Genomic DNA, 72,089 nt, shown 5'->3' with positions numbered 1-72,089 from the left:
ATATATTTGATATGAAACTGTATTCTTTTTTATGGTTTACCTTTATATCTGTTTTGATATATTTTCATTTTGTTGTTTTATGAGAGATTTCTTTTGGAAAATAATCGAATTTTATCAAAAACAAACAAACAAACAAACAAAACAACAACCTCAAAACTAAAACAAAAAAAAACACGTAAATCAATAGCTTAAAACATGTCCGTCAATAGGTAAATATATTATCTGTAAAGTAGTTAGCATTAAGTGAAATGAATTGTTTCATGTACTTTGGGATTAAAAAAGAAAACAGAATCAACATGAAGAATAAAAGAACAGCAGAAATGGAATTAGAAGGGCAAACAGAAGTATGCAATCATATTAATAGTTTGGTATTTTGGAAATATTTTTATAGTTATTACTTTCTTTATTATTCCTACACATATAGATACATGCGTATGACTACACACGCATGTGTTTTTGAATGTTTGAAAGTGCCTAGGAATATGTGTATGTATATAGAAGCATAAGATATTTGTACATTTGTGAGAATGAAAAGGGAAATGTATGTTGAATTTAGGCTAGAACAAATGTAGTTTCTACGTTATCTATATTATCTTCTTTTATCATTATTTCAATATTAGATTTTAAAATGCAGAAAAAAATACCGATCTATGCAGACTAAGTCGTTGATAAATGTTACTTTGAATCATAGTTTTCATATATGTGTATTCATTTGTACATGTTATTACAGTGTATTAGTATGTAACCGTGTTTAAAAATTAAAAATGATAAACGGTGTTGGAGTACGTGTATGGCGCTTGCAGATAGTTGCAGGATATTACATAGACCATGTTTGGAAAAATTTCGATTTCATTACTAGAAATATCGGTGTAAATAAATATGAAATCTAGAATAAGTAATCCCTGATATCACAGTTTATGATGTGATTGGTGAGGGCTGATCTGAGCTACATGTACTTAATCAAGGAACGGATATATAAAGGAATAACTCTTAGAATTTAAGTCATAATATCTGCAAATGCTTACTGTTGAAATCAGAATAAGAGACGAGAGGCCATGGATTTTGGACACTATATATGCCAATTGTTGCAATAAGTTTTTCGAATACAATCATGCTTGCTGCACGGAATTTGATTGCAGGTACAATTTGAAAAAAAATGTGTCCTTGAAACCAAACGGATGCATGATGGTCCCGGTTAACACTTAACAGGTGGTACTATGTCTTGTGCCATGTTGCATTTCCTACACCATACGTAACTATATTACATTTAAATTAGTACTCGTTGAATGACCCATATACTCCCCTCATCATCATTCACCTCTCATCATCATCATCATCTTAAACATCGTTCTTCTTCTTCTTCTTCTTCTTCTTCTTCTTTTTCTTCTTCTTCTTCTTCTTCTTCTTCTTCTTCTTCTTCTTCTTCTTATTATTATTATTATTATTATTTACTTCTTTTTTCTTCTTTCAAATTTGCTTCCATTTCTTGCCGAGTGTCTTCCCGACTCCTAGGGCAAAGAAACTCATAGTATACATTGGTAGGCCATTAAACCAAACTCAGTAATTCGTTCATTTTTATTTTTTCATTTTTTTTTAAAGTTAAATTAAAATACATGAGCAGCAACAGTTCTCACATCGACAATGCTCTTCTCAATACGTGTGATGTACCAGTTAAGACTATCTTTTGCACTTCTTGCAGGGATGGTAAGCCAGGGATCATTCTCATATAATTTTCGGTTCCCTTCTTAATCATTCCTAGTGCTCCTACGATCACTGGTATTGTAACCGCCTTGAGATGCCACATTTTCTCAATTTCAATGAGTAGGTCTTTATATTTTCTGAGCTTGTCAAACTCTTTCGCTGAGATATTATGATCACAGGGGATGCTCATGTCGATCAATAAGCAAACTTTATTGTTTTGGTCTTTCACAACAATATCTGGTTTATTGGCCTTGATGGTTCGGTCTGTATGTACTGGAAAGTCCCACAGAATGGTTACATTTTCTCCTTCAGTTACAGCCTCAGGGTGGTGATTATACCACTTGTCGGCAGTTTTGATATTGTAATGCCGACTTATTAGCCAGTGGAGATATTGGCCAACTCTGTCATGTCTTAATTTATACTCCACTGGTGCTAAGACTTTACATCCAGATATTAGGTGGTCCACTGTTTCAATCATGTCGTTGCAGAACCGGCATTTTGGGTCTGCTCCATTTTTCATCACATTGGCCTGGTAGTTCCGGGTTAATAGGCTTTGATCTTGAGCAGCCAGGATGGAACCTTCGCTTTCTGCTTTAAGCCCTGAGCTCCGTAGCCACTGATGTGTTTGCTTCTGGTCAACATCAGCTTGTTTGCTGCGGGTCACATATTTGCCGTGCAGAGGTTTCTCCTCCCACCTATCAGCCAATTGCTCGTGCGCTTTTTTCATTGCCATCATTTTCACCTTCTTTGCAACAATAGTTGCCGTACTTCCCTCGGGTTGTTCAGTTTGGGTATCCTGCACGAGATCAATAGCAAATTTTTTGCTTTCTTTATGATAGAATGAAGCTTCTCTCGTCTCTCGTGATTTTCCACGAGCTTAGCATCCAGTCATTCGATATTTCGAGATATTTGGCCAGTCCAATTGTGGTTGTTTTGTAAGCTAGTTTAAATGGATCAGGCCTCGACCTCCTTGGGCTCTGGGAAGGTAAAGGCGATCTACGTCTACCTTTGGGTGGTGCATCCTATTACAACTCAGCAGCTTGCGTATTTTTCTATCTATATTCTTACTTCACTCATATTCCAGTTCAACACATTGTAGCTATAAGTAACAACTGGAACTGCTAAGGAATTTATAGCTAACACCTTGTTACGTGCATTTAGTTCAGATTCAGGACTGCACGAACTCTCCTATAACATTCCTTCCTGATTTTCTCTTTCATGCTTGCATGCTGAATACCAGAGCCTTCATTTATCCCTAAATATTTGTATGTTTGTTCTTGCTCAAGCTCTTTTATGACTGTGTCAACATCTAACACGACTGAATTTGTGGTCTTCACTTTCCCTTTCTGGAATGTGGCCTTGGCACATTTCTCAAGTCCAAACTCCATCCCGATGTCATCGCTGAATGCTTTCATGGTGCGCAATAGGCCTTCAAGTTCATTATTGTCTTTACCATAAAGTTTTAAGTCATCCATATAAAATAGATGGCTTTTTTTTTATTGGCAATTTTATACCCATACCCTGTTCTGTTTAATTCACTTGTAAGGGGTATTACGGCTATGCAGAATATTAAAGGTGAAAGTGAGTCACCTTGAAAATTCCACAGTTGATGTTTATATTTTCTGAGGCAAGTACTCCATTGGAGTGGTATAATTGGAGATTCGTATTCCACAACGACATATTGTGCTTCAGGAGTTTGAAATCACAGGGGAAATTTTGAAGATGTCCAGCGATCTCAAGATCCATGGATGCGGTATACTGTCGAAGCCTTTTTGTGTTAGTCAATCTATGCGGTGCTGAGATTTCTGCGCTTGTTGTGACAGTTCTCAAGGATCATACGATTGATTAGCAGTTGATCTTTGCATCCGTAAGAGCCTCGGCGGCACCCTTTTTGTTCCATGGGGAAAATATCGTTCTTCTCCATGAATGCATATTTTTTCTCGCCAGGATAGATGTTAGGATTTTATACGTGGTGGATAGACAGGTTATAGGCCGATAGTTCTTTGGAAGGTTGGTTTCGTTATTCTTTGGGAGTAGGTAAGCAATGTCACTTGCTAACCATTCAGGCGTTTTCTTTGGGTCTCTCATAATTCCATTGAGCAGCTGAACTAGCTTACCGTGTGCGCATGGGAGCCATGCGAGGCAGAAATTCGGCACCCTATCTTTACCGGGGGATTTCCAATTATGGGCCTTCGTGAGTGCCTTTCTTAGGTCTGCTATTGTGATGTCTTCCCATGCTTGTTGTTGTAAATTTTGGTAGGATCCTTCAGTTTGTATAGTCCAGTCTGCATTTATGTTGTACGTCTTCTTGTCACTCCAAATCCTTTTCCAAAAGTTTTGAACTTCTTCCATGGGAGGGGGGTCTTTAACGGTTACTTTCTCCTTCCCTATTTCTCTGTAGAATTTTTTGGCATTGGATGTGAACAGCTTATTTTGCTTGTAAAACTTGTTTCTCTTCTCAAATCTTCGTATTCTTTGGGCTTTTGCTTGGACTTTTTGTTTCAGCGTTTCTTTTATTGATATCAGTTCTTCTCTTGGTGAGGAACCAAATTTTCTCTTCATCTTTTTTCCTGTTCTGGATCTTACATCATTTCCACATATTAGTTCATTTAATATTGATATTTCCCCTCTCATAAATTCAATCTCTTTTTCAATTTTACTTCTCCAGGTTTGATTTCTTCCCAGGTTTTGTTTTCTTTGTTTTTTCGGGGGCATACAGCTGGTTTCAATTGCCCTAGCAGAAGCGTAAATAATTTCATTTAACTCAGTAAAATCAGGTTTTAATTCTCGTATTATTTCATTTGTTACATAGTTGCCAATTTGGATTTGTTTTTTATTTTGGTTTGTATTTGAGAGTTTATGAAGTGGTTCTCTATCATTCATACTTATATGTCTTACAACTTCAAGCGTATTCAGGATTTTCTGCCTCATTTCTGCCATAGACTCTCTGTGTTCTTCAGCAAATGCGAGATCTTCAGTTACTGTTGTTTTTCGTTTTCCTGGCTATCTTTAACAGGTACAATAGAATTTCTTGTATCTTCAGGCCTTGCGTACTTTGGTCAGATGGCAGTCTTTCAATTAAGCCTCGTGGCGAATATACTGTTCATCTGATTCTTCATTTCCTTTGTGTCTTATATTTATGTCATTTTCCGTTGCGTGCTTGATCGCGCTTATTTCACTGTCTGTGAGTCTGTTATTTCTAAGGATATCCCTCCTCACATTTGCTAATTTGTTCTCGTCCAAATAGGGCCTACTGTCTTGATTCCGTGTTCTCCATATACTGTAAGAGTTTGCGGTGTGTCTCTCTTGAGATGGCCTACCTAATGCATAGTAATAAGCGTATATTACTTCTTTATACTCTTCTCGGGTCCATTTGTTCCGCTTACAATTTTCTTTCTGTGGTGGTTGTGGTGGTGAACTTGGAGGGCTCGAGTTGGGGAGGGCTCGACCATCCATGTCCGTATTCGGAGAAGAGTTTGTGCCAGTTGATGACTTTCCGATCCTAGGCTGGCACTTCCCTAGGGGACGCGCTTCCAGATTAACCATAGGACAAGCGATTTGGTATACTGATTTAGTTTTCCTTTTAGTTTCCAAAAACATTTTGGTGCTACGATAATGTTATCATTTTTCAGCTTTGATTGGCTCGTGGGGAGACGGCCATCATTGCCGTTACAATTATAATCGTACCATTATAACAGCCGTAGTCGGCTTATTATTGTTATTATCATCACCATTATTATCACTATCATCATTATCACCACCATTACCATCATCATTATCATCATCACCATCATCATCATCAATGATATTGTTTTATGTGTAGTCACAGCAGTATCTTATTATTGTTATTTTTTACCATCATCACCATCACAGTAGTGACTGTCTGTCTCGTTGGCTGGCTTGGTGGTTGGCTGGCTGACTGTCTTCAATGTCAAAGTTCTTGTCTGTCAAATAATACTTTCATATTTGGTTAACAATAGAGCCGAGGTGAGGTTTTGTGTTGGTTGAACTCTTTGAGTGTGTGTGTGTGTAGATAGATAGATAGATTATCAGCACTATTACTATCATTATTATCATCATCACCATCACCATCAGTGATATTTAAAAAAAAAATTTATTTTATTTTTATTATTATTATTATTATCATTATTATTATTATTTTATTTTATTATTATTATTATCATTATTATTATTATTATTATTATTATTATTATTATTATTATTATTATATTATTATTATTATGGCTTTAAGGAAGTGAGCTGGCAGAGTCGTTAGAACACCGGGCAAAATGGTTAGCGGCATTTTATTCGTCTTCATGACCTGAATTCAAATTCCGCCGATAAAATAAGTAGCAGTTGAACATTAGGGGTCATTATTATCGACCCACCCCATCCCCCAAATTAGCTACCCTTGTGGCAAAATTTAAAACCATTATTATTATTATTATTATTATTATTATTATTATTATTATTATTATTATTATTATTATTATTATTAATTATTATTATTATATAATCAACTTAATCCGTTTGTCTGTCCTTGTTTGTCCCTTCTGTGTCTAGCCCCTTGTGGTTATTAAAAAAATATTATTATTATTATTATTATTACTGTTGTTGTTGTTGTTTTTGAGAGAGCAGTACATACCATCAAAGTGACATCGGGGTAAAGTATACTCAACATCAATACTCGACTGCTTGTTTATATACACGATATGTTGATCTACTGCCGCTCTTTAAGATGTTGTCCTGGAAGTTTCTTGTAGGTAGGCATTGATCATGGGCTGCTATGATAAACTCTTCTGTCTCCAATTTTAAGCCTGAAGATGCTAACCATTTATGGGTAAAGTCTCTTTCAACATCAACATTATTACCTGTCTTTGGGTATTCGCCATTGCGAGGTTTCCGTGCTATTTATTAGTAAGAATATCTAAGGCAGCAGTGTTAGCAAGGGTTTTCATGCACTTGGCCTTTTCTGTGCTTGTTTCCAGTACGTCTAATTCTGTAAGTTGCTGTATTTGGAATTCACTTAGCTTTTTACCTGTTTGTTTTGTTATTTAGTATGTGGTTATCTTGATTTCGTGGTTTAAGACAAGTTTTAGCAAATAGTCTTCGGAAATTTTCCGATAAGCGTTTAAGGCCATTTGTGACAAACTTCATTGTGAATTCAAGTTGTAAGTGTCCACAGTCACCATCTTTCCTTCGTATCATTATTATCCTCATCATCTTAAGGCGATGAGCTTGCAGAACGGTTAGCTCGGCGGGCCAAATGCTTAGCGGTATTTCGCCCTTCTTTTTTCTGAGTTCATATTCCACTGAGGTCAACTTTTTCTTTCATCCTTTCGGTGTCGCTAAATTAAGTACTAGGTCGATGTAATCGAGAATCCCCTCTCACCAAATTTGAGGTCCTGTACCTGAAGTAGAAAGGATCATCATCGTCATCATTATCATCATCATCAGCAGCAGCAGCTTAGCAGCAGCAGCAGTAGGTACATAGTCCACTGAAGCGCCTCCGAAATCTGTGAGAGGGTGGAGGAGATGTCTACTAAAACCAGAAACGACCCCAAACACCTGCAAAAAACAGGACTCCGCTAAATAAACCCAGTGTCTGGTGATAGCATTAATTGTCGTTACAGATAAAATCTGCCATCCAAGGAGGGTGTGGTGCTATTTGCACCCCAGACGTCCCAATACAACTGGTCCAATATTCTCACAATTTTCCCAGTCATTTCTGAAATAGAGCGAAGCATTCCGAGTGACGCCGGTTTGACACATAATTGGCAGAGTGAAAAATGTGGATTGAAGAGGGCAGAGACGCGTGTGTTGCTTACTTCATTAATTAGATTGCGCCCATATTGGGAAGCCACGTTTTTAAGGCTTAATCAGAGAAATAAACACCAGTATTTAAATCATGTTTTTGAAATCTGGTCCTTAATGTATCCGTCTATTTTGCTGAAATGCTATGTTACAGGGATGTAAACAAAGTAGGCCCGTTTGTCGAGGAGTAATGGGAAACGAATACCAACACAGAAACATTCTCATGCACATAGAGTCATAACTACATGCATACAAATACAAATATATATATAAATGTGTATATATATATATATATATATATATATATACATGTGTGTGTGTATGTGCATGTATACATAGATAAATACATACATGCATGCACACATGATTATGTATATAATTACGACGGGTTTCACTCAATTTCCGTCTACCAAATTTACCCACAAAGCTTTGGACGGTGTCGGGCTATAGAACATGGCATCTGGGTAAACTGTCACACAGTGGGACTGAACCTGGAACCATGATGCTGGAGGGCAATCTGCTTACGCCACAGATACACTTGTGCCCATGTATCTACGCCTATAAATCTCGGCTGATAAGTATGTTTTTATCAAAGATGTTATTATGTGACAGACACTGTGTGTCTTATAATGTCAGTGCTGAGCATATTCTTTCTTCCTGATGATTTGAATACGGCTAACAATCTTGCAATTTGTGAATGGGGTTGTTTAGTACATAAATGATGATAGAATTATAATGAGTTTTCGTGTATTATGTTGGTGACTATATATATATATACACACACACACACACTCACTCACACGCATATATATATATGTATATATATACATATATATATATATACACACACACACACACACACATATATATATATATATATATATATATATATATATATATATTGTTGTGTCTGGGGTGTCTAATAATGCTTTAATATCCAACACACTCGCGCATTCAAATTCTACTTATTTTAATTTATTTTTTTAATTCTTTTATAATTTCTAAAATTTTCGTTGCTTTTGCAATCTTATCAATAGATATATGTGAATATGTGTGTGAGAGTATGCATGTGTATGTGGGTGTATCTTTTACATGAATATTTTAGTTCTGTTTCATGTTGGATGCAAACTAATCAGTAAGATTGTGTAAAGAAATTGACAGTTCCAATTTTTAACATGGGATCGCCAATATACGTGCCTTGTAAATCTTTTGTATTTCAATGTCAGTAAATTTATTATGAAAGTTTTGGGTTTATCAGTATTTGATTCGATTTTTCTTGTCGTGAATATATTGTTATTATTATAATCCGCATAATGGGTTCTGTAACTTGCTTCTGCCATGGATGAGATAATTGAGAATTGTACCTGTCTTACAAATTAATTGTGCATATTTTTGTTCAATAATATTTGTGTGATCTCTAAAGCTCACCGTCAGAAGTTTACTGTTGCCTGGGTAACAGCAGAGAGATTAATGTTGAAAATGAATGTTTGAAGGTGGCTTTTTAAGGGCGAATATTGAATTCTAAAATGGCGGTATTCTAATGAGAGAAGATTAGTCAGTAGTGGTTACTAGGGACGTGATGATAAGGATGTGATGGATGGGAATACGAAGGCCGTATAAATAGCAAGTTCAGTTGAGTAAAAATAAATGCAGTTGAAAAAGAAATGTTTCTTACCAAACAATTAATACTATGAAAGTGGCTAAAAAAATTGCTAAATATACAGATGAAAGCCTTATGTCTGTACAGGATTGGCTAAATATACGGATAAAGTTCTTAGTGCTGTACAGAATTAGCATTGGTAAAAAGCAGTATATATTTCTGTAAAAGAGTGCAAAATTATAATTTTGCTGCTTGTTGGGGTAAGCATATTTTCACCACGTTGTATGTGTGACAGTATATCGCATACTGGGCACGTTCACAGTTGCAACTCGCATGTGTTTCTGCTATTTTAATTGGTTCCCGCTGTTTATGGATAGTCTGAGACAGACCATCAGTGCATAAATGGAAGTTATGGAGCAATTTTCAATATTAATTGGATTTCTACTGTTTCAAATGAACATATATGATCTAAGAATATATTTACGTTTACATACACATCAATATAAAAACAAGTAGGCACAGTAAGAATCTATTGCTTTAAATCTCCTGCTCTGAGTCCAAATCGTCTCTGATAACAGATAACTTTGAAATAAGAAGGGAAACTCATTATTTTCTACTCTAGGTACAAGGCTCGAAATTTTGGATGAGAAGTCCAGTCGATTAGATCGACCCCAGTATAAAACTGATACTGAATTTATAGACCCCGAAAGGATGAAAGGCTAAGTCGACCTCGGGGGAGAATGGAAACGTATTAGTGTCAACAGAATACTGAGATTCACTGGTACGTTATTTTAAAATGTAGTTGATTTGGCCTGACATTATTTCGATGCGGAATATTTACATTTGCATGATCATATATAGCTACTTTGAGATGAATCTTTTCATAAGTAGAAATATATTAGAATGTGAGATTTTTCACATCTTCTGGGAAGAGTTTGAATCTTACAAAATAACACCATTTTCAGTGAGATATTCATCTTTCTCATTAGGTATACCCTCCTTCCCGGAGTAAATAAATCGACAATGTACTAAAGAAGACGGGTAGGTCATTAAAATGCCATCCAAATTTTCTAGAAACTAATTCAGATACAATCCGCAGAATCGTTATGCCATTTTATTTCAAAGCAGAACCTTCGATCACTCAAAAGATGATACTACGATACATAGTGGTGAAACTATCCCTTTAACGTAATGTATCTATATATCAGTTGACGCAATCCAAAACTGCAGGCAAATCTAAATTATTATACTTATTTTCCTACCGAAATAGAAGGAGCGGAGATGGAGAATTTTATTATTACGTAACGGTTGCAATCATTACAAACAATAAGGTATTATTCAAATGATATACAATTCTTTATTTTGTCTATTTTTACCTCACTGCGCCTTTTCTATATTTTATAAATCATTATTTCTTTGGTGGATATTTTATAATATTGTTACATAACTATCATTATGTTTCTTACATTTCTCGCTACCTCCTAGCAAATATTACATCTGCTTCAATAATTTCGGTTAGCATTGATTATACATTCTCAAAATGGTTCCTTGTTATATTCTTTATAGCTGTATTGTTCCCAAAGACGAATGAATAGCAACAAAATAACGATAATAAAAATGAGCAAAGACTGGAAACAACAATGTATCCATATATAACTATATATACAAACACACACAGACGCGCATATATACAAATATATAATATATATGTGTGTATATATATATACATATATATATATATATATATATATACGTACACAAACATACACGCATATATAAGTATATATATATATTATATATATACATACATACATACATACATACATACATACATACATATATATATTATATATATATATATATATATATATATAAGACAAACGCACCGCTCATAAAATAACGTATATACACATGCATGCAAGCATTCACAGAGAGGAGTGAAGGGGCAAATATTTTACATACATGTACACATATATATATGCATATCTATACGCGCATGTACAAGCACACGCATCCACACGCATACAGACACATATATACACACATTTACATACATATGTAATCATATATGTATATATGTATATATATATATATATATATATAATATATATATATATATATATATATATATATGTATGTATATATATATATATATATATATATATATATATGTATATATATATATGCATGTGAATATGTAACATTCCCCTGCCAAATGCATTATGTTGTTGAAAAGAATGATTGTCCGTTCGTATTGTTAGAATTGTTCTTCACCAGAAATGATGATGAAATCAATACAGAACACGAAGTGCATTACACTTTAGGCTACGTTTCCAACATCATATCTCACAACGCAGCACAGGTCAGCATATTCAGTACCCTTTATGCATTTATGTATACTTTCTTGAATATCAAATTTTTTAAATCATATTTACTACTATTAATCCACGCATTCCCTAAAAAAAACGCACAAAGTTTGCACTTAATATGGTTTGGTGTCACAATGATCTCCTCCCATGCATATTCATGCGCCACCATGTATACACATCATATATCTTACAATTTCAGTCATTGAAATGCGCCTGTGCTTGTTAGCAACAGTGGTAGCGTACGATGGCAAAAAGGGATGCGCACATGGTGATTGCATCCTCTTCACACGTGACTGCCCTGTCTCAGTGCTTGTTTGATATTAATGGCATTTCGGGCATCCTGTTCATGATCTATTAGATTACTGTTCAATTCCGTTTCAGATCTACATAAATTGAAGCATGAGCATCAAGCGAATATTGTAACTTACTGTATGCTTCCAAGTGGTTAGGTCTGCATATGTCCCCCTTCTTCCATTACCGTAGGGTTTAAGTAAATGGAATTGGAAATGAGGTTACGATAGAGAGATAACATGAATGTCGTTAGAGCACCACTCCCTGAGTCTACGTGATAACATCTAGTGATAGGTCAATCTCTGAGCCTCCGTAATAATATCTAGTGATAGGCCAAACCTTTTTGACCAGTAGACACTTGAAACTGCAGATTTTACATTAGGGCCTCCCTCTCCTTCACAGATGATATGACAATAGCTAAGGGCTGACAATCCCAGATATTTTTGGTGCCTACGCACACATGTATATTCCCATGGGTGGGATCCTGACAGGTGCTACAGCTCTGGGTCAGAGTAGACCCAGGTGAAATAGTGGATAGCAGGTGGTCCCAAACACCTCAGAAAACATTTCAAAGAAATTAACGGCCAGCCTTAATATGCCTATTCCTCGATTTGCCGTCGGGGCTGACTCCTCAAAAGTTTTCTCAAGTCAATCACAAGTCTGAAAGTTTCTATAGCTATTTATTTTCAATAAATAACTGTAGATTACTAGCACTATAAACTCTTGCGGTGTTCTACTCACAAGCACACACACACACACACACACACACATATATATATATATATATATATATATATATATATATATATATATATATATATATATATATATATATATACAGTACATACATATTCTAATTGTCTCAGTCAACGTTAATAATGTTTTCATTATTTCACAACTCGCGACAAGGTTTACTACAGTTAGGATATATCAGTCGTAAGCATACATTTAAAAACCTTACCAAGTATTAACAAAAGAATCAGTCGATAAAAGCTTCAGACTGTACATTCATGAAATATCGAAATTACGTTGTCTGTTGAATTGCTGGGCGGACACCTCTAGTATTTCCAGACGATATGACAACACCTCTCATAATTCATTGCGTTATATTTACAACATAAAAACAAGCCGATCTAAACGTGCGTATATATGCAAGCAATACATTCAAGTTAAAAACAATTAGTTCAAAGAAGAAAGACAGTAACCGCAGACTTATACAGATATGTCTGTGTTGGCGAAAACGTGGCTGGGCCAACTTCATGGTTCCGGGTTCACTCTCACTACCTGCACCTTGGGCAGTTGTCTTTTATAATACTGTCTCGCCGATTATTTGTGTGTGTGTGTTTTTCTGTCTGTGTTTGTCCCCCATCAAAGCTTGCTATATTTACGTCTCCTTAAAGTAGCGGTTCGGTAGACGTAGCCGATAGAATGAAGGCAAGGCGAAAAATAAATATACGTACTGGGCTCGATTCATTCGACTAAAATTCTTGAAGGTTGTGGCCCAGTATGGCTGTAGTCTAATGACTGAAAGAAGTAAGAGCTGAAAGACAAACGATATTGAAATCGACGTGGCTGAAATTCATTTAATATATTTCGACGTTTAAATATATAAGGGAAACACATTTGTGGGTATGGCTGTGCGATAAAGAAGCTTTCTTTAGAAACGTGTGGTTCCAGGTTCAGTTCCGCTGTTCGGCCTTTTCAGCATGTGTCTCATACTATACCTTCGTGCCGACGTATACCATTTGATTGAATTTTGTAGATGAAAACTCTTTGGAAGCCGCTACATTTACATATGTGTGAGTGTGTGGTGTGTATGTTAGTGTATTTCTGCACCCACATCACTTGAAAACCAGTGCTGGTTTGTTTACGTCCGCGTAAGTTTGTACAGTTAAATAAATTCCTGACTAAATAAATTAATACTGGGTTTCATCTGTTCCACTAAAAATGTCAAGGGATGTATTCCAGCATCGTTATAGACAAATGACTGAAGCAAGAGAAAATAAATGAATACCTATTTTAACAATTGGAAATAAATAAATCAGCCGAATACAAGAGATGAGAGCGTTGGGTGCGAAGGAACTGGTATGAAAACAGTCTAAACTAAACATCGGCAACCTTGCAGACTTGGCGATTTTATGAAAGATAGTTTGCTAAACATGCAGTATATATCTATATATATATATATATATATATATATATATATATAATATATATATATATATATATATATATATATATATATATATAATATATATAATATAATATAATATGAAGTAGAGATAAAACCACTATTGTGAAATTCAAGCAATGATAGATATAAAACATAAATAATAAAATATATCTTTATAAAACATAACTAGATCACAAAAACGTATAAAAAGGAATATTCAATATATAGTAAGTAATAATAAGTATAAGTATACTTATTACTTATTATATATTGAATATTCATTTTTATACTTTTTGTGATCTAGTTATATGTTTTATAAAAAATATATTTTATTTGGTATTTATGTTTTGGTTTATGTCTATCATTGTTTGAATTGCATAATTGTGGTTTTATCTCTAATTTATATTTTATATATTTATATTGTGAAATTTGATATAATACTAAATTGAATGTATTTTCCCTGGAAGTTTGGAGTTATACACCCTATATATATATATATATATATAATATATTATATATTATATATATATATATATATAATATATATATATATATATATAAGGAGAATTGTTGCAATATATGATCACATATTCGCTGGAAACTCAGGCACCGGATGTGCTTTGTACGTAATATCAGTAAATCGGATCTACCTCGTGATAGCAGACATAAGTAAAAGGAACGCACGGGACGAGGGAAAGGCGTCGCCATCAGTCGTAGCAGAAGGAAATAGTTTGCTTTACTATTTCAACCTGTCTACATACACATATTTAGAACAAAAATATAATACTGTATGTCGGAAATACGATGATGTTTGATTCAATAATCAAATAAAATAGTATTTGATTACATTAAGTGCATTTTAGTGGAGGAAATGTTTTGAAGAGAAAGGAAAACAATATTCTATAATTATGTATGTGGCTAAAAGAAATGAGTCCGACAAGAAATGCATTGTGAAGAGAAAATACAGTAATATATCACGAAAAAACCGTTAGGGGTATTGTTTTCCTGTTTTCTTTCCCTTTGTGAATATTACTAGTTAGCTCCAGTTTTTTTTTCATAACTTTATATGTCATTTCAAGGAATATTGTCTAAAGTTTCGTAATAAAGTTAGGTATAATACGAATATATTTTGCAGACTCCACTGGCGCCTATCTCTCCCTCTAGTTACACATCCATATAATTATTTCTCTATATATCTGTCTATGCATCCTTTTATGCATATCTGCATGCGTGCGAATATATGTATACACAGGCACACACACACCCACACACACCACCACATATATATATATTATATAATATATATATATATATATATATATATTATATATATATATATACGAACATACATATATGCATATATGTGTGTGTATGTGTATTTAATTATATATATATATATATATAATATATAATATATATATAATGTATAATATAATAATGATATATATATATAAATATAAATATATATATAATATATATATTATATATATATATATACATAAGTGTGAGTGTGCACATGTTACATTCTCTCTATTCGCTCTCTCTCCCTCTCATTCTATCTATCCCCTCTCTCACTTTATTTTTACATATATATAGATATATATAATATGCATAGACACATGCATGTGTACGTATCTGAGCAAAGAATATTCTGCAACTACTTGTGTGCTTTGAAATACTTTTCTGAATTTTATTGCCTGCACAAATGTATGAGAATGTATAAGAAACAAATATCTCACTTTTGTCACGCTAGACATTAGTTTGCGCAATTAAAAACCAGAAGAATATCATGGCATGTTACATAAAAAAAACGTAATTGCACAAAATATTCCATTACCAATATCCGTTTTTGACAAAATATAACAATAATGCATTGTTGGTAAGTAATTGATAAATGTCTTACGTAATACTTTTCACCTGCAATAATATAACAATGCACACATTCATACCACATGCAATTTTAACAAATGCAAACACATTCACACACGTACAAGCGTACACGTGGATATGTATATATATATATATATATATATAATATATATATATATAATATATATAAATGTCTATTCTATCTATCTATCTATTTATTATCTATCTATCTATCTATCTATCTATCTATCTATCTATCTATCTATCTATCTATCTATCTACCTATCTATCTATTTATCTATCTATCTATCTATCTATCTATCTATCTATCTATCTATCTATCTATCTATATATATATATATATGGCAAATAAAAGACAGAAGAGGGAACATGCGAGAATTTATTATTAATCACGACAATTGTTTCGACATATCCAGCATTGATTCCTCTTGGGTGGGACTCTCAGGATATTGTTCAGGAGCAGCTAGTGGTGCAGATGTATCTGGTCGAGTAATAAATAAATGTAGCTATTTAAAAGGACTATTCCGCAATGTAACATTCCGTTTTGTAAAGAGAAAGAAAAAACGGACTGAGGAAATATTTACATTTATGCAGAGGATCAAAAATAAAATTACATACGGCAAAAAGAGAAATAAACACGCAATCCAGCAAGAAAAGTATTAAAAGTGACCCTGCTATACCAGTAAATTACCAGGTGTAAGCCATTCATTTTATTATCCATCACAGACACACACATACACACACTCACACACACACACACACACACACACACACATATATATATATACACACACATATGTGTGTGCGTGTGTATATGTATATATATATATATATACTGCCACACACATACACACACACACACACACATATATATATATATATATACCTTTCGATTCCCGGGTGTTATGTTTATTGAGCGAAAACACTTAAATCTGTACGAGGCTCCGGGAAGAGCTGGAGGCGAGACCTGCTGTACTCTTTCGCCGCAACATTCTCTCACCCTTTCTTCTTGTTCTATTGTGACTGTATTTCAAAGGACTAGTCATGTCACACTCTGTATCGAGCTGAAGCTCCCCGAGAACTACGTTAAGGGTACACGTGTCAGTCGAACCCTCAGCCACTTGCACATTAACTTCACGAGAGGGCTATTACATTGATTGGATCAACTGGAATCCTCATCGCCGTAACCGACGGGGTACCGTTGTGTTATTTATGAATATGTATGTATATATATATATATATATATATATGCCTGTTTGTATGTATGTATGTATGTATGTATGCATGCATGCACATGTGTAAATTTATAGTGAGCCTTCTGCAATGTAGAACAAATGTGTTTTAAGGCTAAGAAAAATAACGACCATTTGTTTACATTAAAATTTTAGCAGATGCTTAATTCAGCAACGAAAAGAATATTATTTTCGAAGGCATAGAATGAATCAAAGAATACTAAATTAGATATAGTTGTTATTGCTCATGAACATCAATATTCCTGGGATTATAGTCTCTTTTACGTAATCTGCAGCAATTTAGTTACAAACACCATTATCGTAAACCTATGTAACCATTTAAAGTTTAGAATTTCTGTATTACATAGAAGTGAAGAAACATACCAAAGAGCATATATCTCTTGTTCTCTTTTTTTATTTAAATCAAATAGGGACGGTGTTGCCATGCACTCATGCACATAAGTTTCGGATTTATATCTAAATGTCACAAGGAAAATTTTCCAGCGCAATACTGATCCTACAGACACTTTCAAATAGCAATATTTGTTTCACAGAGATTGTAAAATTATGAGTGTGTCCTGTAACAAATTTACAATTCTACAATGTTCAACTTACTAGTATTATGAAGCTAAATATGTGAAAGGAGAACGAGAATACAAGCTTTCATTTCGGGAATTAATCTTTAGAGAAGAGAAATTAAAATGAATTGAGTATAAGATACAGAGCAATACACAATACAATTTCTTAATGGATTGAATAATCAGCTATACATGCATGCATTCATACATACACACATACATACATATGTGTGTGTGTGCCTGTGTTTGTCTATGTATCTATGTGTGTAATTATTTATGTGTACTTATTCATATATATATATATATTTTTGTATATGAATAAGTATACATAAATAGATACATACATAGATACATAGACAAACACAGGCACACACATATAGGGTGCGCACGTGCGCACGTGTGAATACACGTATTTAGCAGGTTTCTCTTTTAATTGATTTTCAAAAGTGTAACTTAATAGGTACGTTTAGCTCTGTTGCAAATGTTGACGTCGCTGGCCGTTGATTAAACAATCTTTTGTTTTTACGGAGAAAATGTCGCTCAGATTGATCTGTTTGTGATTTTAACGTTAAAGTCAAGGAATTTTCGGAAGATTTTCCACTACATTTCGGCAGCTTTTTCGTGTTTTGATTTCATGCCACAGACACATAAGAAGTTTATGTTCAGTAGATATGTGAAAAGAAAGGTGAAAATCACCGCAAACGTTTGGCTTTTTGGTTGTGTTTTAGCCTTTGGTTGCGTCTGATAGACTGTGAGTGGCTATTATCTTATTTATCGAGGGTGAAGCGACTCTTTCTGCTGTTATATATAGCATTAAGAACGATTGAAACTTTCATGTTTATATTATACTCTGGAAGGTGGTGGGGATTATAATATTTGCATGTCTTAAAGGATTGGTCACTTATTGAATTTAATTACCGATACGGTTGTACATACGGTAAATGTATTTGAAAGTTATGGTTTCTTTGGTTTGTTTATTCCTAAACAACATTTATTTTAGTTCCGTTGACACCACCGGATTGAATGGTACTGCTCAGGTGTCGACACCATAATGATATCCGTGTGGCAGCTAATGATGGAGCTATGTTAGATTGTTGGTATGGCTGTTTTTGTATATGTGGAATAGTGTTATAACACAGCTTTTCGATATATATATGTATATATATCACGAAAATGTGTCAAAGACTGATAATAGTTTTCAGTTCATATTGTTTATGCATCGGTGTTGTGTGTGTTTTTGTATGTGTGTTCGTGTGTGTGTGCGTGTGTGTGTGGTACCTTCGATTTATACAGATGTATATATATTGTTGCATATGTGTTTATTTTGCTTAAACAAACTGAATCGTTTAGATAAAGACTGTGCGTGTCACTAAATATCTACTATTAATCAACTCAAATTTTACGTTTCCAGCCTCCAAAATTTCTCCTGCAGCTTCTAGCCCACGGATTATATTTGTTCTGTTTCCATTCGCTGATAGCATAATCATCATTTTTCTCCTCTTTATCTCCTGCTACTAAGATAAGGTAACTCGAAAATTACTTTCAACTCATCTATGTTACCTAATATTATGCATTAACCACTGCAAAAAGCATCGAGCTTTTGTCACTAACTATTAATCCATCCGATTGTATCAGATATCAACATGCGACAATTTGAGACGACAGTTAGCACTGTTCCCAACCAACTCCAACGTTGTACATAAAGCATGGGCGATGCTCCTCCCTTCAGTTCCAATGAATAAAATATATTTCTGTACTAACGCTCAGATTAATTGCAGCATCATCTGTGTTATAATTTTGCTATCGTTATAAACCGCTGTGTTTTGTCTACATATATCAACCACTATTTTTATTTCGTATTTCCTATATTACGTTTTTCTCATACGAGAATTGTAAAGATTATAAAAAGCGAAACTACCCTATTGTTGGGCAATTATTATTCCTCACAAGCTCATTAAACAATATGATATATACGATTACCATATTCCTAAGAATACATCCCCATACTAAACAGACAAGAAATATGAATAAGCATTAACAGCACTTATAATTATATACATTGTCGAAGAATAATAACGTTTACAAGACATTTGAATATAGTCACTAATATTTCAAGTATTAAATTCCATAACTACGGAGTCGTATGGCTATAGATTGGCAAACTGGTGCCACTAAATAATTGTCCTCGTCTGCAAAACTTAAAATTTGGTCTGTATTATGCTATTCTTCATTACTGGGCTGGATTTTCCCTGTACAAGACAATCACTCACCGTCCGACTTTTGTTTCACACAGACACACACATACATACATACACGCATATACATATAGATATACATAATTTAACACATGTATGCATAGATACATACATGTAAATATATATATATATATATATATATATATATATATATATATATATATATATATATAATATATATATATATATACATATATATATCTATATATATATATATTTTTATATTTATATATATATATATATATATATTATATATATTTTTATATATATATACTTATTTAAATTTATAAATATATATATAATATACGTATAGACACACACGTATATACTCATGCTTCTAAATATAGGTGTGCGTGAGCGTATGTGTTTTCGAAATTGCGCGTGTGTGCAGATGTGTGAATATGGATATTAAAGAGATATCAATTCAACACACAGCCTGTTGTTTATGTAGTCTATGTATTATACTTAGCTTTTCACCACCTTTAGCAATGAGTAGCGACATGAATAATATATTTACACAGGAAATATTCAGAGAATGACTTCTCGGCATATTTTGTAGAATTTCGAATATAAATGAGGAGTGCATAAGTAAAATTTGCGATTCCTGTTATAAAGCACAGAAAGGTTTATATTACAGTTATATTTGTATTTACAAACCGGTGATTATTAAATCACAGTTTGCGAGGGTTTGACGATTGTTGTGATCTTTTTTAGGGAATTCGGAAGGAAATGCTTCCGAGTAATTCAAGGGATATCACGAGGAGCTGTAGTGTTAGCAAACGATAGCAATACCACAGAATGATATCACGTGAGAAATTTCTCATTCGACATGTGTGAATGCTCTCTCGGAAGCTTATTGTGATAGAAAGAGACCTATTAGAATATATGTATATATATATATATATATATAATATATATATATATATATATATATATATATTGTGTGTGTGTGTGTGTGTGTGTTTATATATATATGTGTATATATATATATGTATATATATACATGTGTATATATATATGTATATATATATATAATATATATATATATATATATATATATATATATATGCATATAATGCATACATAACAAAAGAAGGGTGTTTTCCACTGACAATGCACTTATATTTGAAAGACTCGTAATTGTTTAAAATACATTTATTTTCATACATACCAAATTAGTTTCAACAATATATTTTGTGTGTATCAATGGTAAAAGTTAAAAATATGTTGACAAATTAAAATGCTTCAATGTTGACAAATTAACATGATCAAAACAGATAAATTTAGTATTATGAATTAGGACATTTGAACGTTTGAATGTTTATAGCAGTCAATAATATTAAAACTGTATATCAATTCGTTTGAATGTACAAAGTTCATTAATGTTAGTTTTGATAAATAAGTCATACTGAGTTAAGTGGGAAGAATAACGAGGGAGAACTGAAAATATTAAAAACGGTTGGCAGAAGTAGGGGCTACCTTCGTTCCCATCACCCTGCCAGAAACCAGTCAATAAGTATTTTCGTTGAAATTGAAGAAAATGTTCTGTAGGAGGAATTTTATTACTTCAACGATGAATTCTTTTCCGATTCGATCAGGAATGTCATTTGGGAATTTTCCCACCCTGTATCGTATGGTAATTATTCCGTATTCCTGAAGAACCGAGCAAATACAACGACATGAGCCTTTAAGAGAACGAACCAACCAGAACGACTGATGGCCGTCTCCACAGGGAACCCATCCAAGCAGAACGATCACCAACAAAAATATCACCAGTATTTCAACGAATCAAAATCAGATCCGCTCGCGGTAAAATAAATGTAAATACATCTGATCCCAAAACATACCACTACAAGCGAAAATGTCTACGGGAAAAGGATCAGAGAAACTGTAAACCAAATTCCTTTTTTAAAAATATTTTGAGCTCTCCCTTTTGTCCCCGCTTAACTCTTTTACTCTTTTACTCGTTTCAGTCATTTGACTGCGGCCATGCTGGAGCACCGCATTTAGTCGAGCAAATCGACCCCGGGACTTATTCTTTGTAAGCCCAGTACTTATTCTATCTTTTGCCGAACCGCTAAGTGACGGGGACGTAAACACACCAGCATCGCTTGTCAAGCAATGCTAGGGGGACAAACACAGACACACAAACACACACACACGCACACACACATATATATATATATATACATATATACGACAGGCTTCCTTCAGTTTCCGTCTACCAAATCCACTCACAAGGCATTGGTCGGCTCGAGGCTATAGCAGAAGACACTTGCGCAAGATGCCACGCAGTGGGACTGAACCCGCAACCATGTGGTTATTTAGCAAGTTACTTACCACACAGCCACTCCTGCGCCTATGACTTGTCGATCACCACTAGCATTAATGAGTATGACTCAGTATGACTTGTCGATCACCACTAGCATTAATGAACTTTTTACATTAAAAAAAATCGATATACAGTATTATGAACATTCGAACTTACACCTGTCCTCCGAATTCATAATGCTAAATTTATCTGTTTTGAACATGTTAATTTGTCCATATTGAAACATTTGAATTTGTCAAAATTGAAACTTTTAAAGATGTTTTTTGTAATTCATAATTTTAAACTTTTACAATTGATAAACAAAAATTATTGTTGAAACTAGTTTGGTATATATGTAAATCAATGTATTTTAAACAATTACGAGTTTTTGAAATTTTGGTGTATTTTCAACAACAAAATATTATATATATATATATTATATATATATATATATATATAAGATAGTAATTCAGTTAGGTGTTAAATAACCATATTAGAGATATTAAATACTTAAAGAATTTACTGTATAAATAACATTGTTATGAACTTTCGCTCGTAACAGATAGGTAAAGAACAAACAATCTATTTATCACAATATTAATATATATATATATAATATATATATATATATATATATATATATATATATATATATATATATATATATATATATTGGAGTAGAGGTATTATTATTCGATGTATGATATGAAAACTGACTTAAGCATATATTTCACATTATGATGTATTATAAACGTGGAGCTCGCATGTCCCAAATTTAATAGAATATCTGCGCATTTAGAATGTAAACAACCTGTTAACATCAAAAGGTTCCTGCGAATGATTCATTAATTGGGCTAATTAAATGAAATAGCTGTATGTTAATGGAACTTAAGGTATACTAGAGAAATAAGTGTTAGAATAAATATAACTAGCAAAGTGCTTAATTGTAACAAGTATCTGTATGCTTACAGAAAATGAAGTAAACACATTATCATGCCTGATGGAGGTAGTATTTAGTAAATAAAATGCTTATAACCTTCAGCGTGTGATTATAAGAACGGAATATAATTCATTATAAGTAAGTAGGCACAGGGTAGAATCTATCACATGAAACATTCAAATGAATATTAAAGATCAAGAATATGCTACAAGCAAATGTGCAGTTGAGACAATGTGTGTTATTAAGAGTATTAATAGTACGTTTCATTGTCTATTATAGATTTGAACCAAAATTACACCAATGTTATCGACGACAGAGAATTGCTAAAATTTATTGGAAGATAAATGATACTGGAAGGTATTTGCGTTGGCATACCCGCCCGTGTGAAACGGTAATTCCATCAAAATAGTGAATTATCCTACTGGTTAAAAGAGAATGTATTAAACCATGTGGCACGATTAACAAAACTACACCGGGCATTGGGAGCTGATTGTCAAACGTGGTTTTAACACTGATATGAATGTTCCTTTAGTTATATGATATAAGAAGTCCGTGAAACTTATTAACCTTTATTTTGTATTCGACACTTGAATAAAGATATCAAAACCCCTCCCGAAATGCACCTCTAGCGTTGTGAAAAAGTAAACGACAAGTAAACCCATTTTCAAGCGAACCCTTTGAGTGTTATTTTGTGTGAGTAAAAGGCATTTTCTATGGTGTAGAATTTGATATGTTTCACGAAGTTTCAACAAATACCATATTTCTTGTTCCTGATATAATCTTCCTCCATCCTTGTAGATTGCTAATAAAAAGACACTTCTGTGCAAAATTTTAACTGCCCAAATTAAATTATCTGAATCGGTTTTAGTTTGAAGTTATTTCGCATGTAAAAGTAAGACCAATTAAAAACAAAAATGCTTGAAAATTGTACTGTGGGGAGGTGTCCGCAATTCATGAAATTTGGAACGTGTTTAACATATTTCAACAGGTCATATAGTAATTTTGTGCGGAGCTAGACAGGAATTTTGATACCAGCTTTTATCAGTATTGCAATAAGTAGCCCATTCATTGTAGACATTTGTAAATTCTCTGATTTGGATTAGGCAATTCCAAACTTTAAGTGTCGACAAGTAACAGATATATTTTAAGCAACTTAGAAGTTGGTGTTTTCTTATGTGGATCGGCAAAATGGTTTTCTAAGGTTGTTGGGTGCCTAAACAAATGTAGTAGGTGGCAATATCCATCTGGTTGAATATAGAATTACTAGATCAAGGCGACGTTAAATAGTATGGCGGCATGGTGGCAGAACCTTAAATACGCTGGGAAAAAATGCTTAGCATTATTTCTTCCATTCGGTGTTCGAATCCCGCCGTGATCAACTTTGCCCTCCATTTCCACAGATCGATAAAATTAAGTAGCAGTGAACTACTGCTATCAACGTAAGCGACCTTCCCCTCCCCATATAAGTACTGGATGTGAATACTGTAACTGACCGGCGTCCTGTTCAGAGGAGAATACTGTGACCTCGAACACTTACAAGCAAAAGGTATTATATAACATTACGAAAGCGATTTTCGGTTTTCCCTCTGCTGTTTTATAGTTATTGTCGTAGCAGTGTAATGCCAAAAGTGAATTTTCTTTAAACAGTTGAAGAATAAGTAGTGAGGTATCGTGGCAAATAAATTTCATCGAAAGGAAAAGGGGAGAAAGAGAAGATCACGCTCTTGAGCAATTTCGCTTTGTTAGGTTTTTGACAAAATTAAAGTCCCCTCAACGTTTGTATGTTTGAAAGATAACGTGCTGAAGATGAGACGTCCTCCAGTAATATGCAGAAGATAACGAGCTGCGCGGCATACGGTTCATAGTGTTTCGGTGCTCATTACGTTGTACCTGTAGCTATAAAACCTAGCTCGCAATATTAAGATTGATATAATCCTCAAAATATCCCATGGAGTGTTAGAGGTCATTATTGGAAGTTGCACTAGAATATTACATCGTTAACCTCTTAACTGTTAATGTTATTATTAACTTGCAAAATTATATGTTAAACTACTAAGTTTATGCCTGGGAAAAGTGAATTCGTTCCGAAGGATAATGATATAGACTGCAGAAATTCAGTTTGTAATACAATTCACAGCATTGTTCCATCTAAATGTGTGTAGATATATTTTCAATATGCACACAAATAAAGTTAATCTGAATAGAAAACGTTATTTACAGAAAATAATATCGTAGGTAAAATCTATAATTACTATAATCACAGTATATCGTAACTCAGACGAAAGAATTAGCACAATATATGTACACTACGCAAATTCGTAAATTCAGTACTAAATGTTAAAGGCAGCATAGTCACAATAGCTAAAAGAATAATTATTGGTAAAATCTTTACAACTATAGTCTTTCTTCAGCGTCTCTCCTTCTCTCTCTCTCTCCCTCTCGCTTTCTTTCCTTCTTCCACACAAAATTTCACAAATAACTTTGATATTTGTTTGGTCCGAACAGAAATCATCCTTTTATTTTATTCAGATGGATTCTCTTGCCCAGACGTCAGTCATTTACTTTTCGACTTAAGAAAATATTTACTTTATGTAGTATGTATCTATTATTCTTATTTTATTACTGTAATATACGTTATGTAAATATACATTAAAAATACATTTTTTTTTTGTATGAACAAACGTTGTACACTATTGAAGCTGATTCGGTTTCTTTTCCACTGCTGCAGACTTGGGACGAAAACAAACTCATATATCTATATTTCACACCACTCGTTTCACATGCAATTGACAACGACATAATGCTCAAAATTATCTTCTCTCAACCCAACCTAGGTTTGTAAAATATTATACAAAACCCTGAGGAGGATATTCGAAAAAAAAAATACCCGTCAGGAATTCAGGGATACAAGTAGCGAACGGGTCCTTGCTTATCTGGTCACTTTCACTCTAAATAAGGACAGTTCACCACACCCAGATATCCGCATGATATTTTCTTTATTCAGACGGGAGCTTCATAACCAGCTGTTAGTATCATTTCAAGATAAACTTTCTTTCTTCAGGCGGTTCTATACAAGATGCATTTCACCAGGTCGTTACACGAATTCCCTTATTTAAGTAATCTTTGGTTTTTCATTATTTCATGTTATGTTTATGATAAGTAAAATTAAAATATATACGAAGTATATATTGTAAATTATAGACTTGTATAATCAACTGCATATCATATATGATTACCCGTCCTCAGCATGTGTTAATCAGCAGCTAGTGATGAATTCTCACATAGTATTTTGCGAGTGGTGTGAGTTTTCATCAGTAGCCTGTGCTAAACGCATGCTGAGGACGGATAACCACCCTGAAACTCGAGTCCGTGTGAATCACGCAAGGCTAGAAATGGGAGTGATAACCTCCCTTGAAAATACTAACCGGACACAAAATGTGTGTCATTAGCCAGCTGGAAGAGATGTCTTCCTGAGGTTATAAATGTCAGTAGCACTGTTCCGCATGGGACGCTACGCTTGGTTGGCAGTTATATGTTACGATTCTGTATTGCTACTCTTTGTATCTCGCTCAGAGATTTAATATAGTTTATTTCTCCTTTTTTCGAGATCAGCGACGGTTTGTCGCTGGGAAAAGCATATAGCATGCCATCATTGATATCAACAGTGTTGAGTGCAGTGTCCAAGTTGATATAGGGCTCAGTTTGCGTTTCAACAGTTTGTAAAGGCAAAGTATTAATGCGCTTAGTCACAGATCACTTCTGTTGTCTTGTGTGTTTCACATGGAACGTAGCCTTACTGCGGAGAAGAGAATAGTAAGAGAGATATCAGGTTTTACGAAAGGAAGTGTAAATGTATGTGATATACATACATACATACATACGCACACATATATGTATATATATGTGCGTTATATATGTAGTTTCTCTCGTTCGTTCATACAGTCTCTTAATTATTATCTTTCATATTATCTAACTTTCCCTTCTAACTTTCAACATGCTCTCGATTGAAACTGACAGCAGAATCCGGAGCAATTTTGTTTTAATTCTGAATCGTTGCCTAGACGATTAGGAATAGGAAATTCCGTGAATGTTTTTCTACATGTTTAACTTTGTAGCACCTAAGCTATATGAAAACAAGTGTAACATGGCATAAAATATTTACCAACCTTTTCCAGTGTACTCTTTTGATGCATGCATATATATGTACCTTTATATACATATACACACATAAGGCGGCGAGCTGCCAGAAACGCTAGCATGCTGGATGAAATGCTTAGCGGTACTTCGTCTGCTGTTACGTTCTGAGTTCAAATTCCGCCGAGGTCAACTTTGCCTTTCATCCTCTCGGGATCGATAAATTAAGTACCAGTCACTCACTCGAGTCGATGTAATCGACTGAATCCTTTTGTCTGTCCTTCTTTGTCCCCATTTGTTTAGCCCCTTTTGGGCAATAAAGAAAGAAATAACACATATACACGCACACAACACGCACCATTATGTATGTATGTATCTATCTATTTATCTATCTTTCTATCTATCTATCTATCTCTCTATCAATCTATATAGTGGTAAGGTCAACGGAGAATCATAATAACATTACGATGGAGAATACTTTAAATCTGTTTTAACAGTAGACGGAATTCTCAATAATACAATCAGCAAAGTTTCCCACCATGTTAGAATCAGAATATGTTCATTGTGGATGAAAAAGGTTTAATCATCCCATTAGTCTGTTGTTGATAAGATGGTGTTCGAATTCTGTGAACGCAATAGTTTTTGTAAACTCAGAAAAAAGTATAGCTTCAAATTATACTTCTCAGTCAGTTGTTATTGATTTACGAACACCATAACGAGATGTCCTACTTACTAATAATGTTCGAGCCATTGTAGCAGATATATATTTGATTAGTGTTGTAGGTTAATAAGTAAGAATTACCATTTATTTCCCCATCAGAAAACAGATTTTCAATGAAGCAGGATTTTCCTTCGTTTCTGCCATCGCAAAACAGTGGAGGGACACATGGGAAGGGACACTGCAAAACAATGACACTCCACTGGGCAGTACGACGCCACTAGAGGACACCAGTCGCCAGACTGATGCCTGAGGGTCACATCAAGTGCACTCTAGCCACGGAAGATTTAAGTACGACTGGCGTACACCACAGTGAACTTTTCCTGCTATTTTCGGTAACCCAATATGTGTGTGTGTGTGCGTGTGTGTGTGTATGCATACATGTATTTGTGGTGCAATGGTGGAAACGTGAACTGCATATTTTTTTATGGTCAAAATTATCGATAGTTCGAACCAAGATACTTTAAGGTTTTTCTCCAAAATTCTAATATTGCTAAAATAAATAACAATAAAATTCAGAACTCGATTTAATCGACTGCGCCTTCTTCCGAAATTTACGATCTTATTTAGTCTGAGAAATCAATAAGGTATTGATTCCTACACTCCTTTACATTTATATTCATACAAGCCATCAAATGAAATACAGGGAGGTTGTTATAGGGTTGGAGTCTTATATTTGTTAGATGTTGTCAAGAATAGAAAGCACTACATATTATATATATTTTCTTTACCGCTGATCGATTATTTTATATGTTTATTTGTTTTTTTCTTCTTCTAGTGATGACATTTAATGGACTTGCATTTAAAGTCTGCTTGATACTTTACAGCTCATTATAACTCTGTCAATGTAAGATAAATGTTCGTTTTATGCATACATATCCGATAGACTTGCCTGATTAATTTTTGTAATTATTGAATAATTCTACAAAAGATACGACCTACAACTCTAATACACTTGATAATGTCGAAGAAAGGATGTGACATGAAATTTCTGACATATAATATTGATAGTACCCTCTTTAATATTGATTACCTTTTTTAAAGTTCTTCGTTTAAATGGAAGAATGTCGATTTATTGATACACATTTCTGTGGAGGCTTCTATTCACTCTTCTTGTTGCAATGACGGAAAGAATCAGCTTCGATTGGAAGTGAATACAAAAATGTACAGGAAAGTGACTAATTATAACATAGCACAACTTACTATCATGCCCATGAGTCACAAAATTATGTACATGTTTGTATGCGAATGAAAATACAAATATATATATATATGTGTGTGTGTGTATGTATACATATATACACATATCCATACTTAAATACATTTAAGTATGCATATATATATATATATATATATATATATATATATATATATATATATATATATATTATATATATATATATATGTATATATATATATATATATATATATTATATATATGTATATATATATATAATATATGTATATATATATATATATATATATGTATAAACGTTGCTTAACAACCACATGGTTCCGTGTTCATTCCCACTGCGTGGCTCCTCGGGCCGACCAATGCCTTGTGAGTGGATTTGGTAGACGGAAACTGAAAGAAGCCCGTCGTATATATATATGTGTATGCGTATGTGTTTGTGTGTCTGTATTTGTCCCCCGACCATAGCTTGACAACCGATGCTGGTGTTTTTACGTCCCTGTAACTTAGCGGTTCCGCAAAAATTACCCGATAGAATAATTACTAGGCTTACAAAGAATAGGTCTTGGGTCGAATTGCTCGACTAAAGGCAGTGCTCCAGCATGGCCGCAGTCAAATGACTAAAACAAATAAAATGACAAAATGTGTCCAAATGCCTTAAGCGAAGTGAGAGAGAAGACGCCAGAAATTGTTCTTCCTGATGTCTTAATTGAAAAGAGAATCTCTTCCCAAGCAGTATTCCCTCCTCTGTCTCCCCGGGTAATCGTCTTCCTCCTCTTTCTCCCCGGTTCATCGTCTTCCTCCCGCACAAAGCGTTTCATGTTTAAGGTAATTAAGTTAATAAAAACAGTCTCTTTTTAAAAATAGTGGTTGTTGTTGTAACTACGTCCTTCCTGTTTTAAAACGCATGAAAAATTATTTAGGAGTGTTTCGTGGTGGATGGAACTGATTAATTATATTTTTTGTTAATTTCAATGGGGAAAATTGATTTGTAAAATGAGTAAACCTTAAGACAAGCTTGATCACGGAACGAATTAAACACGTACAGTGAGGTATTACTGTATATATATATATATATATATATATATATAATATATATAATATATGTATATACATATGCATACATATATATGTATATATGTTCAAGATTAATCAGACGAAATTGCGAAGATGATCCGGTTCTTGACTGATGACTGAGGGCTTCGAATGTCCCGTCCTGTGGTTCTTGTGTCGTCTTCTAGGTGTTTCACGTTCTTGTCCCAGTTTGTATATATTTTTTACTTTTTACATATATATATATATATATATATATATATATATATACATATATATACACACACACACACACAAACACACACATACACACACACACATTGGACAAAATAATGGAAACATCTAGCATCATAGCATCATCATTTAGAAATATCTATAAGATCGTCAAAAGCTTGTTTATTTTTTTGTTATTTGATTTATTATTAGTGCTGCTTAATATGTTTTGCTAAAATTGGTGTTTCTTTTCAGATATCATCAGAAAAAAGGTAATTAAAATCCATTAAAATTGCATCTATCGAACTTTCAAACCGGTCAAATTGTGGGTGCTCGCATGACAGGCGCTAGCGTAACGAAAATAACCGAAATATTTGTTGTATCAAGAAGTACTTTCTCGAAAGTAATGACAGACTTTGAGAAATAGCGAAAAACCTACTCGTCGAAATGAAACTCCGGAAGAAAACCAGTACTTTCAGAGAAGGTCCGTCGGACTCTTATGCGAATTATTTGAAATGATCATAAAAGTACAGTTCCCCAAATTACTGTAGAGCTTAATGGCCACCTCGAGAACCTAGTTTCCACAAAATCTGTTCAGCGGGAGCCGGATTTCACGAGAGGGCTGCAATCAGAAAACCTCTACTTTCAAGAACAAACGTTGCAAAGCGTTTAGGGTGAAGTAAAATCCAACAGAATTGGTCCTTAGAGCAGTGGTAGAATGTTATATTCTCGGACGAGTCATCATTTACCTTATTTTCGTCCACCAGCCGAGTGTACGTGTGGAGATAGCCAAAAGAAGCATTTAACCCAGACTGCCTTATCCCAACTGTTAATAATGGAAGAGCATCTGTGATGCATCTTGGAAATCCGCCGGCCCAGTGATCCCCCTTTATTTCAGAGTTAATAGTCAAGGATTTTAAAGCATTTTATCTGATTAATTTCATCATATAGTTGCAGAACTGTTTCCAGAATGAGACGCAATCTTTCAGGATTATATACATACATACATGCATACATACATACATACATACATGCATACATACATACATACATACGTACATACATACATACATACATACATACATACATACATACATACATACATATATATATATATATATATATATATGGATGTATACCCTGAGAAACAGAAGGGGACTAGATAGGTAGAGGTAGAAATATGAATATAAATTTAAATACTTATCTACGAGAGTGTGTGCAGGTGAATTAATGTATAGGTATATCTATTTAGATATGTATATATGCACGTATCATATTTGTGTATGGAGCCAGAGTGGGTTCATTTGAAGTATATTTATCTATGAGTATACATTTAATCTTAATGAATGGGTCTATCTGAAGTTTATTTGTATGTGGGTATGCATTAAATTTCAATGATGTGGTCCGATATCCATAAAAGTTTTCAAATCATCTCTCAGCATGAAAACGATAAAATACCCTACCGTGAAAAGGTTATTCAAAATTAGCGAACAAACTTGCGAACGTTGTCTGTCAAATTAACTCTCTTAAACTTTACTTGCAAAGCAAAGTACTTAACAGATTATGTCAGAAACCTGTACTTAACAAATTATGTCCACTCAATCAGTTTTAAAATTCCATGCTTTTCGTATTCAGCTTCTACGCTAGGATATTCTACAGCTTGTAACTTCATAACCGATTTCCTTGACTGTTAATCAATTTGTGCTTTCTTTGTTCTAATTCTTGTATGTGACAACAATTGAACGATGTATGTTGTTAGGATACCACAGAATATTCCTGAACAATGCCCGTAAGGAAAAGAAAGAATTTCAAAGTAAACGATCGAATTGCATTCAACTTTACGTTCTACGTTAACTCTCAAATGAGTTAATTTACTGAATTAAAGACAGTATACACAGCGAAGGCTGTGATGTTTTTCACGTAGGCGATCGTCCTCGAGAGTTGATTGTCTTACATAAAGGTGAATAGTCTAGAATTGTTCGTCGGAAATATACAAAAACGGCTTTCGGTTTTATTCTATTTTATATACTTTATTCTGTTAGCCACTAGGTATCCATAATTTATATATCTAGTATATTGCTTACAAGGAAGATGAATTTATGACAGATCATCGCATAGTCCTCATCTTTGGTTCAATGTGATGCATTTCAAGAAGGTACGGTTTGCTTTAAGTAAAACCGTCCATTTTAATCTGGTCAGAGAGAAGCAATGATTTTTGGTGACTGTGTAATTTGATAATTACCAAAAGTTCATATAATCCCATACTACAGCGAAATAACCGTGTCTGGTTCCCAGGTCTTCATATAAGAAGAAATATCCTTGAATATATGGTAACAATAGGGAATGTGACAACAGGAACAATCTAGGAGAGACAGAGGAAGATTTTTGGTGGCTTTATCGAAAGGAAAACCGACCCAATAAAAGTTTTATGCAAGTGTAACCGCGCATATCACTGAATACAGAGCAACGTTAGAAAGAATACATTATGATACGAGAACAAGTTAAACAGTCAAAGAAGAATTCTTCCCATTATGGTTATTCTACTTCTAGCATTATTAAGACGCTGGGAAGCAGAAAGCTGTGTGACTTATATAGTATATTGTACAGTCATAATGTTCATTTTGTTACACTGAAGGAGCTTCTTGCTTTATTTATTCATAGGTCTATTAAACAAGTGATAGGGTCAAGTAACTTAACTTCTTCAACCACTAATACTGATTCTTGAAATTAGCTGATTTTCGCTAATTAAAAGAACCTGTTTTAGAGATAGCCTTTATATATTTCCAATTTTGAGCATATTTTATACGCAAATTAATTATGCCTGTTATAAACACGCTTAGAATACTCCAGCTGTGCAGAAATGTTATCGTATGTGTATGGCAATTAATAACAGTGAAGTAGTTTGAGGTGGTTAATGTTAAATTTATTGTCGCTAATGAAAGGATGCAATAAGAATAGTTGTCCCTTCCGCTCTCTGAGGGATATCATATTGACCTGGCAGCAGAGATTTATAAATTTTTAATGCTGATCGTGCATCTTAGGTTTCACTCAACGACAGATTTCAAACATTAATAAGGTATTAAACTAAAGAATAAAACTGAAAATGCCGTTCAAATCTCAATTTTTCTCTGTCTAGGTTTCTCAGTCTCTTTATGTAGTCGCACACGCGTATGAGTTTGCGCACGCGCGTGCACACACACGCACACATGTATAATAAAGTATAAATTAATTAAGTAATAATTATGGAGAACAGAGATTTATATACCCAGTTTTATTCTGCAGTTAACGGCTTTCCATTTTTGTACCTACATACGTTTGGATAAAGTTAAAATATGGCCTGGATTTTACGTTTTGTCTTATGGTGTTTTAACTTTAAAATCAATTTTGTAATGCTCATAAAGTTAAGTCATATCTTGAGCAGCAATAGCAATGTGAGCTCTAGGTCCACCTCTTGGAATTATTTGTGACATCATTAGAAATAAGTCACGTTGATTTTCATTTAAATCAAGATAATGACGTCTGTTATCATTAACCATCGTTTTTCTTTATATATATATATATAAGTAGGTGAATGAATTATCCTATGTTTATCGTCAGCATGAAAAATTCGTTTAACCGAAACCTGGGTAGCAAATTCACGTCAGAAACACGGTTGAAGCGACCTGTCAAGGGTAGAAACTCCGGGTTCATGTGCAGAAATGTGTGTGTTGTATATGAATAAATGAAAGAATGGAGTCGAACGAAGATGTTAACAAAATCCCTTTACTCTCGACATATGTTTCGAAGACAGCATGTTTTCATTCCAAAGGAATAAAGAGTGCATTATGCAATCTTCTCATCAGGAAAGAAAGGGAGCCTCTCTCGACAACAAGACAAACAAAAATTTCGATGATTGCCTACATTGTATACATGTGGGTGGTGTGTATATATCACATATATATATGAATATATATATATATATATATATATATATATATATATATATATATGTGTGTGTGTGTGGGTGTGTCTGTGTGTGTGTATTATATACTCTAAATTCATATAACGGTATATTTCACCCATTTCGTAAAGATAATAAAATGTGCCATCAATATCAATTACAATATCTTACCTATCAGCACCGAGCAGATCTTTAGCAACCATACACATGCCTATAATCTAATTTTAATGAATAGTGGCTTCAAAAAAATAATCTTTTACATTGCAAATACCCCATTTGAAATAAAGTTGAATCATAGCGCCTTAAATCTAGGCGATCTAAATATAGATGTCCCTGATGATACCTACCCTCCTGAATTAAGACTCAAATATAGATATAATAGAAATAGCAATCACTTGAATTATAGGATTGGAGGGAAATCAAACTTTAGCAAAGATCCTAGTAATAAAACATCTCGAAAACGGGATATAATCTGCTTTACCCTTGAATTTTCCCTTCAAATTTAGAATCTTCCTAATATGTTTTTAGGTTAATTGATAGGTACTTCTCCTTAGGACACAAAGTTTCACTCTTTATTCAGTAGATCATCTTTGAAATTATCCTATTCTATGACTCCAAATTTGGGGGTCGATTATAGAAGCGAACAATAGATTTAAATCGGGAAATAACGTTGATAATAACGCTAGTATACTGGGGAAAAATGATGCAACTGTCGATCCCGAAACGCCTGAGCTTTGAACGGCCAGTGTCTACCTGAGACATCGTATATAAATGCGAAATAAATACCATAAAGGATACCAGAAAAGTATACATAACGAGTACTGTTGACTTCAGAGTCAGGTATAGGGTGCATTTTAACTCGTTTGTAAAAAGAATAGAGATCTAAAAATCCAACGGCTCTGGCTGTTTATATCGATAACTTAAAAATAGTAATAGCAAATACGTTTTACGTCTATTATATGTGAATCCACTCGTTATGATACTCATACATTATAACTAAATACTCATACGTGGAGGCGCAATGGCCCAGTGGTTAGAGCAGCGAACTCGCGGTCGTAGGATCGCGGTTTTGGTTCTTAGACCGGGCGTTGTGAATGTTTATTGAGCGAAAACACCGAAAGCTCCACGATTCTCCGGCAGGGGATGATGGCGATCACTGCTGTACTCTTTCGCGGCAACTTCCTCTCACTCTTTCATCTGTTGGCCTGCTCGCTTAGCCAGCGGAGTGGCGTCATTTGAAGGCTAAAACAATGCGAAGAGCATTGTGACCAGTGATGTGTAGCTGGAAAGTTTGGAAATTATGCATCGAGGAGGCGAATAATATACTTCGAACTTATGGGTTGACCTTCTCATGAAAGAAAACTGTAAACAATCAAGCCATTTACTTCTAACTGACATTACGTACACCTCTAGACGGTTAGGAATAAATTATGAAATTATTTTCTTAGACATGTTCAAATCTTAAAATAGTGTTTCCACCACAAATCCTTTGATCATAATCAAATTTATCACAAAATTCAGAATTAAAAAGAATAGCAAGCTATTGCCAAATTTATTGCTGAACATTGATGTATAATTATTTTCGGAGTAAAAATACGTCAATCCTGTTGCTGCGTACGTTCATTCAGATTATATTTAGGACTACATTATCAATATTACCAATACTCTCTTTATCAAAATAGTGTATCTCTTGATAATATTCACAATGTTTAATATGTTCTATGAAATCCATTGTGTTCATAATGTGTTCGCAGCTTTTTCCAGTAATGTCAGTAATCATACAACAAAATAGAGGCTACTTTGTGAGGAGAGTTTATTTAAATTCAATAATAAACGCAGTTTCCAATAATTTTTAAGATATAGCTATAAGGTATTATGAACTGAAATGTGCCACTATACGCACAAATACACAGAAACACGGATATCCATATGCATTTCAATTTATCTCTCTCTCTATATATATATATATCTAAATAAGCAACAAGGATATCCAGAGGTAATACAGCGTGATCGTTTCATGCGACTCCATTTAATTGAACAATACATTCATTACATCAATTTAAAATGCAGAGCAATCTTCAACTGCACAAAGATATAGAATTTAATTAAATTAGAACAGATGGACACATTAGTATAATTATACGTAAAATCTCCTAGAAGTTACTGAAATACACAAAAAACATTCTGTCTCACTCCAGTCTAGAAGTTAGTGAATTTTTCCAAGATATACGTTGGTACAGACACTACCTGTCACTGATTTGTTTGTTTTTATAGGGTAAGTTATAAGTTATAGACTAGTTTATATCTATAGAATAGTTGCATATCTAGACCTAAGAGAACAAAGGGCTGTATCTGTTAGGGGTAGGGCTGAGAGAGGAGACATTCATCATAGTTGGTATAGTCAAAAAAATTATTTATTAGAAGCAATAACATGGCGTTTGGTAAAGGAAAACATAAAACAAGATGTTAGCTGATAATTAAGGGGGTCGCCCACTAGCAGATCATTGATAATGAAACAGGGGAAGTCTTATCATGTAATACTGTACTTAAATATTTTAAACAGTGTTACTATTTTGTATACAGTTAAAGTTTAGGGTTTTTCAAAGGATTATTAAGAAGAATATCATAACAAAAGTATAGAAATTCATGAATACTTTTGAGTATATACCAAACTTTTACTACAATAGAAAGAGGAAAAGAAATTGTTGTTGCTCAATTTTGATTTTAGTCACCTTACTTTAAAATTGTATGGATAATAGAGTACTAAATTCTGGTACCTCAACTTAAGTACCATATTCATCTGAATATTCATATATATTGATCTATCTATCTATCTATCTATCTATCTATCTATCTATCTATCTATCTATCTATCTATCTATCTATCTATCTATCTATCTATCTATCTATCTATGTATGTATCTATGTATCTATCTTCGTTTGTCTTCCACCTGCCTTCGTCTTTTGTTTATTTTCATAAAGCTTCCCGTTATCTATCTATCTATCTATCTATCTATGTATCTATCTATCTATCTATCTAGCTATCTATCTCTCTCTATATATATATATTATATATATATAACATATATATATATATATACACATATATATTTATGTATGTATGTATGTATATAAAAAATATATATATACATACTTATACATTTATATATATATATAAATTTGTATATATATATATATATATACTAAGCAATAAAGGGTTTAGCAACGAATTGCCTTACCACATACCGAATTTAGAAATAGCAGTCAAAGAGTTATAGCTATTTCTTCTACTAAAAAGGGAGATCTCAGTAAAAACAGCAATTGGAAGGCAGACACAAACAGGTAAGAGAGAATGAATTGACTGCAATCTATCATACATTTTTAAGTTATCTACGGACGTACGTTTCGAAATCAAGTTTTTAGGAAAGCATAAGAATTAAATATTAAATATTAAATAATTCTATCTTACCGAAACTTCTTTTCTCTCAGCGTAGAATACTATAATCATAAATGATTATATATTGAATTTTGAGATACTAGAAGGCACCAACTCAACTCAGTATCAGAGCGAGCTAGAATCCGCAACTAGTATCACCGAATTCAATTTGTGAATGAAACGATTGTGTCACCAGCCCCTTCCCACCCGCGTGTAGCCAAAACAAGATGCTGGTCATCTACTGAGATAAAATATGGTTATCCGTAATAATGAAGGGTGAAATTAATTAATTTGGAATAATTATCAATTACACCAAGTAGTCTTCGGCATGTAAAAGCCTCATTCGAGGAAAATTTAAGTAATACTAAGCAATAAAGGGTTTAGCAACGAATTGCCTTACCACATACCGAATTTAGAAATAGCAGTCAAAGAGTTATAGCTATTTCTTCTACTAAAAAGGGAGATCTCAGTAAAAACAGCAATTGGAAGGCAGACACAAACAGGTAAGAGAGAATGAATTGACTGCAATCTATCATACATTTTAAAGTTATCTACGGACGTACGTTTCGAAATCAAGTTTTTAGAAAGCATAAGAATTAAATATTAAATATTAAATAATTCTATCTTACCGAAACTTCTTTTCTCTTCAGCGTAGAATACTATAATCATAAATGATTATATATTGAATTTTGAGATACTAGAAGGCACCAACTCAACTCAGTATCAGAGCGAGCTAGAATCCGCAACTAGTATCACCGAATTCAATTTGTGAATGAAACGATTGTGTCACCAGCCCCTTCCCACCCGCGTGTAGCCAAAACAAGATGCTGGTCATCTACTGAGATAAAATATGGTTATCCGTAATAATGAAGGGTGAAATTAATTAATTTGGAATAATTATCAATTACACCAAGTAATACTATATATATATAATATATATATATATATATATATATATATAATATATATATATATATACATACATGCATATATATATATATATATTTCATTATAGTGCAAAAAATTCACGAGAAAAAAATATCATTCACGAAGAAATAATTTGGGAAAATACTATTGGCTCTATTATTATCTAGTGTAACATTTTAATAATGATAATAACAGAATCAATAATTTAGGTGGTTGCTACATTAAATACTAACGCAAATAGTATCTTCGAAAATTTATTTTTCGTGAATCTTTTTTTTTCACGTGAATAATTTGCACCTTATTGAAGTTAACTTCACACTAGTGGCTACTATAATTTCGGCCGAAAAGAATCAGTTGCAACGCAGACTTCAACATGATAACAATTGCCGAAGAACCTGAGGATGTTTGCCAGTGCAGAAACCAGTCCACGCAAAGCCAAATACTTGAATGTATGTTGGGAGATCGTCTTAGTACGTTTGCCTTTGGATTGTTGATTTCTGTAGCTATTATCAGTGTATTTTGGGGGATTTAACAGTCTTGACTGTTATTTCCAGCAGGTAGACATCTTTAACATGTCCTTTGATTAATTCTAACACACACACACACACACACACATATATATATATATTATATATATATATATATATATGAAGGAATGTAAATGAGTTTCGGTGTTTGGATATGTGAGAGCGAGCAGCTGCATGTATATGCTTTGTATGTGTACGTACACTTTCCTTGCGGAGGAGTGTCAACTGTCAATACGATTGCACATACATAAGCAAGATCTCCCATATATATATATATATATATATATATATATATACGTATATATATATATATGTATGTGTGTGTACGTGTGTACGTGTGTATGTACGTGTGTGTACGTGTGTGTGTGTGTTTGGTTGGTTGGTTGGTTAGTTAGTTGGATGTCTGTATGTTCTATAGATGTCATAATATTCTTCTTGCGTTCATAGCTATTAATCACATCTTTCGTAGGTATTAATCACATCTTCAGAGTTATAAAGCTTGCATATCTCGCACAAAGATATTTAAGTGCTGGAATATTGATTTACTGCTATGTTTACAGGTGCAATATTCTCCACTCGCAGCAGGAAACCCAGTGAATTACTACAAAGTCTTGTGTGAAAATAAATTGTACGTTCTTGGTGCATTAGAATGCACCAAGAACTAAATGATGTTTATATAGGATCTTGGTATGCTTTAATGCCTCAAGCGCCTGTGTGTACAGACGCACCGTTATTTACTTCGATGTAAGATGAGAGAGACACATATATATGGAGTTTATATTTACAGTGCAATATATATTCACAAAATTATGCAATCGTTCGCATATACTACACTTCCCATATTGTGTGTCTGTATATATATAATATATATATATATATTATATATATATATATATATATATAACGGGAAGCTTTATGAAAATAAACAAAAGACGAAGGCAGGTGGAAAACAAACGAACAATTGTATTAGTATGGCGCTCAGGAATATAAATAAAACAAGTCTTTAACGTTTCGAGCCTACGCTCTTCAACAGAAAGATACACAGAGAGAGAAAAACACAGAAAGAAGGAGAGAAAAAAATGCGTGCAGTAGCTATATATATATATATATATATACGTATATATATATATATACACACACATATATATATATATATATATATATATATATATATATATATATATATATATATATATATATATATATATATAATATATATATATATATATATATATATATATATACAAGTATAAAGGAATGGATTCGGTAAGATCTGGGCAATATATGTTTCTTAGCAAGCGGAACAACGGAAGTGTTAAATATCTGATTGAATCTTCCATATGATCTCATGTACCTCCATGCGGCAATTCAAACTTCCTTTTAATCAAGATATCGTTTGTCTGATGAATAGCCTGTGTTATACACCTCATTTGGATGTTTACATCTGAAGTTCCTACTGGCATCCCATATGCAGTAATATGACTGACCGCAACGTTACTAGCGAGTCATTGCAAAGTCAATAGTTAGGTATATAGAAACCTAGATAAACACAGACACAGACAGGCATACAGAGACACAAACACACAAGTGTACGCATCTATATTTACGCAGATATACATATATATATATATATATATATATATTATATATATATATATAGTTATCCGTAATAATGAAGGGTGAAATTAATTAATTTGGAAAAATTATCAATTACACCAAGTAGTCTTCGGCATGTAAAAGCCTCATTCGAGGAAAATTTAAGTAATACTAAGCAATAAGGGTTTAGCAACGAGTTGCCTTACCACATACCGAATTTAGAAATAGCAGTCAAAGGTTTATAGCTATTTCTTCTACTAAAAAGGAGATCTCAGTAAAAACAGCATTTGGAATGCAGACACAAACAGGTAAGAGAGAATGAATTGACTGCAATCTATCATACATTTTTTTAGTTATCCACGGACGTACGTTTCGAAATCAAGATTTAAGGAAAGCATAAGAATTAGATATAAATATTAAATAATAAATAATTCTATCTTACCGAAACTTCTTTTCTCTTCAGCGTAGAATACTATAATCATATATATATATATATATATATATATATATATATATATATGTGTGTGTGTGTACGTGTGTACGTGTGTATGTACGTGTGTGTACGTGTGTGTGTGTGTTTGGTTGGTTGGTTGGTTAGTTAGTTGGATGTCTGTATGTTCTATAGATGTCATAATATTCTTCTTGCGTTCATAGCTATTAATCACATCTTTCGTAGGTATTAATCACATCTTCAGAGTTATAAAGCTTGCATATCTCGCACAAAGATATTTAAGTGCTGGAATATTGATTACTGCTATGTTTACAGGTGCAATATTCTCCACTCGCAGCAGGAAACCCAGTGAATTACTACAAAGTCTTGTGTGAAAATAAATTGTACGTTCTTGGTGCATTAGAATGCACCAAGAACTAAATGATGTTTATATAGGATCTTGGTATGCTTTAATGCCTCAAGCGCCTGTGTGTACAGACGCACCGTTATTTACTTCGATGTAAGATGAGAGAGACACATATATATGGAGTTTATATTTACAGTGCAATATATATTCACAAAATTATGCAATCGTTCGCATATACTACACTTCCCATATTGTGTGTCTGTATATATATAATATATATATATATATATATATATATATATATATATAACGGGAAGCTTTATGAAAATAAACAAAAGACGAAGGCAGGTGGAAAACAAACGAACAATTGTATTAGTATGGCGCTCAGGAATATAAATAAAACAAGTCTTTAACGTTTCGAGCCTACGCTCTTCAACAGAAAGATACACAGAGAGAGAAAAACACAGAAAGAAGGAGAGAAAAAAATGCGTGCAGTAGCTATATATATATATATATATATGTATATATATATACACACATATATATATATATATATATATATATATATATATATTATATATATATATATATATATATATATATATATATATATAATATATATATACACAAGTATAAAGGAATGGATTCGGTAAGATCTGGGCAATATATGTTTCTTAGCAAGCGGAACAACGGAAGTGTTAAATATCTGATTGAATCTTCCATATGATCTCATGTACCTCCATGCGGCAATTCAAACTTCCTTTTAATCAAGATATCGTTTGTCTGATGAATAGCCTGTGTTATACACCTCATTTGGATGTTTACATCTGAAGTTCCTACTGGCATCCCATATGCAGTAATATGACTGACCGCAACGTTACTAGCGAGTCGTTGCAAAGTCAATAGTTAGGTATATAGAAACCTAGATAAACACAGACACCGACAGGCATACAGAGACAACCAACACACAAGTGTACGCATCTATATTTACGCAGATATACATATATATATATATATATATATATATATATATATATAATATATATAGTTATCCGTAATAATGAAGGGTGAAATAATTAATTTGGAAAAATTATCAATTACACCAAGTAGTCTTCGGCATGTAAAAGCCTCATTCGAGGAAAATTTAAGTAATACTAAGCAATAAGGGTTTAGCAACGAGTTGCCTTACACATACCGAATTTAGAAATAGCAGTCAAGGGTTATAGCTATTTCTTCTACTAAAAAGGGAGATCTCAGTAAAAACAGCATTTGGAAGGCAGACACAAACAGGTAAGAGAGAATGAATTGACTGCAATCTATCATACATTTTTTTAGTTATCCACGGACGTACGTTTCGAAATCAAGATTTAAGGAAAGCATAAGAATTAGATATAAATATTATAATAAATAATTCTATCTTACCGAAACTTCTTTTCTCTTCAGCGTAGAATACTATATCATAAATGATTATATATTGAATTTTGAGATACAGAAGGCACCAACTCCACTCAGTATCAGAGCGAGCTAGAATCCGCAACTGGTATCACCGAATTCAATTTGTAATGAAACGATTGTGTCAACAGCCCCTTCCCACCCGCGTGTAGCCAAAACAAGATGCTGTGGTCATCTACTGAGATGAATATGGTTATCCGTATAATGAAGGGTGAAATTAATTAATTTGGAAAAATTATCAATTACACCAAGTAGTCTTCGGCATGTAAAAGCCTCATTCGAGGAAAATTTAAGTATACTAAGCAATAAGGGTTTAGCAACGAGTTGCCTTACCACATACCGATTTAGAAATAGCAGTCAAGGGTTATAGCTATTTCTTCTACTAAAAAGGGAGATCTCAGTAAAAACAGCATTTGGAAGGCAGACACAACAGGTAAGAGAGAATGAATTGACTGCAATCTATCATACATTTTTTTAGTTATCCACGGACGTACGTTTCGAAATCAAGATTTAAGGAAAGCATAAGAATTAGATATTAATATTAAATAATAAATATTCTATCTTACCGAAACTTCTTTTCTCTTCAGCGTAGAATACTATAATCATAAATGATTATATATTGAATTTTGAGATACCAGAAGGCACCAACTCCACTCAGTATCAGAGCGAGCTAGAATCCGCAACTGGTATCACCGCACCGAATTCAATTTGTGAATGAAACGATTGTGTCAACAGCCCCTTCCCACCCGCGTGTAGCCAAAACAAGATGTTGTGGTCATCTACTGAGATAAAATATGGTTATCCGTAATAATGAAGGGTGAAATTAATTAATTTGGAAAAATTATCAATTACACCAAGTAGTCTTCGGCATGTAAAAGCCTCATTCGAGGAAAATTTAAGTAATACTAAGCAATAAGGGTTTAGCAACGAGTTGCCTTACCACATACCGAATTTAGAAATAGCAGTCAAAGGGTTATAGCTATTTCTTCTACTAAAAAGGGAGATCTCAGTAAAAACAGCATTTGGAATGCAGACACAAACAGGTAAGAGAGAATGAATTGACTGCAATCTATCATACATTTTTTTAGTTATCCACGGACGTACGTTTCGAAATCAAGATTTAAGGAAAGCATAAGAATTAGATATTAAATATTAAATAATAAATAATTCTATCTTACCGAAACTTCTTTTCTCTTCAGCGTAGAATACTATAATCATATATATATATATATATATATATATATATATGTGTGTGTGTTTATACACAGACACACGCACACATGCACGCACACATACACACACATATACATGCATATATAGTGCCGAGCCAGTTACCATAACAATAACCATACCAACTTATTTGACATTAATTGGGGATCATATGATTCTGCCCGGGAACCCGAACTTGTTTGACCACCAACTCCATATACAGTCCCCTAACATCAAGGGGTGTTATACAGAGATGGCACCTTGCTAGTTACCAAAAGCATAAATAAATTCTCCTCACAAAAAACTACAAGTTGAGTACACAAATTCATCTCTTACCTAGACCAGTCTATCACGTTCGGCAATTCTCACAAGACTTCTTGCTATTTAGATGTAACTCTAAATTTATCAACATCGCAATAGTGGAAATAGCAGCAAAAACTTGACTCTAAAACCACTAACATACAAACGGATATATGTATATATGGGTATGTGTTTATATATGTATTTATATATATATATATATATATATATTTCCCAGACCGGGCGTTGTGAGTGTTTATTGAGCAAAAACACCTAAAGCTCCATGAGGCTCCGGCAGGGGTTGTTGGGAATCCCTGCTGTACTTTTTCGCCACAACTTTCTCTCACTCTTTCTTCTGTTGGCCTGGTCACCTAGCCAGCGGGGTGGCGTCATTTGAAGGCTAAAACAATGCGAAGCGCATTGTGACCAGCGGTGTGTAGTAACATCTGATAGCCTGGTCGGTCACGGGGATCACGGTGATATATATATATATATATATATATTGTATAGAGGGCATTATTACACATAAATGCCTCACACTAAGAGGGACAAAGTCATTACTACCAAAATTATACTAATCATACCCAAATGCAGTTTTTCAAAGCAAGACATTTAAAAAATGAATTTAGTTCTGTATCACCGTGATTTCACATTCAACTTTACGTCGTATGATCCTCAGCAGAACTGATTCTGAACACATCATAAATAAACTACCAACCTTACGTAGCGAAGACGAACAGACAACTTCTCACTCCGGCCAAGCACATGGAATGTTTACAAATCATATACGGTAAATGGCGGGCTTTTTACGAACTGCATGTCGGGGAATGAAAGTATTTCGGAATAAGTTTAACAATTAAGGATAATCTCTTAATAAGGGATCTTAACAAGAAATTATCGGGCAGCTAGCGTGAAAACCTCATAAAAGAAAAGAATTCGAAAATAATTTTTTTCTTTGAACAAATTAATTATATCTATATTGTATAGAGGGCATTATTACACATAAATGCCTCACACTAAGAGGGACAAAGTCATTACTACCAAAATATACTAATCATACCCAAATGCAGTTTTTCAAAGCAAGACATTTAAAAAATGAATTTAGTTCTGTATCACCGTGATTTCACATTCAACTTTACGTCTTATGATCCTCAGCAGAACTGATTCTGAACACATCATAAATAAACTACCAACCTTACGTAGCGAAAACGAACAGACAACTGCTCACTCCGGCCAAGCACATGGAATGTTTATAAATCATATATCCGGTAAATGGCGGGCTTTTTACGAACTGCATGTCGGGTAATGAAAAGTATTTCGGAATAAGTTTAACAATTAAGGATAATCTCTTAATAAGGGATCTTAACATTCCATGTGCTTGGCCGGAGTGAGCAGTTGTCTGTTCGTCTTCGCTACGTAAGGTTGGTAGTTTAGTTATGATGTGTTCAGAATCAGTTCTGCTGAGGATCATAAGACGTAAAGTTGAATGTGAAATCACGGTGATACAGAACTAAATTCATTTTTTAAATGTCTTGCTTTGAAAAACTGCATTTGGGTATGATTAGTATAATTTTGGTAGTAATGACTTTGTCCCTCTTAGTGTGAGGCATTTATGTGTAATAATGCCCTCTATACAATATAGATATAATAATTTGTTCAAAAGAAAAAAATTATTTTCGAATTCTTTTCTTTTATGAGGTTTTCACGCTAGCTGCCCGATAATTTCTTGTTAAGATCCCTTATTAAGAGATTATCCTTAATTGTTAAACTTATTCCGACATACTTTTCATTACCCGACATGCAGTTCGTAAAAAGCCCGCCATTTACCGGATATATGATTTATAAACATTCCATGTGCTTGGCCGGAGCGGAGTGAGCAGTTGTCTGTTCGTTTTCGCTACGTAAGGTTGGTAGTTTATTTATGATGTGTCAGAATCAGTTCTGCTGAGGATCATAAGACGTAAAGTTGAATGTGAAATCACGGTGATACAGAACTAAATTCATTTTTTAAATGTCTTGCTTTGAAAAACTGCATTTGGGTATGATTAGTATATTTTGGTAGTAATGACTTTGTCCCTCTTAGTGTGAGGCATTTATGTGTAATAATGCCCTCTATACAATATAGATATAATTAATTTGTTCAAAAGAAAAAAATTATTTTCGAATTCTTTTCTTTTATGAGGTTTTCACGCTAGCTGCCCGATAATTTCTTGTTAAGATCCCTTATAAGAGATTATCCTTAATTGTTAAACTTATATATATATATATATATATATATATACACATACCCATATATACATGTATCCGCTTGTATGTTAGTGGTTTTAGAGTCAAGTTTTTGCTGCTATATATATATATATATATATATATATATATAATATATATATATATATATATACATACATATATGGATATATATATATATATATATATATATATATATATATATATATATATATATAATATATATATATATATATATATATATATATGCGCGTGCGTGTGTATACATATCCGAACATGCAAATAGGTATATATGAGTACGTATCAGCAAGTGTATAGATATTTTATAGAAGTATGGATTTATATGTGGGTATGTGTAGATATAGAAATATATGTACACATACATATAAGTGTACGCGTATGTGTGTTTCTATGCGTGTGTGTATGTACTTGCATTTATATATACAAGAATAGATACGAATGAGTGTGTATATTAGCTATTAGCGTGTGAACGTACATGAGTTTGGTTTGTATGCGTGTGTATGTGTTAAACCATGTATATGTCTATATATGTGTGTTTCTATATATGTGTGTGAATATACATATTCACAAATATTCGTTCTTTCTTTCTCCTCTTTATCACTAACCTATCACACACGTTTATTTATAGCAACTTGACTTCCTTATATTCTTCATTCCATCTCAATTTTTAATACCAAAACTAAATACCCACTTATATAACACCCCACCATTAACTTCTCTCTAACGTTTCTATACCCATCCCTTAATGCAGCTCTATCATACCACCACTACTCACTTTTAGCTCCTTACCCTTTTACTCCTTACACTCTCGTCTCTTCTTCTTTCTCTCCCTCAACTCCCCCTTCTTCCTATCAACTGATCGAAAACATAAGGTATATATATAAGTGGTCTAATCATCCACCTTCTATATTAAAACGGCTTGTAAACAATATAACCAATCGAATATGTAAACATCCAGCAAATGATATTTGACTCGTATGCGTTTTATTAGGATGTAGCGTTTACTAGAGCAAATTCTACTCAGAAAATAAAATATGTATCTACTGATAGTCTTTTTAATGTACATAGCCACAATAATAACACTAAATCATACTTTGGTAGAAGAAATCATAAACGTTATCGCTTCAACCGAAGAAGTAGATAAAATGGCGCAATATATGAAACTAAATGGGAAAATGTAGCTAATCTGATTACTAATTATAAGTATACCTATAATTCTTTACCACAGATTATAATAGTTGTTATATACCGAAGAAAAAGTATTACAAATGCAATGTTTTTTGAGTGAACCCAACATTCGCATTTCAAGTATCATCCAAGATAGGTAAGAACATCTTTGTTGCCCGTCTTGACAGTTCAACGTTTGGAAGGGCTACCATGTACAGGAGGTTGTTGTTTATGTAGTCAGATAGCTACCTTCTATTTCGTGGGATTGCGAATTCCCTGCCTTAATTTCTTCCCTGTACAAGCCATCAAAAGTTCTAAACGAAAATATGATGATAAAAATAGAAATCTATTTCATCCAGTGTTATTGAAAAATACATACTAAATATGTTTCAATAACACCGGTTTTAAAAAGTGCAGTAAAACTATTTATATATTCCCACACTTTTACACTTAAATATTCCACTATCCAAGCAAGCAAAATTTTCCATCTTACGTTCTGGACTTCTTCTGAAGGGTTCGCGGTTGAATTGAAGTGGCAAGCGTTCATTTTGATCCTCGTAAGCACGTCGAAATAGGCCTTCTAGGCCTCCTAAATTTTAGCAGAGTGTACATTTTCGCTCTTCTCTTCATAAATTTGCCACAGACAGCAAAATGGGTCTGCTAGATACTTGCAACATCTTGGTAGCATCTGTGACGAATGCAGTTATAAATTGAACTTCTGGAAACTTGTAGAAAGTTCTAGAAAATTCTGCTTCAGCAACTCTGTCCTGAATCTTTCTAAAATTTGAAGGAAAATGATAGATTCAAAACACCGATGTCCAAGTAAAAAAAAAATGAAGGGAATAATAGTAATTTCCTTTGGTTTCTAGATAGAATCAAGTAGGAAATTATACTTACTGACGAAAAAAACAAAATAGAATAAAAATATTCTTACACTGTGTAATTTATGTCAACCTAGCCCTTTTGGTTTTTGCATTTTTTTTATTTATGGATTTTGTATTTTCATTATAATTGTGTCAGACATCCCAACTATCGTTTTAGTTTTGCCTCTAATGTTTTGGCAACGACACATTAAGCTGGGTATACATTATCACATTAAGCGAAATAGCGAGAAAATCTGACGAATAGCTCATTTTAACAATCACTCGTGGAGACGCATTTTACACAGAGGAATTAAGGAGATGATTGCACAACATCTCACCTGCATACTAAAGGTGTTGAAACTATTGCAGTGATATCAAATACAAAAAGTCGTGAATCACATTCAGTGTTATGTATCCTGTGTGCATGGGTGTCTTCCTGTGAGTATTTAGGTTGGCGTATAAGATTGTAAATTATAATACAATGAATATAAAATCGATATGTTTTAAAGATAAAACTTTAATGTCACTTTTATCGATAACAAATATATTGAAAATTACCGTTCGAAATGCACATTTATCGTTGTTTTTTTTTCAGGTCAAAAACATACACCGTTTTTTAAATTTTGAATGATGAATCTAACGATGTAGTATTCTGTTTGCCACCTGCTGAAAGGTACAAACAGAATGTACATATTTTAAGTGTAAGACGCCTCATTGTGCATTAAACTTTAAAATCAACATCTCTTCCTCTTTAAGAATCCGTTACATTCCCTACAAATGCAACATCAAAAGTGACAGAAAAATCCACCTAAGAGACTTGTAAGAGAGGATGAATGTCAATGGATATCTTTCATTACTAAACAATCTCATTCAGAGCTCCACATCAAAGTAATTTAAAACGCATATAAATACGGCTTAAATGAAGATATCACACAGGATCAAGAATATACTCGATAGTACCAGTACAGCCATCAATTGCAGAATATCATTCCTCAACTCCTTCATCATCATCACCTTCATCCTTCTTATTATTCTCCGCCTCATCATCATCACCTTCACATCGCTCATCTTCCTCACCAAAGACTCTGCTATAACATTTATCGTAATTTATAATACATACCATTTTTGCCAGAATAGAGGTCGTGTATTATGCACTCTTCCAAATCTATTTGTGGACCTATGATCAGGACTATATTACGGTATAAACTTCTATATTTTCATTTTATCGATTATGCTGTGCACAAATATATATATATATATATATATATATATATTATATATATATATATATATTCTTTGAAACTATGCATTCAGCATTCATACATACGTATACAACTAAATAACCTTTGCGATTATTATAACTCTGGTTGGATACTAGATTGATGTCCTCCTTATTTTAAACCTAGTGTAAGTTTCATTGGAATTCTCTGGCTGAGTTATCATTTATAAAATGGCTATAGATGTTACTAAATTGTATTCATTTTCTTCGGTTTTTAAGTGTTATTAGATTCTCAACACACCTGAGGCAATGCTTCTATATTCTTCAGCATTCAGGTTTATTTTTTCAACTAATGAAACATGTAAAAATAATTCTTTGCTGCAAACCGTTTTCTCATAATAGCCGTGTCCATTGTTACAAATTTCGAGCAGGTATTACTTCTGTCACTGATATCTTATTGTCAACTGTTTGGTGAAATCTGACCAAATTATTATTAAAAATCAATATTGTTCACACTGTCATTATAGATCAAGTGGGATTTGTCATTACTGGTTTCTCCACCCAGCAAAGTATCGTTAATTTTTACTATTATTAAAGGTATTTGTGTAATGATTCCTAGCTTTCTGCTTATATCAATGCGTTCCTTTCCTATTCAGAAAGGCGAGGTTTGCCGACTATATGGGAAATATGCCCTTTCGAGCTATGTCATCCATAAGGAAAATATATTTCTAATATCCCCCAGAGAATCATATAAGAGAACATAATAAACGCATATTCCTAAAATCCTTTCTTTGTAAAATTGTTACTGCAAGTCAATACAGCCTTTCTAACAATACTGTTCAGATTCTTTTCATCCTTGCGTTGTCATATTACCAATAAAAATAACGTGACAAAAAGACATGAATTAGAGGACAAAATATTAAAACATTACCCAATAAAAATTTAAAACATAAAAAGAAAATATTTTTCGGATTTGCCAATAGGGCTGCAGAAATCCGATTGTTAAAAATACAATGAGATAGGGAAATTGGAATACAATAGAAAATATACACACACGCATACACAAGTATGTGTATATACATACATGCAATATATATATATATATGTGTGTGTGTGTGTGTGTGTGTGTGTGTGTGTGTTTGTGTGTGTTTGAGTGCTTACATATACAGGTGTGCAAGTATATATATGTGAATGTTCCTTTCAATTACGCATGTTTCCATTCACCTGCACATATATCGAAGTCCATGTAAAAGGTAAAAATTACATTGTTTGAAGGTTTTTTCCTTTATTTGTTTTTACAACCATACAGACACATGTGCACACATACAAAAACACGCATATATGTTTTCGTGCATAATATGTATATGTGTATATATATATATATATATATATATATTTACATATATATATACACACACACACACACACACACATATATATATATATATATATATATATATATATACATACACACACACACACACACATATATATATATATATAAATACATACATATCAACATGTGTAAATATTCTCGAATGTCTTTCTTTACAAAAACTACGAACAGAATATATCATGTGACACACTTGTGAATTTCATGTCAGATATACATACCTACATGTACAGTGGCGGCATTGAATTTTAAAACGCTAGTATACTAATGCTAAAATGCCATTTTTTAATGTATTCAATTTGTAAATTGTGAAGTAAGATGCATATGAGCATAAAGAAAATTGCACATCTTTACAGCATAGGATCAACATATTAATTTTAAACTGAAAGTAAAAATCTTAATCATCGTAAGTTATAGCGCCATTCCATTTAAGAACAATCTGTAAAAATTCTTCTTCTTTTTATCTTTGCTTTAAGAAGTTCATTCTGAGTTAAAAAAGAATAAAATTAGCTCTTACAGTCAGTATGTCGTTGGGTATCCCAAATTATTTAGTACAGCTTTTTATCGGTGAAACAGAATTGTTCAGATCATTTATTACTGATCTTTATATTTTTTCGCTATTTTGACTAATAAAGTTAAAAGAAAATCATCCTTATTCTTTTGGTTTCCTATTTTTTTACAACTCTACCCAACGTTTCCCAAAAATGTTCGATGGGATGTAGGTCGAGTGACTGCGCCGCTCACTACATAAACCGAACTCTCTTAGACCTAGTGTAAATTGTGTCACGGTGCGAGTTGTCTTTCGATTCGTTGTCATGCTTGAAGGTCCAAGATCGGCCCAAATGTTTTAGGTTGTGTGGAAGCATAGTCTTATACAATATTTGTAGATAGGGCTTACTATCCATAATACCCGACACCTTTTCCAAACATGCACCCCCACACCATCATACTTCCACCAGTCTGCTTAATTGTAGATCAGATCCATTCTGGATGATATTCATCGCCTATACGCCTCCTTACATGCTCCCTGCCATCACTGCCGAACACGTTGAACTTTAACTCGTTCGACCGCAACACATTCGACAAATTTGCTGGACTCAAATTCAAATGCAAACTGTATTCGTGCACGTCGATATTTTAAAAGAATGTATAGTATTTTGCGAGAGACTTCCTAGGAATCCAAATTCTTTCAGACAGATTTTTGTGGTGGACACGCCAATGGTAAGTCAATATTTATGCCGAATTTCTTTTAAAATGTCAAAAGTGTTCATTTTTCGCTTTTGAGGGACAATCTATGAATGTATCTAACCATTCTTGTCGTTGTTTTTGTCGGTTGCCCAGGTTGAGAGCGGTCTTTATAATCCTTAGTTTCTGTATAAAGATGGACAGCATTCTAGAAGGCTGTTTTACAGCATCCAATTTCGTTTGAAATAGATCTGTATGACCAATTCAGCCTACTAAGCTGAACGATCCTCGCTCTGATTTCTAGTGATAAGTTTGTCTTTTACCCATCCCAACTATGACGTAATTTAAACATTTTAACTAGATGCAAATTACCCTACCTTTCCATTAGACAATAACGCCAAAAAATTAAATTTTCCAAATCGTTCTTAAATTAAGTGGCGACGTAAATTACGCAAAATAACGATTATTTTTAATTTAAAATTTACATGTTGACCTGGTATAGTTTTTACCATATTAAAGCTCGTACAATTTATTTTGATATACATTTTAATTCACAAACGACATTTTAACATTAATATACGAGCGTCTATATACATATATATATATATATATATATATATATATATATATATATATGTGTGTGTGTGTGTGTGTGTGTGTATTTGTGTCAGAACACTTTCGAGTGCTACTGGTAACATGTAACCCAGTACAACCTATTCCATGGTCGGGTCGTCGGCGACTAAACCAGCAGCCCCACCAAGCTTGGACACACTGCGGGATGAAAACAAAACCCGTCAAAGGGCGGAGGAACTCTTGATAGTCAACGGCCATCCAATAAATGTCTTAGGGCTGTATCATGCGCGGGGACATAGAAATAATCGGACTGAGTACCCGATCACGCAGTTAAACCATTGGGAGTGAAGGACTCCTAGCCTTTGTTTGGGCATCCTTCTAGGAGAAGGTAACCCAGGTAACTGGGATAACTCCGACATAAAACCTGCGGCTCAGTGGTTACCGATGATGTTGATTTGTTCTTCTTTTCGGATTATGGGTGCTGCTGCTTAGAGAGTGGGATTGACTCAGTGCGCAGCCTTTCCTCACTTTAAAAAAATCTTCTTGCACAGGCATTACATGATAACAATATTGATTAAGCTTCGTGCAATGGGCATACTCGATAACGAGGGAGCAGGCACCATATATATATATATATATATATATATATATATATATATATATATATATATTATATATATATATATATGTGTGTGTGTATGTGTGTGTGTGTGTGTATATATATATATATATATATACACACACATATATATATATATATATATATGCAAAGAGATAGAGAGAGAGATGGATATACAAAGAGATGTAGAGATAGGTAGATAGCTAGAGAAAGAGAGGGAAAGTAAGTGGCATGATGAGTTTTCGTCAGTATGACTCAGACTAAAAGTTATATTTTCTACTATAGGGACAAATCCTGAAATTTGGGGAGAAGGGGCCAGTCAATCGGATCGACTCCAGTACGCAACTGGTACTTAATCTATCGACCCGAAAGGATGAAAAGTAAAGTCGACTTCCGTGGAATTTGAACTCAGAACGTAAAGCACGTTAAGAGTAAGCGTGCCTGTAGAATGCTCAGTCACTTGCAACTTAATTTCACAAGCATGCTATTCATCTGATCGGATCAAATGGAACCCTCGTCGTTGTAACCGATGGATTGTATTATATCTCTTTCCTCTTCATTACGCTAACCATTTAATTTAATTTAATTTTTTATAGTTCATAATAATCTGCAATATTCCATCTTATATATTCTCTATGTTTCTTCCGTCTTCGTAATCATTTACATCTCTACAATTTAAAGCTAGGATTCTTTTGCAAATATGCCCACCAGTAAAAATAATGGTCGAGGACACTTCATTTCTTCAGTGTTGAAGAATACGCATATCCTTTGAAACCGCATGTGCAATCAAGTGTTAATATATATTCTAGTATCATTTTACGTTGTTCGTTTTATATTGTATTAAGGGGAATATTTGGTATCTTTTTCGTTATGTGTTTCTAGAGGGATATTAGAAAGTTCACAATTAGAGTGAGATAGGCTATAATAACATATACTGGCTTAGCATTTACGTAGAATAGCGTAAAGAAAACCTCCTTCACAAGTCGAAACTTTTACCAACTGAATCGATTTAATCGGGTGTAATCTTGTCCATATTACGTGACCTGTCCCTTGGCATCAATTTTATATATTATTAGAAATAACTATAAAAGTTTGAATGAATCTACAATAGACAGTACACCAGCTGGAAAATATGTTTGACACAGGGCCAATCATAAAAAATTTAATTGTTAATATTGTTGTTAAATCAGACAGTAGAATCTGTAGAATATTTCAATAAAGGCTATGTTAATTCTTTTATATTTTCAGTTTAAAGTAGCGTAGGTATGTGTTGCATTTCATTGTCATCAACGCGGTAAAGAAAAAAGTCAAAGAAATAAGGGCGGAAATATAACGAATAACTCTCTTCCATACAATATGTGACTTCGTGTTTCTGCTAGAACTAATGGAATGAGTTAGAACCGGTGGCTTTGGGGAAATATTTTCCCATGCTAATTTTTAAATATTACCATAGTTGTTTAGACCATTACCGCTCCTATAAATTTCGTCTGTCAAGAATTCAAATTCCATAAATAAAAAGCAGCTTAACAGTGAAATTGAATATTTTCTTTGGTGTCTGTATTGTAAATAATAAGTGGTTTTTCATTTAGCTGAGATGTTTTTTTTCTTTTGTCGGGCAGTTGCTGATGTTTGTCCGGTAGTCATTTGCAGATTTTGACAGATGACGTTGTAGAAATGCGCCTTTCTTGACATACAGACGAGCATAATGCTTCACGTGTAATTCCGATTCGTGCACAGATAAAAACAGACGCAAGCAGTTGTTATGTATGTCAAATGTCAACATAATTCTGCTTGCTTCTGTGTATGATTAACAACGCAACAATAATGAAACATACATGCACACTGGCATCAACTCATAAATTTCCAGCACTGGAATAAAATCACAGCCATTTGAAGAACATTGATGTATGTACAGTGTCAGATGTGTCGATGTATATCACAAACACAAACATACACCCACACAAGAATACAAATACACGCACATACAGAGACACGATGGCAATGTTTCGTAAGGATTGAAAATGACATGCTTTGAATACGAATGTATTATTTCAATATTGTATTTATTTATTAATGTGAGTTCGCAGTGTGTAGTATGTTTAGATTCTCTCTCCTTCCCTATCTTGAACAATATATATATATATGTATGTGTGTAGAAAGGGAAAGAAGAAAGGAGAGAGAAGAAGGAGTTGTCTGAGTGATTAATAGGTAGCTGTTCAGCAAAGGAGCTCATATTATATGCTACATCTAAATTCAAATGTCATCTATTCATATCTGAATAATGTGTTGTGGCGTTCTTCTTCAAACCTGCTTATATGTCCATCACTTTAGATAGCTGTCAATTATAACTACTCTTCTGTTGAATATGTAAGATTATTCAATGGAATAATAACTGCTAACTACAGAAATATATGTTGAAATATATAGTTGTAATTGATTAACATATTCAATATTAAGGATTTAAATTCCATAAGTTATTATATTTCATTATTTTATTCAATTATATGATAGGAGCGGTAGTATGGAAAGAAACTTGTTTCCCAAGCACATGCTTCCGGGTTCACTACCACTGCGGGGCACCCTGAGTGTATGCCTTCTGCTATAGCCACGCGACGACCAAAACCTTGTCAGTGGATTTGGTAGTGTAAAACTGAAAGAAAACTGTCGTATATATATGTGTATATGTATTTGTGTGTCTGTGTTTGTCTCCCCATCGCTTGAAAAATGATGTTGGTATGTTAATGTTCCCGTAACTTAGCGGTCCAGTGAAGGTGCCCGGTAGAATAAGTACTAGGCTTACAACGAATAGGTCCTGGGTTCTATTAGTTCGACTAAATGCGGTGCTCCAGCATGGCCGCAGTAAAAAAACTGAAAAACTAAGAGGATAAAAGACTAAAAGTATTCATAGATAGAAACTTATACACACACACATATGGATATATATATATATATATATATATATATATATATATATATATATATATGTGTGTGTGTGTGTGTGTGTGCGTGTGTATATATGTGGGTGTATGTATGTGCGTGAGTCTCTGTGTCTCTGTATATATATATATATATATATATATATATATATATATATATGTATATATATATATATATCAGAATTGTGTTAGCAACTAAGTTCCCGCCGCTTTAAAAATTTTGGAATCTATTTTATTCTACTTAATTTTAGTTAATTTGTGTTTGTTCTCACATCATCAAAATGGAATGTCAAGTTAAGAAAAAAACCAGCATTTTCGACACCTCCTTTTTGCTTTTAATCAAGGTTCTAAGGCCACGAAAACTGCTAACGCCATTTGTGCTGTATTTGGTGAGGTAGGTTGCCATAGCTGAATGAACCACTTGTGATTGATTTGCTAAGTTCAAAATGGAAATTTTGACCTCAAAGATGCACTTTGTTCTGGCCATTCAGTTGAATTCCATGAAGAGCAATTAAACACACTTTTGCACGAAAATTCTCTTCAAACGACAATGGAAATGGCAGAGAAAATAGAATACTCCCACAATGCTATAGAGAAGCATCTTCATTCTATGGGAAAGGTTCAGAAAATTGGAGCATGTGTTCCGCATGCTTTAAGTGACAACAACAAAAATCAACGAACCACAATCTCCGCTGGTCTGCTTGCTCATCACCGCTCAGCTCATGGACACAGGCAACCACGAAATGAATTAAGCTGGCGTATGTGGAAATAAAACCTTACGGCAGGGATAGAAGATTTCACAGGCACAGAGAATATTTGCGTTTTATTGTAAATATATTGTTTAACTACTAAATATATTATTTATCTTCTAAGAGTTGAAGATAGGAAGATACAAATGTTAATTTAATGTGATTTAGAACCAAATTTAAAAGCAGTTAAGCTGAAATCCGAAGGTATATTTCTCGCGCGCTTAGTCACTCTAACATTTCTTCGCTTTACAGCGACCTTAATACTAACAATAAAATTATCAAAACAAGACGCTCATGCCATTGAAATATTCTCATAAATTTAGTATTTTGTAATAGTTTAAACGAAAATTAGAAAGAATAGACAAAAGAGAATGAAGATATGCGAATCCAGGAGATCAGCTAAAATGACAAAATGTGATAAATTTATGGAAAATTAATTCGAGAAATTTGAAATTGAAATTCAATTTATAGAATATCTTGAATTAAACAGTTTTCCATGAAAGTTACAGAATGTATATCGAGAGACGAAGAAAAGAAATAAATTCTCTGCGTTTCAAACAACTCGCAATGAGACAATACGACATTAAAATATAATTTCATGTTTTGCATGTACAAATATTTAGCAGGGAATATATTCAATATTCAACAAACAAAATCCTGTATAATAAATTAAGCAAATAATCTATTACTAGGAAAGATAGTTTCTTCATATTTTTGATATTTTTTTGTTGCGTATTCAACCTCAAATCCTGTGAAACCGATATACTCTCTCAAAATGTTATTATAGTTGACTGCGGAGAGCTTTGTTACCACACAACGCAGGTTGCAACAAACAATGACATCCGCAGCGACGCATTTTACTACATACAGTTTTTTCAGATATTATTAATCTGAAGTTGTCTGTGTGTGGCAGGTTTGGTAGCCTTCAAATAACACTATCCCCTTCGAGACCCTGCGGAGGAACTTGACCAAAATTGAGAGTATGATAGAAAAAGGCTTGCTCTTCATTCCGTAGGAAATAAAATTCAAATCGGACCGTGTTAAGACCAAGCATTATTTATATCACAAAGGTGATTTTTTAATGAAAATCCCTATTTTTAACGATTTTTTTATTGCTGTGTCGCCATTTTTCGGTATATTTCAACCAAAAAAAGGGTTAACTTACAGAAACACGCTACATAAGGCAAACGTGTTACTTTTCAAACATTCTAATTCTAAAGGGTTGAAACAAACCCAAGCAACGCCGGGCGATACTGCTAGTAGTTCTATATATTTCAACAAGCATCATTTTACAGAGCAGGAATCCTATAGCTTAATGCTAGATACAAAAACTGTACCTACACGACAGACAAAAATATATTATAATTGCAGAAAATAACAATTCTGTTTTGGGTGAATAATTAACATCATTAGTGTAATTACTATAAAATTTAATTACTCAGTCAAAAGGTTAATGATATATATCGTGTTTGCTGTTAGGAAGTAGCATAAGTTTTGTTGGTTATTATGTATATTTTTTGTCTTACTTTTTGGACTCCATAGGAAATGAATGGGTGAATTTAGGGAGTAAGAAGATGCCTTTCTGTAATACATACTACTGATTTGTTCAAGTAGCCAATTACCTAAAACCAATTTAATATGAAAAAACATTTCGTGAAATTACATCTATAAATCAAGCGTTAACGACTTTAGGTGTACATAAATTTTCAAATTCCTTCCTTCCACTAAGTGGCAAAACTGTTTTACGCGCAAACAAGCTACACATTATTTTCTTCCGAATGTACTATATTGAAATCCGTCTGACTGTAAACAGCGGGAGAGGAGTGTTGGTAATTCTCAGTTACCATCTACTCATTAATGATAGAATTCAACTAGTAACATTCCTAAAGCTGTGAAATAAATCAAGGATAAAAAAAAGAAACCAATCAGGTCTGTGTTTATCCAGACCGTTAACAATCCCATTTTTTAAAAAATTTGATATAGTTATATTTGCAAATTACTAACATAAATATATGTAAATATAGGAAGACTTCATTCAATCAGTGTAGTTTCAATTATTTTAGGCTAAATTCCATATTATGAAAACAGATCATCAGCAAGATAAATATTGATGTGTCTTATAATGTTCTCTTCTAAGATCCAATATAGATGAAATGGGTTTACAGACAAAGAAGGAAGCACTTCATATATCATACTTTAGGACGCAGAATTAACCTCCCTATAATTAGGTTGAATGATAAGGATCAAAGAATGATTAATATTCTTTTTCTTTCGTTCAGTTTAGACAGGTTTGTTTTCTGTGATGACACTTAAACTTTATAAGAATTTTCTTTAGTTCTGAATCGTTCTAATTTCACACTGGCGACGATATACATAACTATATGGTACTTTCATTAGATAAGAAAACTTAAAAGCTTGAACAATACAAGTCGCTTACAGGTAACGTCAGTCGTTGTGAAGATGACATGAAATTAATTTCCGGTTATTTAACATGAAACCGAAGTATGGACAGCATAGGACCTTTTGAAAACGTTGCAGACCAGTTAAAGTAGCTACTATTTATGTTATCAAATGGTACAGTAGCCAAGTCATTTAAAATTTAAGAAAGAAAAAATACATTATTCAAAAATAAAAATATATCAATATAGCAATCGATAATTTAGTATTGTCTGTCGTTAACTAAAGTAATTACACAGATATAGAACCTATTCATAAGCATAATATAGACGGTGGAAAATAATTTTAATATTCTAATAGAAAATTCAGCATGAAAGGAATGCTAAAAAATAATGTAATAAACCAGACAGCATAATTGCCTATATATTAAAAGCAAAACACACAAAAAAAATGCACATCACATATTGGTGCCGGTTTACTCATTGACTATCTTGATGTGCCAAATAGATAATGAATATTACATAATTATCGAGCAGACTCCATATTTTGAGTAAATAACTATCCATATATTTAGATTATATCTGATTTGATTCTGTGTCTAATTCTGTGCTGGTTTTCCGTGCTTATGAATATCAGTGGAATAATCATATTCTAGATGGCTGAAGCGTTATGTTACTAGAGAAACTTCTGTAGTGTTTCAATTTGTCGTGTCGCAAGGAATGTAATTTAGTTGCTAAAACTCCTGAGCAGAGTTGCCAATGGCTAAAAATGATAATAATACTATCTACCGCAGGATACATTTTTATCTATTGGCAAAAATGTCTTAGATTTGGTTTTTAGTTTATGTGTCACTTTGATGTTTATTTCAAAAATAGGTATTCAATAAAATGTTCAAAGACAACATCATCTTCAAGTTGAAATTCAATTTAATCTTTTGGCTGGAGTATCTGTTAATTACAGATCAATATCTATGTTGGGATATCTTTGCGTAAGAAACGTAATTTATGAAATTCCCAATGCAAAAATGGCATTAACGGAGGAAACATATTTATTATATCGATGGCTTCTAAAGATGTATAGACATGTTCTTATATGTAGAGGTGAAGGGAAAATGTAATCGTGTAACGACATTTTATGTCCCAAAGGGCATGTGGCAAAATAAATTAGAGCAATATCTTTCGTATCGTTATTTCTGTTGAACATCATTCGCCATATAATATAAGTATATATTTTAATTTGAATATTTTCGCCTTTTGCGCTACGCAAAATATTGAAAGTATAGTAGGAACTCTTATTATTATTATTATTATCATTATTATTATTATTATTATTATATTATTATTATTATTATTATTATTATTATTATATTATTGTTGTTGTTGTGTTGTTGTTGTTATTATTATTAGTGTTGCTGTTGTTGCTTTTGTTATTATCATTATTATCTTCATCATCATCATTATTATTATTATTATTATTATTATTATTATTATTATTATTATTATTATTATTATTAGTTCATCGACCTGGCAGAGTCGTTAGCAAACCAGCCAAAATGCAAAGGTACATTTCTTGCTTTACGTTCAAATTCCCGCCGAGCTCGCTTTCGCCTTTCATTTTTCATGGTCGACAAAATAAGAACTAGTCAAAGACTGGATCCGAGGTAATCGACAGCTCCTCCCGAAAGATTTCAAACACTGTACCGATTCTGAAAAAAATGATAATAATAATGATAATAATAACAATAATAATAATATTAATTATTATTATTATTATTATTACTATTATTATTATTATTATTATTATTATTATTATTATTATTATTATTATTATTATTATTATTATTGTTATTATTATTATTATTCAGTAGTTTTATTTTTATAGCGTACTTTCACTTCACTACCGAGCGCAGCTCTGTGTGCCTTAGGTATGTGCTGTGATTTGTTGTGATGCTCTGATGGTTATTGTATGGATGTGTGCGTAGGATGTGTGTAGTGCCTAGTAGTGCAATTTTCTGTATGTTATATGTGTTTGTAAGTCTTGGTGTTTTTGTTATGTATTTGTCTGAATATTTTTTTATCATGCCTAATGCACCTACTATGATAGGAATTGTTTCTGTTTTTAGATTCCACATTTTGGTTACCACTATTTCCAGGTCTTTATATTTTGAAAGTTTCTCCATTTCTTTTAGAGACACGTTGTCATATGCCGGTATTGATACATCAATTAGAAAGCATTTTTTTTTCATGATCTCTGACAACTATATCTGGTCTGTTGGCCTTAATTTCTCTATCTGTGTGTATCGGCATATCCCAGAGTATGGTTGCTTTCTCGTTTTCTGTGACCTTTTCTGGTGTGTGCCTATACCATTTTTTTTCTGTTGTTATTCCATAATGTTGGCATGGCTTCCTGTTTATGTAGGTTCCAACTCTGTCATGTCTGTGATTATATTCCTTCTTAGCCAGGACTGGGCAGCCAGAGATAATATGATTTATTGCTTCTTGTCCATCTCCACATATTCTGCAGTTACTTGTTATATTTCTTTTCATTACATGTTTTTGGTAATTTCTGGTGGGCTTTGGTCTTGTGCTGCAATTAAAAATCCCACTGTCTCTGCTTTGAGTCCTGAGCTTCTCAACCATTGCTGTGATTTTTCTTTGTCTATTTCTTTTGCGTTTAGTTTAGTCCAGTATTTACCATGAAGGGGGCTTTTCTTGCCATCGTTTTATCATGGTTCGTTGCTGTTCTATTTTTAGTTTGGATTTCATTTGTTTTATAGCTTTTGTTGTTTCTTCTTCTTCTTCCTCTTCTTCTTCTTCTCTTCTTTCTTCTTCTTCTTCTCTTCTTCTTCTTCTTTCTTCTTCTTCTTCTTCTTCTTCTTCTTCTTCTTCTTCTTCTTCTTCTTCTTCATATTTATTAGGTGGTATGATTTCTTGTTGGTATTTGTCAGCTTCCTTAAATACTGAGAACAGTTTTTTGTTTTGCTCGTGTTTTGCCGCTATTCGTATCAGTTTTCCTTCCTTCTGAAGTAGATATTTTTGCAGTCCTATGGTGGTTATTTTATAGTAGTTTTCCAGCTGTATAAGGCCTCTACCACCTTCTATACGTTGTATATATAGTCTTTCTATGTCAGATTTTGGGTGATGCATCCTAGATCCTGTCATTATTTTTCTTGTTTTCCTATCTATTTTGGTCAGTTCATTTAGTGTCCAGTTAAGGATATTGTAGCTGTAACTTATAACTGGGACAGCTAAAGTGTTAATACCTATTATCTTGTTTTTAGCATTGAGCTCTGTTTTAGTATTGATCTAACTCGTCTATAATATTCTTTTTTTTATTTTCTCTTTCATTTGTGTGTGTTGTGTCTTATCTAGTTCATGGATTCCTAAGTATTTGTAAGTTTGGCTTTGGTCTAATTCTTTTATTTCATTGGTTTTATCTAGTGTGATGTTGTTACTCTTAACTAGTTTTCCTCTTTTCATGGTTACTTTGTCGCATTTTTCTAATCCAAATTTCATATCTATTTCTTTGGTAAATCCATGAACTGTCTTTAATAGAGTTTCCAGTTGTCTGTCATTTACAGCGTATAGTTTTAGGTCATCCATATATAAAAGGTGGCTGGTCGTTTTGCCGTAACATTTATATCCGCATCCAGTTCTATTTAGCATATCAGATAGAGGTGACAGTGCCAAGCAGAAAAGGAGTGGAGAGAGCGTGTCTCCTTGGAATATTCCTCTCCTAATTGGGATGGCTTTGGTTTTCATGAGTTCCTCTGTGATGTGATCTTTGCAGCGTGTGGTCGAGCGTTGTCCTGATGAAACATCGCTCCTTTTCGATTCACTAAAGCGGGTTCTATTTTTCGTCAAAGCTTGGTACAAACGGTCTAATTATTGACAGTAGACTTGAGCATTGATTGTTGCATTAGGTGGTAACAATTCAAAGTGAATTACTCCTTTGCAATCCCACCAGATAGGGAGAAGAACCTTTTTTCCATGAAGTTCCCTTCTCGGTTGTGCTTTGTCCCTCTTACCAAGCCACTGCTTCAGACGTTTATCATTTCGATAGATCCATTTTTCGTCACCAGTCAAAAGTCTATCGGAAAAGGGTGAAATGAGTTCAAGAGAATAGAGAGAAGAGCAGATGTTAACTCCGGATTTGCGGTTTCTTTCGGACAATTCATGAGGCGCCCATTTTCCAAGTTTAGGAACCTTTCCGAAATGTTGAAGATGACAATGAACAGTTGTATGGTGTGAACTAAGCTTTATTGCCAATTCTTCGACTGATAAAGCAGGATTTTCTTCAAGTAATGCCTCAAGGAGCTTATCATCAAACTCAACTGGACATCCTGTTCGATCTTCATCTTCAAGGCCGAATCCTCCACTTCTGAAATTTGCAGAGGATCTTCTACAATTTATTTCATTCAAGCATTCTTTCCCAGAAACTAAGTGCATGTTTGGAGTAGCTTCGGCTGTAGAGATTACTTTTTGTACACATAAAGTATCATGTGCATCACATACTCTTTGGATACTTCCATGTTAGAAAGGTAGGAGTGGCTGTGTGGTAAGTAGGTAGCTTACGAAGCACATGGTTCCGGGTTCAGTCCCACTGTGTTGCACCTTGGGTTAGTGTCTTCTACTATAGTCTTGATGTGGTTACACACAGACGCACACACACACATGCACTTATATATATATATGTGTGTGTGAGTGCCTAATGCCGCATTTAAATCATGACTATGTATAACATTTTATTTTTCATAACGTTTTTCTCAAAATTTTGAAAAACACCCTCACTTTTCGGTTGGAAGAATGAATGTGTTAACACCTACAACCAGAATTTCTAAAAGTTGGTGGTATCACCTTCATGATATGAAGTGAAATTTATATGTGTAACAGCGTTTTATGGTGAGAGAATGCGATTGATCTAAATCCATCTGCTCGGAAAAAGTTTAGATATTGTCAAGACAATTGTGAAACTGATCAGTTAATTAATATAAGACAGCTAAAGCAAATGATCTACCCACCCATATATATATATATATAAATACACACATGTAAAGGCGTATTTACACACACACATGTGCCTCACGCGCCTCATAAACACTAATACAAGTAGTTACTGAATCATGCACGTAAAGTGCATATTTTTTCATTCAATTATATTTAGACATAGCAGGTGAGATATTAGAAATCCATCTATCTACAATTTCTGTTATGCATAAGCAATAGAGGAGAGATAGTGAGTGAGCTTGAATATCCTAGTCCCTAGACTCTTTAATAAACCCTAACCTAAATAGAGAGCATGACGTAAATATATATAAATATATATGTGTGTGTGTGTATGTGTGTGTGTGTGTGCGTGTGTGTGGGTGTTTGTATGTGTGTATGTTTGGGTAAATATAGATATCTCCGTGATCACCATGACCGACTAGTCTATCAGATGTTGCTACACATTGCTGGTCACAATGCGGTTCGCATTGTTTTAGGTGTTTTCGTTCAATAAACACGCACACGTCTGGGAATCGAAACAGCGATCCTACTACTGCGAGTCTGCTGCCCTAACCACTGAATCATTACGCCTTACACACACACATACATACATACATATATATATTACTTCATAACCAATAAGAGTAAATATCTGCGCAATGATATTCAAATTGGCTCACCTATCTCTCTGATATTAAGTGAGAAAGAAAGTTTTGTTTCATTTCAATAATAGAAACTCGTACTTTACTTATTGAATGAAATTGATGTCCCCGCTCGTTATTTATTGCATAGTTCCATCATTTGTTATTTTCCTAAATGTTGCAAAGTATCTGCCAGAATTATTTAAGCAGCTGCTTTGTGATGAAGTCAAATTAAACTTGAGAACAATTAAATAATAGTAAGCGCTGATGCTAAAGAGCTGCAGGAGAAAGTAAATTGATCCGCATAGACTGCAACACTACGATGCATTAGGATAAGTTATCAATTGAGCTATTCATCCTCCTAACAACGAACAAACTAATTGAAAAATAACGTCGTTATTACATTCAACATTCTGTTGTTAGTCTGAATTTATGGAAAACTAATGACAAGTGAAACAAAGAATTAGTTTCGTTGTTGGTCGATTTTGTAATATAATCATATTTTAAGTTATGAAGATATACGGTTTCATCTGAAAAAGATTAAAAAATATTAATGATATGAATTGAGACTGTCTTAGAATGCTTACAAGTTGTTTTATAATTCAAACAATAGTTTGGGAATAATCAATGCAAATATAGTTCATCAGTACTACATCTAACTTAAAGGGTGATTAGACGAAAAGCATCAATGTGAAATATGAATATAGACTTTAGGCAGCGATATAAAAAGAAACGCTGCAAAATATTTATTTTAATTATCTACACGTCTGGAAGATATGGTTTGATGTCCAACGACCCTTTGTCATCAATAATTGAGCAAATAAGTTATCAAATATTTTCAATCTATAGCCATCATATATTATGCAAAGACGTCAATGCCACCTGGTACTAATTCTATCGTCCTACGATGATAGCAGACGAAATAAACTAGAGCTGGAGATAATAGAGTATTATAAGCAATAGGAATTATGTATCACAAATTAAGGAAAGCAGCTAGTTATAGAATCTATATAAGTGATCAACGCAGTAACTGTAATGGCATGTAATACTTGTCGCCACTTCAATATCGCTGTTCCATAAGAGCAGAGTGACGCAGGAATGTCTTTGCGAACGGAGCAGTCATGTTGAAGTGGTGACAAACATTACTCACCACTAGAGATACTGCGTTCATCTGTTACAGAGATTTTATAACTAGCTGTTTTGCTTGTTGCAACATCAGAGAATAAATGTCACTTGGATTTCTATATATTGCAAATTGACACGAGCACCTGCCATTTCTTGCTGACAAGGTGTGTACCACTGAGAAAGAGCAGATATAGCCCCAAACAAGGCTGGTCTGTTGGTCCTGTCGCTAGAAGGTTGAAGGTTTTGTCTCCCTTGTTTGTAATATAAGAGATGCAAGTTGCTTCGTTAACCAGTTAGGGAAAATGTCCACTTGGGGTTAAAAATTTGCAGTAACGTCCGTTCGTACAGTACAGCCATGTTGAAGTGGCGACAGACATTATTAAATATTTGTTTGATCGATTCTCTACCAATTCTGAGGATCAACGCTCCCAAAAATCAAAGACAAAAACAATGTACTTAGTGAACGACAATACAGATGCTATATGAATTGTGGTGCATGAGGACATTCGATACAAGTCTTATGATTTTGGGGAGGTCGATGGTTTTAGGTTGTCCGAAATGAATAAACAATTTAGCGTAGGTATATCAAAGATTACAACCTCAAGTCGAAGCATTCATCGCAGTTGCAGATAGATTCATACATTTATCATATAAGAAGGATTTTTGAAAACAATGGTGCTTTTTGTTTTATCACAGTACATTGGCTTGTACTATTTTGTCAAATTACAATATATGTCACAAATAACTTTCGCATCCTGTACATATGCATATATTGCATGTATATTTATACATGATTACATACCTGTGTCATGTGCATTATTAATAATTAATTTGTTTGGCTTTTGAAGTGACAGAAAAAATATTCCTTTACACGTTTATTTCAACAATTTTACATTCGAAAATTAGAATCCTTCCAATACCAGAAATAAGCAATTTACAGCTGCTTCTAGAGAAATAGTCTGCTTTAGAATTTCATTCATGCAATATGAGATTCGTCATTCGTCTGTCTAACGCTAGGAATCAGAAACTTTATTACATTTTATTATTTTGCGTAGAAATATACTGCTATCTTTAGTTAGCATGTAGAGACAGAAATATATTTACATTGCTGCTGCTGTAGTTGTTCATAATAAGATAATCACTCCACTTCTAGTAAACGTATAAATAGTTGATCAAAGGAATCAATTGTTATATGTTTGCAGACATTATTGTTGCAAAAATTAGCATATAATTGGTACTCATTCTAAATGATATAGACAATAATTTTGCTATATTGTTAAAAGTTTGTCATTAATGTTGTTGTTTGTTATGTGATAGAGCGCATAATGGTAAAATTCCTGAATAAATTGCGTTGCATGTACGAGCTTCGAGATTATCTCAGATGCAGCAACACTTCGTTATCAAAGTTATTTTCATACCAGGTTTGTCGCTTGATTCACTTGATTTTATATTGCGAAAAATCAATATTTCTTAGTCGAAACATAGAAAATGCTATTCTCCAGTTGGTCCGTGGGGGTTTTCAGAGAGGTAATAGAAATTAAACTGGCTGTATTTGAGATTTTTAAGAGGCATTATTTTATTATTCCGACCTTTGTCTATGGATAATTATTTTCTTTTCCTTAACGTTATTAATGATGTATGAGATGTTGCTTCTTGACGATTGCTTCAATATTTTTTGAATTAATGGTTTCAAATATCTAAAAAAAAATTATTAATTACAGACACTGGGACTCCATTACTAATCCTATTGAAATTGACATGAATCGCTATAATTTCTATTTCTCCTTCGTCGCACGTGTTTAGGATTGTGTGTGCTTGCGTGCATATATTTCATCCCCGTCTCTCCGCTTATTTGCCTGTCTCTCCCTAAAAATACATACAAACATACATATGTGTGTATGTATGTGAGTGCTGATGCCATATTTACAGGTGATGTGGGTTCGATTCGAATCCCAAAGGCAAACGTCAGTCTTCTCTAAAACATCTAAGCAAATAATTACATGCTATCGTTTTATCTGCTTCGAAACCGTTAGAAAATAGGAATTACCCCCTGTTCCCTCAAAGTTTCTAACTTCTTAGGACGTCAGCAACGCACAATTCTCCCTGGTAAGAATAATGTTTCTAAAACAGTTGGGGAAATTCTAGGTATAGCTTTGGTTAAATGATAGAAAGCTTGTCCTGTTTTCAGGAAGCATGGATTCCAGTAGCACAGCGAACCTTTAAGTTCTTTTTTTTCTTTCCTATATCACGTAATTTAAGCAGACTGGTCATTAACAATATCAAGCGTCCACTCGACGTACCTCTGACGTACCCCCCTCAAAATATTGCTACAACAATATATAGAATATAAGTAGCTTTTCAGACAAGATGGTGATATTATGTATATTGTAGAAGTGGCTTTGACTGAGATGCGTGAACAGGACACCTCCTACAGATGTCAGGATTCCTGTCTATTACTCTGTACGTGTGCATTTATGCACGAGCACATCATGTCTGTAGATATGTATTTACATACATACATATACATACATATATTGTATATTCACACATATATGTGTGTGAGTGTATATATATATATATATATATATATATATATATATGTATGCGTGTGTATATCTGTGCGTGTATGTGAAAACACACTTAGAACAGAAACATGTAATAGAATAATATATATGAGTGTATACGTACAAATACATACCAGTGTATATATACATATATGCATGTGTGTCTGGATGTATACGTGCATAATTCTCTTTGCGTTTTGTGTTGTACTCCTTCCCGTTTAGACAACTGGTGTCGCTTCGTTTCAATCAATCTAAATTGCCTGTTTGTTAAAATCAGTTATGGTATGTTATTAAAACTATATGTTGTTCCAGCATGACAGAACCCAAATGACGGAGGCAATTGAAGAGTAAATGTGTTTACACATACACACACACATAGATGTGTCGACATAACATTCTCTACCCGTATCCTTCATCCCCTGTGCCTCTGCTTTTTCTGTATGTTTGTGAGTATATAATCAGCGCGTACATTAGGAGTTAGAATGTTGGATCCGAGGTCGTATAATTGTAGTTTCGATTCCTGGACCGGGTGATGCGTTGAGTTCTTGAGAAATGCATTGTATTTTACGTTGTTTGAATTCACTAAGCTGGCGAAAATATGTATCGCTACGGTAAATAGGTGTCCAGTCCACCGAAACGAGGCACCAAGCCCTATGAGCCTATGTAAGTTAAGATGGAAGTACATCTGATAGATTTAAACGTTGATATATTGTCACATGGAAGAGAACACATCAGGGTTTAAATTAAAACGTATCGCAAAAGATGAAAGGAATATGGGAGTATATATATATGTGCACCATCGAACTTCATGTCCGACACCTCGTTTAATCCGCATGACGTACAAGGGTAATTTGAGATTCCCTTGGCTCTCATTCTAGTTTACTAAGCGACTAACTTAGCGTTGTGCTTACCAAACGTTTTGCTTGAAGTTACACTTAGTATGTAGCTATCACCGAGTATGGCAACTGAGAGCGTCATTTAAAGGGCCAAGACATAAACTCCAGCCCATATTGATCCACGAAATTGACTAGTATTCGGTACGTAACTTACTAGCAGCTCATAGTACTTCAGCCGCATAGGAAATGTATGATCAGTAGGTTAGAACATGTGTTACTGAATTATCATTTAGTGACAACAGGTGGTCCAGAATAAAGTGATTAATCTGTCTGTAATACTAGGAAATGTGTGGTGTAGTCATATAACAAACGTTTAGATACGCTATACGTGAAAATCTACATGATAAGCAAATACTCAATGTAATTTATCATTGAATTTACAAGTCAGTCCTGACTTGTTACTGACCAATTAGCGACAAAAATATAAATCACATATCATACATATCCACTGTTAAACAAATAGACATTTACACATTCGCGCCGAATCGTCCCATAATTAATAGTGTATTTTTGAGTTCCAAGTCTTCATTTGCAGGTTACATTTTCATTTCCAAGTCTCCATATTTGGTGAGATATATAAGATTCTGCAAGGAGTGGTTCAAAGGAGTGGGTCACTACTGTTGAGCAATTCGACAATGAAAACTCAAAAGACCAAAAATAATCAGAGAAACATAAGTACAATGTAAGTATGCGTTCCGTTGTGTGCTTGTATGTATTCACGATCACTTAAAACGAAATATATGATTCAGTTTAGATATATATTTAATTGTAAATAAAATAGATTTTAACACAACTTAGACAGAATTATTGATTTATAGCGTTATAAAATTTGATTTTATATAAATTCTATTGATTAAATTTATTTGTTTATTTATTCCTTTTTATATATAAACTGGTCTCTTTTCTGACAAGAGAATTTATCGTTTTCCCATTCGGCTGCAGCTATTATAATTAAAGGTATATGTGGTTAATGAAAGAACATTAATTGTATTTAAATGTAACTTTGGCTTCCATTTAGTGCCATAAACATTTATTGATATTATAAACAAATATTGAAAATATATTTGCAGCAGCAAATATCACGCCTTTATCCATGTGATGTGTTAATATCATATACGAGAATATTTTGACATTAAATGAAGATTACATTCTCTGTTGTATAGTTTATGTTTTCAAAAAATTGGTATTTAAAATTGGGCATTGCTGCAATACAACCACCAGCTAATATTTTGAGACGTATATTATTGCGATTCTTCATTTCAATAAGATGTAATTATTGTTATATCATAAGAAACTAATTATTCTTTTGAAGAAGGGACAAAACCACCAGCTTATGAAATTTTATATAGTATAATCTATAGTAATGAATCCAATAGATTTATTCGAAATCTACTAACTTACCGAAATATTATTCGTTATATAGTCCATAGTCAGTGTTAGATATTGAATTATCATAACTAGCTTATTGAATAAATATAGAATATTTAATCTGCCCAAATTCTCAGTTTAATAACACATCGAAATTTAAGGTTTGACGAGATAAAATTTAATGGAAGAAATACTTTCTACATGCTGTTTATATATCTATAAAATATTTAGAGTTCGGATTATTCGCAACATATTAGCAAAGTTCCTAACATTTTCTTTAATTATTCCATGATATTCAAAATATTTCTACAAGTATCCTAGTAATTATATAATTCTCCTCTCCTCTGAAACAATAGAAGATACCACTTGATTTTTACACCAATTAGAGCAATGTTCGGCATGACCTGATGCATATATTCCTTTAATTGAATGCACCCTCTCGCTATGATTTAGGTGTAATTTGGCAATCAAAGTATAACATACTCGGGAGAAAATA

Source organism: Octopus sinensis, linkage group LG5, assembly GCF_006345805.1.
Source record: "Octopus sinensis linkage group LG5, ASM634580v1, whole genome shotgun sequence".
NCBI classification, from domain to species: Eukaryota; Metazoa; Mollusca; class Cephalopoda; order Octopoda; family Octopodidae; genus Octopus; species Octopus sinensis.
The sequence above is the reverse complement of the archived record's forward strand: the minus strand, read 5'-3'. Positions refer to the sequence as shown.